The sequence below is a fragment of the Momordica charantia genome (genome assembly GCF_013281855.1).
Source record: "Momordica charantia cultivar OHB3-1 chromosome 3 unlocalized genomic scaffold, Mcharantia_2.0 BLBB01000003.1, whole genome shotgun sequence".
Taxonomy (NCBI): Eukaryota; Viridiplantae; Streptophyta; class Magnoliopsida; order Cucurbitales; family Cucurbitaceae; genus Momordica; species Momordica charantia.
Genome location: NW_028275161.1, coordinates 14951185 through 15023273, shown reverse-complemented (window position 1 = coordinate 15023273; position 72089 = coordinate 14951185). Strand labels below are relative to the sequence as shown.

The following is a 72089-nucleotide window of genomic DNA, read 5'->3' as shown; positions in this document are numbered from 1 at the left end:
TGGAAAAATATCTCTTATTTTAAATATTTTTTTTATGATTGTATTAGTTTCTCTAAATTTTATCGACATCGATATTTTATCAATATTTTTATTGATATTTTTATGAAATTGAGACCTCAATCTTTTCATCAAACATTTAAAATATTGATTATGCCAAATGTTAAAAAGATCGATGTAGATGGAAATGTCAAGATCTCAATTTCATTAAAAAAATTTGATAAAATATTCATGTCGATAGACCTGATCTCACGTCAATGTATGATATTATATATGTTCAGTAGAAAAAGATTAATAATGATTGGGATAAGTTAATGGCGTTGAGTGATATATTTTAGCTACTTATAAATTGTCAAGGCCACGTTATTGTTTTTAATTCATGATGACATTATGTATTATTATATTTGAGACTAATTAAAATTTTATATTGTCTCAAAATTAAATTAATGGATATAAAATTGATAAATTAAATAATGTCACTTGTCTATTATATGGTCCTCCAACGATATAAACTAGTTCAATTAGCTTGTGTTTAGTGATAATTGGGTCTAAAGTCAACCAAGTTCGGCACACAAGCAAACTCACCAAAAAGAACAATACTCTAGAGAGGTTATATTTATGAAAAAAGAAAAAGAATCCATAATTTAAAGTTGTTCATAATCATTCAGAGTGGCTTAGAGCAAGAATTCAAAGACTACAAGACTTCAAGAATTGAATCGTCTTTACACCAACTAGAAGTCGACAATTCAATATTTAACGAACTTCCCAACGTACAAATCAAAATTCATACCAAAAGAGAAAGCATCAATGAATTATATGTTAGAGATTGTAACGTGCATACATTTAGATCATCTCTTTAGAACTTCTTTTCTAAAAAAATTATTTTGAACAACCACACATATAGTGGTAAAAAATTACAACTATGGCCAAAATCAAAATGGGTAAATTAGTAACTATAGTTTTTTTTAGTATAACAAATATGGAGATGGAAGATTAAAACCTCCAATCTATCTAAAAAATGAGTAAGACGTCTTAATCGTTAAGCTATGCTTGGCTAGTAACTATAGTTAATCACTAATTGATTGTTGTTATTATTATAGTTAATAATGTAGTCCAGGAATGCGTAAACTGACTTAAACACACGCAGATATTAGAAAAAAATGTTAATAATATATTTATGTTAATAAAAGGTCGTCTTATAAAAAAAACATATTAGTCCCCATTAATGTAGTGGATTAATGACACGTATTAGTTCTTAAGAAATACTATATATTTATCAAATATAAATTTAATTTAATGATAATTGACATTTATTTCGAAAAAAAAAAAAGAAATGAACATATTTGTAATTACCTCTAGAAAAATTACTATTGGAAAAAACGTAAAACATGGACAACAAAACGCCAGCTAAAGACTTCTATTATAGAAGGAATAGTCATCTCCTTGTACGATTTCTACAAACACAACTGTTTTTTCGGAAACAGCCCTCTTTACATACAAACAAAATTCAAACATTTTTTTACATTTCGTTTCTAATTTCTTGTATTTTCACATTTTCCAAAAGCATTAATTTCTAGTTAGTTGGTAAAACAAAAAGAAAAAAGAAAATATTTTTACAAGTATATTAAAACTAAAAAAACAACCGTTTATAAACTTAATTTTAAAAAATAGAAAGTGCAAACAAGAAGTCTGAAACTTTATTTTGAATTGAAGCCCCAAAAAGTCAATAATAAACTGTTATTGTTTATCTACGTTAAATTTTTGTACATTTTGCAAATGTACTTTTAAAGTCAATTTTGATTCATTCTAATTCTTATATTTTTTAAAAGTGACCATTTAATTTCGTAAAAAAGTAAACATTTAAGTCCATTAATTTTTAATTTTATATTTTCTAAAAAAAATATTTTTATCATTTCTTTCTATCATAATTTTAACATGACATTTCAATCACTAAAATTCTTCAAATCTAGTCTTAAATTCGTATTAAATGGGTTATTTTTCCTATTAAGTAGAACAAATATGGAGATAGAAGATTGACATCCAACTTCTAAAAAAGAAGTAAGATACCTAAATCGTCGAGTTATGTTCATATTAACTACAGTAAATAAATAATTTCTATTATGCATTAAACTAGTTACTCTTTAGGTAGAACAAATATGAAGATAGTAGATTGAATATCCAACTTCCAAACCTAATGTTAGCTGTATAAGGGAGGTGGTTGTGATTGGATAATAATCTGAGGAGGGGAATCCTACGTGGACATGGGAGGGCGTGTAAGAAAATGACAGGCTGGCAACTGGGATTACGTCACCTGCGGCCACTCCGTACAGTTTGCTGAGTGAAAGAAAGAAAGAAAGGTTTGAAAGCGGCAGATCTTTTGCTTCCAAACACTCCTCTATTCCCTATTTCCCATAAAAACACCAACACACTTTCAACTTTCAAAACTATTAAAACTCTCAACATCTTCCAAATCCATAATCCTGATATATCATTGACTTTCTGATGTGGTGTATTTTTCGTATAAGTGGAATTCAATTATCATCAACGAAAATATATGTAACTTTAGAAAGTTGGTACGAACACGTAGGGCCTATAGATTGAGTGAGTATGTGTTTGACAGCATTTGACAGATTTATTTTTTAAACTTGTTTTTGAATTCTGTTATTTAAACGGTAGAAATTCTTAAAAGAAAATACTTTTATTTTTTCAGTGTTTTCGGATTTTGAATTTGAGACTTAAGGCCCATTTGATAATGATTTCTTTTTTTTGTTTTTTGTTTTTTTGTTTTTAGTTTTTGGTTTTCTGCCATGTTTAATAACCATTTTTTGTATTTTATTTTTAAAAAACGGAAAATCAAACATGTTTGGTAACTATTTTTACTTTTGACAATGATGTGAGTGGGAGTGACGATGCTCTGAGGAGGAGAATAACAAATAGGGTTTAATTGAATTGAATTGCTAAACATGACCTATTAATAATACTATAATTCTTAATCATAATAGGGATAGGAAATCTAATTCAAATAATATAATCTAAACTAAATCTAATTCAACCCTAATTATAATTGAAATAATATTATCTAACAACTCTCTCCTATTCTCGTGTTCGTGAAAATTTTTAGTCTCGTCTCCACCTCGTTCTTCGGTCTAAGAGATATTCTCAACAAAAATTACCAGTTTTATAATTAATTTTATTTAATTTTATAATTTAAAAAATAAGTGTAATAAATATGTATTAATTATTTGAAAAATGGAATCGATGACGGGTCAAGACACGCATTTCTTATTTTTGGAGTTGGGTCCAGCTTGTCATCCCAAAAGTAGAGACATGAATACAAATTTAAAGAGATGTAATTAAATAAACTTTTGGAAAATAAATTTTAGAGAGATAAATAAAAAGATCTAGAAAAAAAATTGTGAAAGAAAAGTTAAAACAAAGAGAGAAAAATTTAAGAGGGAAAAAAAGTAAAAGTTGAGAGGAAAATATATGCCAATGAAAAAAGAAATTAGAAAGAAAGAAAAAAAATTATGGTAGAAAAAATTTTCGAGATAAAAACAATATTCAAAATATAATTTTTAGAGAAAATAAATAAATACAGAGAGAAATAAAAGTTGCCGTGAAAGAAATTGAACAAAAAGGTATATAATTTTCAGAGGCAAAATAGATTAAGAATTGAAAATTTCAGGAAAAATATTAAATTTTTAGAGAAAAAAATGAAACGGATCTACCATAAAAAAATAAAAAATAAAAATATATAGAGAAAATTTGAGAGAGACAAATAATAATAAATATTTAAAATATGAAAATTTTAGTAAGAGAAAAATAAGTTTGGTATAGAGAAATTTATAAAGAAAAAATGTTTAGAGTGATATTGAAATTTTTTAGAGATAAATATGGGAAATTAAAAAAATTGAGTATTAGAAGAACATATCAGATTTGAAATCTATTTTTGAAAATTACCTTTCTTTTTAATTTGGTTTTTGAAAAAGAAAAAAAAAATTGGTTATCTAACATGTTTTTAAAAAACCAAAACCCAAAAACAGTAAACGAAATGGTTCTCAAACAATTCTTAAAATGCAGAATTACATTAAAAATAAATAAATAAAAACTAATTGTGATATAAAATATTATTTCATGTCATAAGCTCAGTTTATTTTTTTATTAAAATATATAATATATTATAAATTATAAATTAGAAAATGTTATAAAATAATAATTTTATGAAATTTATAACAAAACTGTTAATAAATTAATTAATATCATTTTAGATTAGACTAAATATTTAGTTGGTACTAGTAGTTTACAGATTTATTAATAAAACACATGTTGAACAAATTTAAAAAATTGAGATTCTATTTTTTAATCTGTTGTCAAACACATATTTGAAAACACTAAAAACAAAAAGATAACTCTATTTTTTCATTGGATCATTTGTTTTCAGATTTCTATTTTCAAATAACCAACCAAACACGCCGTTAATTTTTGACCTTTTTAAACCCAAGAAAATAAAACTACAAATTTGGTTTGTTATGTTGTGTATGAGTTTACCTTTTACTTTGGTGACTCGTATTGTTGTTAATGTGTAAACGTATATTTTCGTAACAACGAGATGTGTGGATCACTTTTAAGGTCTCTACCAATTTCTCGTTTATGAACCTACATTATTTACATGGTTTATTGGAATTTTATTGTCTCACACCTTATTTATTTTTCAAAAGTTTAACTAAATTTTTAGGGCAATGCCAAGAATAATATTCTAAATATATAGGGGATTAAAAACATTGTCCAAATGAAATAATTGATATGATTGCTACTCGTGCGATTGATCATCTTTAATTTCTTGCACGTGTCAGGCTAATTACTATTTATGGCGCTTCAGTTAATGGAGCAGAATTGAATCTAGCAAAAGCATTTCATGGTTACATATTCAGATGTAAAGTGTGATCAATGATGGATAATTGTCACCTTTTGTTTTCATAAAAGATATATTTGTAATCATGCACTTACCCATAAGGTCCCGTAATAATTAATTAGATCATAATTATAACTTGTTCAACCTTTTAAGAAAATAAATCAAACCTATCACATGACCTAATTCAAAATTAAATATACCAAACACTACACAAACATATTCAACTAACAATTCAAATCTTGATATTGGCCTAAGGATTCCTTGAGATGTTACAAGAGTTTGAATTTTGTTCCGACGCTTTAAAACTTCAGAAAAAGACCCGAAAGATAGATCCTTAAAAGATAGATGAATTGATCTTTTTTTATTTTTTTCCTCTTCTTTCTTTGGATGGTGGAGGGGGTGGCACTTAGTAGAGGGAGAAAAAGAGAGTGATTTGAGTGATGGGAGATCAAAACAAGAGATATCAACATTAATTTAGCTAGATAAGGGAAATAACCTAGAGAAACAAATTTAGCTATTTTTTTCAAAGCAACTTCTCATTCATAATTTCTTCTCTTTTTGCAAAAACTAGAAAAATAAATTAGGAAGTACAAATTTAGGAAATTATGAAAATATCTTTTTAAAAAGTAAGATATATTTTCATAAAAAATAATTTCAAAACTAATTAGTCTAATTTAAAGTTCTCATAGAAGATTCATACGTCAGGAATAATTTTTTTTAGAAGTATCATACTCTATTGTAATCGATGCATTGAAAAAAGATAAATTAAGAGAGATTGACATGTTTCTGAATGAAATGATACATGAATAAACTAAATTCACATTATAAATATGATAAATATTTCGAGACACCGTACCAGTATAACATATTGTGTACAAGTCCCGATTTTTTGGGGTTCCCAAACCGATTTTTTCGGTCAGACGGCAACCGTCGACTAGGCGATACCGACCAACCGACCGACTATGTAATATAATTTTTTTTATATTTTATTAAAAAAATTATACCTGTGTTTCTCTTGGTTTCTCTTTCTTCATTTGCAATTTCTTTTCTCACCTCACTTTCTCCTCACTCTCTATTCTCTCACTCAAACTCAGTCACTCTCTCACTTCCCTTCCACGTCGCCCTCCGCCATCGTCGTCACAACCGCCCCTGCTTCGCCGTTGCTCTGTTCTCCCTTAGTCCCTCTTCTCTTCTTCACCTTCGCCGTCGCCGTCCAAACTCCAACTGCCCTCTATTCTCCTTCCTGCAAGTCCCCCCCCCCCAAAGGATACAATATTATTTAAAAAAAAGTTGGTTAAACAACAAACCGAATCGATTGATCGGTTGGTTGGCGTCATGCATAGGAAAGAAATTGTCGGTTTCAACGTCAGGGTTGGCCAAAAACCGACCCCAATCGACCGATGCTCAGCCCTTTAAAATAGAACGAGTCTCAAATCATGGGACCAAAATGAAAATACTTCGTTTGGGACAGGTGGGAATCTAAAAATTTGTCAAAATAATAATAATAATAATAATAAACAAATAAATAGTCGTAAGGCCACGTGGCGATCATCTGATGCTGCCATTTCCAGTAGTCCCCCACTCTCTTACGCAGCACCTGCAAGCTGCAACCACTTGATTAAGGACAAAACGGAAGTTTTTTAAATTCCTCGTTGACCCAAAAGTAAAGATCGGTTGACTCGATAATTAATTATTTTATACTAGTTAAATTATAAGTTAAACTACTTGATAATTTTTTCATAGTTTAAAAAATGGCTTTATAAATCTTAAAAATTTTAATGTTAGGTTCAATAAAAAAATAGACACTTGGACAACAAAAATTTTGTAGCATGCACATTAAACTTTTTTTTCCTTTAATAAAAATAACCTATCAGATCTATTTTCTAGACCGGATCATTCTATTTTATTTGGTTGTGCCCTTTTTTGTTGTGTCAAATCAATCAACGTTTGTCAAATAGACATGTTATATTGTCGTTAAATAAAAATAGTAAAGAATATATAATTCAAAATCTGTATTATGCAACAAAAACTATCTAAATTGAAGGTCAAAATTTATAGTTATGTTGAACAATCATGTCTCTCATTTCATTAACGAGTTTTAATCATTGATTTTTCAAAAGTTAAACTAAAAATGTTACAAAATAATATATAAATATATTTTGATGGTTAGTTTAACTCTCACTATCAACCATATATAGCTTTTTTTTAGTGAGTTGGGACGTTACTTTAAATTTTAGTTCTAAAGTAAATAAAACTTTTACATTACATTTACTCAACTTTTATATGAAATATGTGATTTTAAGCAAACTAACATGTTCTAAAATGAATAAAACAAAAGGACATGTGAATGTGATGAAAGAAGTAGCTTGAAGATTGGGGAAACATTGAAATGTGATGAAAGTAAAAAATAATCTCTCTTTTCTCCTCAAAAATATATATATATATATATATATTAATAGTTCATTATGAACATGAAAATTTTTAGTCTCTATTACAGTTATTAGAAACTCATCATTAGATGGTTCGTTGGTCTAAAAACGTTAAGATAAACTGAGAGAAAATAGGTTCAAATCTCATGATAACCACCTGCCTTTAATTATATTACACTAATAAGTAGTATGTGGAGAGCGAGAAGGGGAAGAAATAGAATAAAATCAAGTGGGAAAATTAAAATTTATAATAAATCAAAAGGCCAATCTTGAAGGGGATTTGGTTGTCTGATTTTTGTTGATATAAATCCTAGGCAGCTACCTACAAGACAAACCCCCAACCCCTTAATGTCCTCTTTCCTATCTACCTAAAATTATTCAATTAGGAGTCTACCACAAAATTTGTTCCTTTTTTTTTATAAATTTATTTGGTGGTGCAAAATCTTTTTTTCAATCACACATGAATCTCAACCACTATAAAAAGTTGATGAGTACTAATTGGATTTTGATCGTTGAAATATTTTTTAGACCAATTTAATGATTCGGATTGTAAATTTATTCCGTCCAAACAACTCTTATAAAATAATGAACCCAACTCTCAAATCAATCCTGAAGTATTTGAGTTGAGTCAGTTTGGATTATTCGAATCACTCATTTGAAAATTGTATAACAAAAAAGGTAAATACTAATATATTAAACATTTGTTCATTATTTATTCGTACATTGATATTTATTTATATAGTGAAAAATTACAAATCCAAAAACTTAAAAAATCATTTTCAAATGTTGTTGTAATTTATATAATCCATGAAGAATTATTAAATGAAATAAAATTAAAATACATCCCTATATAATTTCATATATAATTTTATGACAAGTAAAATAACTTATTTTAAAATTAATAATAAGTTCGAGCTGGTTGAGCTCAAATTTATTTTAGGTAAAAATTTGGATGTTTTCAATTAAATTAAATTTTGGATTGATTTCGGTGGAATTGAAATTTTAAAGTTGAAATTTATTTATTTAAAAGAGGAAAGGGGCCTATTGACCTATTAACCTTTTTCACACATTTGAGTAGTTCACTGTCATATTTTTAACTCAAAAATTTATAAATAAATGTATAATCTATACTCTATATGAAAGGTAGAAATTTTTATCTTCTTGTTTTACCTTTTAATTTTAAACATTTTCTCTATTATTTTATGGTATTTTTGTCATTTATCTCTCTTTTCTTTTCTCTTCAAATTCCCTCAAATTTGATCCATTTTCTATCTCCTCTTTCACAAAATCCCACAAATTCTCTCTCCCTCCCCTTGAGTCCCCACCCTCCTCTTTTTAATTTTTAAATATTTTCTTTTCACCTTTCAAATTTTAGAATGACAAAATTAATGTTAAGATAATAATAAAAAATGATAAATTTCACGTACGAAACTCACTAATATATATAAAAGATACAATAAAGATTAACTTTTTTTTTGTCAATTTTGTCCTTTATCAAAACTCCTTTTCATTGTTACTTCGAGGGTAATTTTACTCGTGACGAATAATTAAATTAGTATAAGTAAAAAGATGTCTTTTTTTAACTAATATAATTAAAAATTATTGTTCGATGATAATCGTTTTTTTTATAACTATTTTGGCTATCGATCACATTTTTTAAATTTGCAATCTACTTTTTCAAATATTAGCCCAAAATAAGATTTTAAAATTTAGTTAAAAAAAAAGAAAAATAAATTTGAAATTCCTAAATCAAAGTAATCCATAAATTATGATAAATGACTTCTTTTTTCTAGAGATAATTTAAAAATATTTGATAATAACATAATGATTAAAATAAAAGGAAAGAGCAAAAAGAACAATCAAGAATGACGAAAGCCCTGCGTTGATGACGTCATCACATCACGTCACTACAGAACTCTAAATAACTCCTCCTCCTAGCCTTATTTTATGGACGTCCCTATCATCTTTATCAACACCCTCCTTTTTTCTATTTAATTACCTAAATGCCACCCTTTATATTTCATTCTTTTTCCATCCATTTACCAAAATAACCCTATTCAATTTCTAAGCTGGCAAATTTGAAAATAAATGATTAAGTGAAAACTAGAGTTATATTATTTACGGAGTTTGCAATCGAATCTGAGTTTAAAAAATTGTTCAATGTGTATTTAATAATAGATTTGTAAATTAAAAGTAGTTACCAACTAAATATTTAGTTTAATCTAAAGTTATATTAATTAATATTTTTTATGAATTTTGTATAATTATTATTTTAAAGGTTATATAATTTAGAATACATTATAGTTTACATGTTTTAATTTTAACAAACATAAAATGAGTTTATAATATGAAGTAATGTATTTATCAAAGTTCTTATCATTTTTAATGTAATTATGCATCTTAAAATTTTCAAATTTTGAATATGAAAACACTGAAAGCATAAAAAAATTTGTTTCAGAATTTCTACTGTTTGGATCACAGAATCCGAAAACAATTTTGAAAAACGAATCTACCAAACCCTACCAAACACGTATTCACTCAATCATTTGATTTAGTGAATCTGAAAACAAAAAACAGAGTCCGACTTCCTAAATTTTTTTTATGATCCAACCAAACAGACCCTAAGTTTTCTTTTTATGATATTATTTAATGGTCTATATTACTCCATCTTTTTTTTGGAATGAGGGTTGATCTTTCAACTTATAGAGAATGAACAAACGGTTTAACCCGTGGAACTATATTCGTGTTGACTGATTTTCATTAAATTAGTGAGGTTTGAGAGTTTTTTTATATAATTTTATTGTTAAAATTAGTGGGTGAGTTACAGAAAAGAAATAAATGATAAAAATTAGAACACATATTTAAGTTTATGGTCTAATTTTATGAAATAAAAAATTTAGAGTAAAACTTTGGTTAAATTACAAGTTTAGTTTTTGAATTTTTTAATGTGTATCTATTAGATCTCTAAACTTTAAAAATATATGATATATTCTAACTTTAAATTTGTATCTAATAGGTTGCTAAAGTTTAAAAGTGTCGATGTACACGCAAGTTGGACGAGACACACGAATATAAAAAGAAAAAAGTATGTGTCCTGATTAATTCGACATTTTTAAAAATTAATGAATTTATTAAGAATTTATGTGAAATATAATCCTAAATTTTAAATGTCTAATAGGTTATGTGCATTTAAAAAATATCGAATAGGTCCTCACACTTTAAAATTTAAGAATTATCATACACAAATTTAAATTTTTTTGTGATTAAACACTACAATGATAGCTTAATATTTCTCTATGCAAACATTGGTCGCTATTTCCAAAAAAAGCGTCAGCATAATCCTTAACTACTAAAGAGTTTCATCAATAGGAAAAACCTTTTACCGATGTTCTTTATTTATAATTTAACCTAAAAATGAACACCAAACAAGATGTGAAAGACGAATTTGAACATAACTTAGCTACCATATATATAATTCTCGACAGAAGAGCTGATGATTCGAAATATTCGCCCCTACATTTTAAACTCTAAAAAAAGAGGTGAAATAGCCTCATAGAATTAGATTAAGTCGAATGAGGCAGTGACACGTAAGTGAAAGTGATGGGATAAGGTAACAGTGATGTAGGTTTAGCATAGACACCAAAATGGAAATTGGCCAAAGCCAAGTAACCGCCATTCATGGCATAGAAACTAGAAAGAGAGTGAAGAGAGATTGTGTGGGGGAAATGGAAAGAACAGTGCAAGCCAATCACTTGACCCTTCATGTGTCTGAAGAAACCAAAGAGAAGAAAAAAAAAAGGACAAAATTGAAGTAGGGACCTCTCTCTCAATTGGGTGGGACATGATAAAAAGTTTGTGATGTTAGAAAACATTATTGGTCCTATAGCCCCATCTTCATTCAAACTATAACAAGAAACACGACGAGAAAAAAAAAACTCGTATGTTGAGGAGAAAGTACATAAACGAGGATTAGGATCTATGGATATTCATGAGGTTCTATCTCAAAACTAATTATTAATGAGATGAGTGGATGTATGTCTATTATAAGAAGATTGTTTCATTGAATTTAATTTTGATTCATAAACTTTAATAACTTATATTTATACTTTTATTATGTTAATCATGAATTATAATTCAAAATAGGAAAAACAAAATTTATTCAAATAATATAATCTAACAATATCCAATATCCACTGGATAAGGAGAAGCGCCTTATGGGTGTATAAATAAAAAAAAACATTTTTATTAGTATGAGACATTTTTAGTGGAATTCAAAACTGAATCACGAGAGTTTATGTCCAAAATGTACAATATCATATCATTTATTAGAAATATTGAGGATAACGTTATCTTTTTAATACTTATCAATTATATGTAGTTCAGTCGTTAAAATATTTCTATATTTTTTAAAGGGTTGTAAGTTCAAGTCTTTCCCTTCATATTTGTGATGAAACATTCTAATAATAATAATAATAATTTTATATTTCAAGAACAATCATGGTTAGAGGGGAAAAATAGAGACATGGATATGTGGTATAGTATAAACTTGGACAACGAACCTAATAAGAAGAGAATTGAATGGATTCTACATCTTTGTCAATGTATAATTAAACCTAAGATGGATAACTATCGAGTTTGATGGGAAAGATGAGACTATAAAATGGAGATTATAATCTTAATTGAATTGAATTAATCTTAGAGTTTCTTATCATTTTATAGGATTAACAAGCTAAGATATTATTTGATGAATATAAAATTAACGGATATGTTATGTTAGTATTTGGTTTACCATATACTAAATCATACATTATTCAAAGCTAATCAAATACGTAATTGAACTTTTTAACCTATAGAGATTAAATAAACACGATATTCAAACTTAAAATATGCATGCATTGAACTTATAAATTAAAATTTATATTCCCAATAGACTTATACATATTTTGTTTCTAAAGTTTGAAATATTTTTATTTTATTCCTCAAGTTTCAATAAATTATTAATTCAGTATTCACCATTATAATTCAAATTAAGAATTATTTCGAAAAATGGTATCACTTGTTTCGTTGTCGAATAACATCTTTTATAATTAATGATTCATGACATAAAGATGACAACATGAACACATCATATATCATCGGATGAGACTTTAAAAATAAAAAAAAGCATTCAAAGTAAATAGAAAACAAATCACTATCACAAGAAGTTTTAACAATAAATATGGAATTGATTAAAAATGGTGGTATATTTTACTGATCAAGACCTAAAGAAGAAAAAAGAAAAAATATATCACGTACTGCAAAAGGAAACCAATAAAAAAAATATATTTTGACTCGAAAAATGAAAATAAAAAAATTATTTGTTTGCATTTGTTTAGGCTGGAAAAAGAGTGGACTTTAAAGGGCCTCATGAAGGACAATGGGTCGGCCTACAAATTTCTAAAGTAAAAATTTGAGAATTTAATAGGTGTCCCTGTTTATGATTCGATTTTAAAAAATGTCTAAATAATATTTGATAATTAAAAATATTCATTCGTGTTTTTCTAACTATTTTGCAGGTTTATTTTGACACTTCTAGGTTATTATTTTTAAAATCAAATATCCTAACTTCCGTTATCTTTTCTATATTCTATCCCTCCTTAATTTTAGTTTCTTTTTCTAACTACTATTATTTGATATATATGCAGACAAAACTCACTAGGAGACATTACAACGAAGAAGATCATAGAGAGACGATTAGAGCAGGGGAGGGGGAGAAAATGAAGATAGTAGAAATCGAACCAGGAAGAAAGAAGATCTTGTTAGGCGAGGGTGGAGCAATGCGGTGAGTGATAGAGCTTGTTGCAAGTTGGGCGGCAAGTGGCAGAGGAGAGTGAGACCTATATGTTGAGTTTCTACCGATTGTGTAGGTAGAGTGCTTTATATACATTTTTTTTTTGTATATTTCTTTGTTCCTCTGTTCACCGTATTTATTTGTTCCTCTGTTAATCGTATTTGTTTGTTCCTCATCGTATTTGATCGTTCTTCTGTTCGCCGTATTTTGTTCCTCTGTTTGCCGCATTTGTCACTCTGTTCGTCGTATTTGTCATTTGTTCCTCTGTTCGCCGTATTTGTCATTTGTTCCTCTGTTCGCCCTATTTGTCATTTGTTCCTCTCGTCATGTTCATCTATTTGTTTTGGGTCTTAGTATTTGTGTTTCTAATCACATTTTGTTTATTGACGTTTATTATATATTATTTAAGATTTTTTAGTATCATTTTTTATAATGATTTTATTGTTTAATAAATATTTTTTTTTAGATTTGTTAGTATAACTCTCCTGAAAATTTATTGGAAAAATATTTTAATTAGGTAAGACGATTTTAAAAATATTTGAATTATCCCATAAAGGTGGTAGAGAAAAATATAGGTATTATTCTTATAAAAAGCGAAAATAATATATTTATTTTGAAATCATTTTAGGGAGGGTAATTTCGTAACTAAAAAATTAATAGAGATTTTTCTATTTTTACATTGCCCATTATTGAAAACTTAAAATTGTTTGGTCATCTTTTGAAATTGTTGTTATCCCTAATAAATTAGTCCCTTTCAACTTTTTAGGGCAACTTGGCATTAAAATGAAGAAAAAGAAGTTTAACTATTTTTTTTCCGATCTTAAAATATAGCAAAAAAAAAATTAATAATAATAAAATAATAAAAAATTGAGTTCTAGACCAAACACTACAAAATAGAAAAGTCAATTATACTTGTCTCGTTGATATACCTAATACAAATGTCTTTTTTAGTACAACATATAGATGTGGGTATTCGAACTTATGACCTTCTGATCGGACATAAATACCTTATATATATATTAATAATATATTTCCTAGAAGATATAGCAATTATATAAGTGATATATCAATTATATTATAGATATATAAATGGTACGTCTAATTCAACTATATTAGTGATATAAGTGATATACCTAAAATGAAATAGAATACTGATATACTTGATATATCAATAAAAGAAACCTACAATATTAACTTAAATAAAAATCTTCCACCTGAAGAGAAGATTATTAGTGATACATACATGATATACATCATATTAGGTAGATCAGTTATATCAATATTATATTTTATGTTCAGTATATCAATTATATAACTAATATGGAATATATTAGTAACAAAATTGGCATGACAAAGAAAACAAAAATATGATTTAAAAGTTTACACCATATTTACAAACCAAAAGTTATTGTTGTATTTGTAAATATGAGAAATACTTTTGCTACCCATTAAAACTACCCAATAATTCATATTTACATTTTTGTCAAATTTTAAAATCAATAAACAATGCTATGGTGGCTAAGCTTTGTATAACTTTTCTTCCCTTCATCTTTTAGGTATTTTTGTTTTACCCTTCATTTTTTAAATTAAATGAGATTAATTTTTTAAAATCAAAAGATATCATTTATGTACTTAAAAAAAAAACACACCACTTCTATAGATATGCATCTTGGCTTGAGTATAGTTTAATTTGATTAAAATATTAAATATCTACCTTTACTATCAAAGGTTTAAAACTAAGCTCATGTTGCTGAACTTAGATAAATAAAATAAAATAATTTACATAATTTCAAATATACATGCTATTTAATATTTATGCATTTAAGTTTACCCATTTTAATGAGTTGATTTTCTATAAGGAAAGATTCTTGTTTCTTGTTTTTTTTTTTTTTCGTTTCCAATTTTCTTAAGACATCTAAGCATTTTATAACTAACTTTGTTTTTTATTTTTCATTTTTTGGGAACATTCTCATAATTTTATAAAATTTTTGGAAACAACCAAAACAAGTTTCTTCTTTGTTGTTCACATGTCTAATTTGTTTCAAAACATAAATAAAAATATTGTTTTATCATACTTGAATTCTTAGAAGTGAAATACATTTTTCTTCATGAACAATAAAGAAACAGAAACGCTATCAAACGGACTCTAATTATTCATTAGACCACCACTTTATCAACTAATTTGTAGATAAGGTCTTAATTAGGAGTATACAAAAAGTTCGGTAATTCCAAGAAACCTAGAGACCCAACTTAGTTTAGGTTGAGTTTAGATGAATGCTCGATTTGAATTGGGTTTAAGATTTATAAGATCTGGCCAATTCGATTTGATTCATAGATTCATTAAAAATTAAGTAAAACTCAAACCAAATCGATTATATACATACGTAGATATATTTATATATTACATTTCTAAAATTTATTCGGCGCTCTCCCGTTCGCTCTGTACTCACTCTCATGATCTCGATCTTGATCACATCTCAATCATTATATTTGTGTTTCAAATCTGTCGTTGGGTTCGTGTTGGTCCCAAAAAAACAAAATAATTTACAATCCATTACCCAATTCAACCCAACCCAAAATTATAAAAGTTCGAGTTGAATTGCCCACTTGATTCCATTTCACCGTGTAAAAAAATTAATTCTCTAACCTAACCCATGAACACCCATACTGAAAGTAATTCAAGATTAGAAAATGGAGTAAAACACAAAACTCGCCCAGAAAGTAAAAGAAGTAATGTTTCTACATAACACATACTCAACCCAATTGAATTGGAAAAGATTACTGCATTAACAAATTAAAAACTTTCTGAAAAGGAGCTTCACTCCATCCAGTAATATTAATCACCAATCAAGTGAACAGTCACAAGCCAAGAAGTTCTAAATAATTTTAAAAAGTACATTCTGATCACAGTTAAAAAAAAAAACATTTTTCTCTTAGATGCAGCCAGCATAAGACACTTTTTCTCCCTTTTCTTTCTTTTTTTTTTTTTTTTTGGGTTTATAGAGATGGAGAGCTGAGACTGAACAATATACATCAGAGAAAAGAAAAGGAATTGTTTGGTGGGTTCAATAGTAAAGCAGAATGGAGGTTTTGTATCTGTTTGCCAAATCAGCCAGTGAAGTACAAAGCTTTCACATTCTAACTTCCTAATTACTAAAAATTAAAAAATAAAAAGAAAAGAGAAAAAAGGAAAAAAAAAAGGAAAGGAAAACCAATCTGATTCTCTATTCAACTTCCTTCACATAACTGTGGGCAAAGAAACAAACATGTTACTGGTAGTTTTGAAGGATGAAGTTGAGGGGGCTGAGCTTGAGCACGATTCCTTGGATTTGTTTTCCCTTGGATATGGATAAATAGCGGCCAGTTCCCGAACTCGGCGAAGAACTGATTCCGGTACTTGCTGCGATGCCTGCTTTCGACCAAGGACGACCTGAAAGAACTCCAAGAGATAATTATATAAATCTTCAGCCAAAGCACAAGATAATCAAAGATTTCAGCTTATGCAGACATTTGGGAATCCTATTTCTAAATATCATTTTGGCCCAACTATCAAGATTATAACTTTCTGAATGTTCTCTAAAATTTGTCCCTAAACTTTCAAGAGGTCGACTTCAGTCCCTGAACATTTAAAAAATAACTATTTCAAAAAATAACTATTTTAACCGGACTTCACGTGTTTAGTAATGTGTTAATGTGAGCATGTAGTCAAACCACATCAGTTGGAAGCAAATTTTAGGTAGCCGAATAACATGGCAAGAGCCGAGAAAGTTCAGGGACTTGAATAGATATTTTGTACTAAAGTAAAGAAAAAAAAAAAAAAACAGAACCCAACCTTTCTTCTGTTCTGCAACTGTGTGTCACTTGCCTTCAATAGATTTCTCCATTTGTCCTGAAATTGATGGCAAACTTCAGCAGAGGACTAAAATTGTGATCCATCTTGATATTGAAGAGGAGAAATTACCAGTTCTTAATCTAAAAGAGAAACAAGTTGAAAAGCAAGCTGTCAATTTATTTTTACCTTGAGATCCACAGATGTTCTATGTGAAGATGATGAAAATTGTAGCCTCTTAATTTCTGTCCACCTTCCGACACCATACTCTGAAACACCTTCCACCAACTTCATAACCTCAGAAAGAGTCCATGATATATGGTGCTTCCTGCGACTGCTGCCTTTTTGAGTATTATTACCTTTAGTGATGCACTCGTCTTCAGTATTCTCATCTTCTGACTCGGCCGAGTAAGACTCCACATCGTTTTTATCTTTTATGCACAAGATTCTATTATCCTTCATCCCCTCTGAGTCCTGATTTCGACAATGAGTTCAAGTAAGTACAACCAAGATTAGGAAATTACATGATAGATTAAATGAACTTGGTGAAACGGCTGTGTTCTTACCCAACATGTTCTCTTTTTCGCCGAGTGAACTTGACCTTCTTCTATCGGAAGACCGAATGGAACCTGAATACAACCTCCATTAAACGATTTATCTTTATGAATGATCGGTGCTGCTTTAAGTTTCTTTTGGCAGTGATTCTGCCTGTGAGATTCAGAGGGGAGAGACTTATCCTTGGAAGCTTTATGAGCACTCTTCTTGATAGTAGATCTTGACTTTTGTTCAATTGACTCTTCGCTGTATCTCCTAGGCGGCTTTCGCAATCTCTTTTCTGTAACAAGTGTATCTACTTTGTTTCCTTCATGGAAGGGAATGATTTTAGATTCATTAAGCTCAGAACCTGTCTTCGAGGAGTCACAACTTGAAAGTCGCTTCCTTTTCATAGGCCTGTCATCTGACATATTCTCATCATCCAAGCATGCAGTAGAGCTACCTGAACAGCCTGACGACCCAGTTCTGGATGAGATCATAAGTTTGCCTTCGTTCTGGCTGAAAGCCACATCATGCCCTGCAACCGTCAAACTATTTTTAAGCTGAATTGCACTCGGGAAAGGTGAATTCGGGTCATATATAGGTCGAGGCACTAGACCCCCAGCAAAAGACAAATCAACACCGTCTGTTGGATAAAAACCTTGTGAGTAGCTACCAAAATTCACATTGCCTAGAAAAGAAGCATTGCATGAACCAGGAGCCAAATTGAAGATGTCATCCGCAGTTTGACTCTTCACTGAAAACAACGAAGAGTTGAGGGTGTTGATCAAAATATAATATACAAAACTCCGAAACAATCAGTTGCAGGCCAAGACAGGAAAGAAGGTCTCACCCGTTGCTGGAAGTTTGTTTATCCCAGAACAGACAACATCATCTGTGCCTTGTGATTTTTCATCATGGTCCTAAAAATATGATCAGATAAATACCAATGACAAGTTCGACGACCATATTAAGGTATTAGTATTATCAATCATTGCCTAACAATATCCGAGGATGGTGATGTCAAAACAATAAGTAAATTATTATAGTAAAAAGGCAATCACTCGTTGGACTTGCCATTTGCAGAAAAGTTTCTATAGTTCAGCACTTACACACGATCATCAGTATTTTTAGGATACTCCCATATCTTCTGGTTCTCATATTGCTTAATGAACATTAGCTCAATTACATATAACCAGGTTGACTATCTAATTACAATGTTTAGAATACTTCTTTTATTTAAGAGACAATTTAATTGATAATCAATGTTTAGAATAACTGATACAAGAAATTTATTCTAATAATTAAAACATTGATACACAAAGGACGTGCAGGACAAAGCCGATATCTAAGAAGCACGGACACGGACACGAGACACGGGACATGGACACGGCGATACGTCAATTTATTTATTATTTTTTTTAGGATATAGGTAAATTTAACATAAAAATGCTAAATATACTTCGCTAAAAAACATAAATGTCAAGTAAATTTATTGGGTTGAAGATGTACCCACTAAAAAGCATAAAAATAGTAAATGTAATCCACCAAAAAAAATCCTAGAGAAAGATTTGAATTTGATTATTGGGTCGAAGTTGTCATCCTAATTTAGTAAAACATATTCTACTCCAGTTTAATTCATATGAAATTAGGGAAAAAAGGAAGTAAGAATAGAGCTTATTTAATTTAACTCACACAAACAGAAGGGTGGGTCACTAGGTAGCGTTTTAGGGTTTTTTTTTTTTGTAGTTTAAGTTTTTGAGATTTCAGCCAAACTTCTTGGACTTCCAAAATTGGGCTAAGGAAACAATATTTTTTTTATCTGGCGTGTCCCTCCCATGTCCAAAACGTGTCCCCACGTGTCTGAAATTAAAATAAAAAATTTAATATTCGGATACTTTAAATTGCGTGTCGGGCACGTGTCCGGAGCGTGTCCGGACGTATCCGTGTCCGACACAGACACTCCTCCTTCTGAAGTCTAAACAAGTCACTTTTTTTAAAAAAGATAGAGAATTATTCTATAACACCATTCCAATATAGCACAAATCATGGAAATAACTCAAGAATCTTAATGCTATATAATAAAATCATATTATCTATTTATTCAATTAATATTTGCTAAGTCTTCAACATCTGATTATTGAAACTTCAATTTTTCCCAGAATCTGATAATTTTCTATACTCCCTTTGATAATGTTCTGGTTCTTCTACTGATATTGGCTTTTCTTCTAGTTCTAGCATAGTTCATACATTTTGTGTAATATATGCACAGATTCAAATTTCCTTTCTTCAGCCCACGTCTATTGTTCATTCCTCCTTTGTGTGATTCCCTTCCTACAATATCCATAAAGAAGCCTTGTCCAGGTTTGCAATTGATTTCTCGTGTCCTTCAATCTTCCTATTCTTCTCTAATCTAATCCAGTTTTTTCAATGTTTGTCCAATTGCTTTTCTTCCATTGTTTGCCTAGTATGTTACTAATGCTAATTTTAGTTCTCTTGGTTTTGTTGATCTACAGATTATTTGTACCAGATTTCATGACCATAAGTGGCTTCAATTAATTGACAACACCTCTCCCTTCATTTTCTTTAATATGTCAACCATTTCCAACAAATTTCTTCCTCCATTTTGGATCCCAGTGTCGCTTTGATACCAATTTAATAAGAACACAATCTTGAGATTGAAAAGTAAGAAAAGACTGAAACTGAAGTGCAGTATCAAAGATGATTACAACAATGGTTAGTATGCATTTGCAAGCCTTGGCTAGACTCACTCCAAAATGTGTTTGTTTAATCTTTTAATGAGAAACCAAACTTTTCATTGAGAAAAATGAAAAATGATCAAATACACAAGGACATAAAAAACAGCTCAAAGAAAGGAGGCCCAACTAAAGAAAGTGGTTCTAATCCACAAGAATAACACCTAGCTGATAATTACAAATAACTTAGAAACTGACCCCACTGGACGTATTAAATCTAATAATCTCTCAAACATAATCTTTGGGTGGAGTCCCTAGAGATTCTACTATTTCACTCCATCCAAATCCCCTCACAAAGAAACAAGTCTGCCACAAAAATCTTCCCTTATCCCGAAAAGGAGACAACAAAACCTCCTCCATCAAAGCCTAACCGATAAAATGTGTTTGTTTTTAAACCCACATAACCACTTCTCTGACAAACTCTTTAGGTAAAAAAAAAGTAGGCCTCTAACATCCTAATAGTACTGCTAACCTTTATAAAATTCCTAAAATAAGTGTAATTCATGAGTACCAAGCTAAGGATGCTCACTACCCAATTAATACCCATGCCAAAAACTAGAAGAAGACTATCTACTACTAAAAGCTATATTTTCTACAAAAGAAAAATTATATTAAGAAAAAAATTGCGTACAAGAGAGATAAGGAAAGATTGTTCCTATAAAAGATGACCCAGATTTCAAACTACAGCAGGACACCTAATCCTGTAAAATCAGAAAAGTTACCAATTATTGAAGAACATCAGGGATATGCAACATGCTCTTCACCTAAGGAAAAATTTTAGAATTAAGGTTATAGCTACAGTTAACGTGAGTGGAAGTACATTTTCCGATACGAAATGTCACTTTGGTCCAAAATGATAGAGATAATACAGATTGAACATGTAGTTTCAATAGAGGAGGACCTCTAAAACAATATTGAAAATAGAAATGAAGAAAACAACTGTGCTGAATGAAATACTTGACAATAAGACCATACCTCTTGCTTGGTTCTCTCTCCTTCTAGTGTAAGGCTAGAATGCAATGATTCTGCGATAGAGAATTAAAAATTTAATCATAAGAAAGAATTGAAAGCATGAAGTATATTTTTTGAAACAGATGAAAACGTGAAGTACAAACAGAAGGGAAATTGTGATTTATGGTTTATGCTTAAGAAAATTCAGATACTAAGAACAACTGACAAGGATTCAATCACTTGACCCTACAATTGTAGTAGGATTTTAACACCCCAAGTAGATGGCTACCACAGGTCTGAACCAGTCAAACCAAATATCAAAAGCAAAAATATTATGAACATTAGAGAAAAGAACAAAAATTTCCCTAACAAATCCAATTTGGACAGCAAGTTGAAATCACTACCAAATGATAAAACACACCATCAATGCAAACCATCAATGCAAATGTCAATAAGGATTCAAAGTGAATCAACATTTGTCAACAAGTAAAAAAGACAGACGATGGTCGCCGGTTTGGAAAATAAACACGAGCCTTCTATAGATAGAATATAAGGAGATAAAATGCCAGTATTGAAATTGAAATGGAACAAACAACCTGCATAGTTCATAGTAAACAAAACAGTTAACTGACACAACGCTTTCTCCATCCATAGAACCTTTAAATCCCCTCTAAAGGGAAAAGGAAAATATTTCACTGAAGGGGGAAAAAGGTAAAATCATGTAAGAGAGATTTTAATGGTTTGCTCAACTCATTCCAACTGGAGAGAAAATATCACACTTCCAAGGAAACAAAAACATAAAAATCAAAAGAAGCTTCAAGACCAATCATCCCTCGTTGGTTGGAATGAAAATTAAAGGGTAGGACAATGTTTGAAGACCTTTACAATCAAATGGTTAGAGTAAATACGATAACACTTCATGAATTAACATACAGCTCCAGCTGCAATAAGAAGATAATAACTAATAAATCAATGAGATAATTACCACTATCAATCTTTATCTGATCAAATTCAACAGCGAATGAAAAATTTTCAATGCTTAAGCACTTATGAGAGTGGAACGTGTTGAAATCTAGAACACTGCCAGAAAAGCATTTGTTAAAGTCAGGTTCTAAGAAATGTTCCACTCCTAAGACATCTTCTTCTGGAACAGGGAAAATAGATAAATCCGAGTCAACCTAGAGGGAAAAAAAGAGGTTGTCAACAGAATAACAGGAACCAGAACCAGCCATCAAATTCTCGGGGGAAAACAAAATTACAAGAAGATAAAAGATCAAAAAGTAAATTAATATCAATATTGAGAAAGCTGAAGCCCTTCTATTTACTATTAGATTTATAATATTTTCCTACCGTATATTGTAGTGTTCAACTGTCAGGAGATAAATAATCATGATTGTATTGTAAATTAACACAAAATACTTTTGGAGACTTCTTTTCTCCTTAATTTTGTCATGCACGATGCATCTCTCATTAACAACATTTATAACAGACATTGGGGAAAAATAACACTGAATCCAAGTGATAACTAACAAGTTTAACCTAAACTAGATAGATGCAACATGGCAGTACTGTACCCCACAAGGGGAAGGGGAATGAGGTGGTAACACTTGTTCAAAATCGTTCCAAAGCAGAAAATCATTCTAAAATCTTGCCCCCATTGATAATGCTTCCACTAGAAGATATAATCAAGAGATAGAAAACTGGAAAGACTTCACTCAGTCTCAATTCCCTTCTTGCAAGCTAGAAGTACTACTAAATTTCCAATATTTTGAATGGTATATTAAAAATGCAAACAAAGAAACTAGAATAATGAAGTCATGAATGCCCCACCAATCAACACAAAATGCTACAATTATGAACTAATGAACTATTCACATCCACTAGGTGTAAATCATGCATACATCAGGAAACTCATAAGTAAACATTTTCGTAGTCTGATTGGAAGTCATCATAGTTTCCTTGGATGCCGCATTCATTGCGTAGTGAATTACAACCCGAACCGTTCCTTCAAGGCAATGCTAAGCCTGTAAATGAAGAAGATAAACCATGTTTCAAGTTTGAAGTGTACTTAGACATCCGTCAAAAACACACACACACGCACAAAATTCCAATTCCCCATCTAACAAAACAACCAATTTGCATAAAACACAACCGACACGAGTGAATGCAAATGAATTAAGAACCAAAAACTTTCACTCCGATCCTTATCAAAAGCAGTCCCAGGTGAACCTCATCCACTCCAACAGTCAGAGAACCACACAAAATCAATCAAAAACTTCCATGCAGCTAAAGCTTAAACCAGCACTGACCCACCAGACAAAATAAGCAACCACGACAAATTCATCAAGTGTTCGACAAGGAAGATAAGCACCCAGCAAACAAAAAGTGAAAATAAACAGAAAATAAGTACGAAATCACAAAAACTAAGAAAACCCAGAAAAGGGTAAAAGAAGAAATCGAGAAAAGCTCAAAAGGGAAGTACCGAAGCTGGAGCTGTGAAACAACCCAAGGCTAGAAATCCATGTCCGGGGCAAGAAGCTCAAAATTTCAGAGAACAGAGGCAAAAATCCACCACATTGCAATGTCCAACAGAGAAAATCGGGAAGACCCAAAACTGAAAAGGGAAGAGCGGAGAGGATTTTGCTGAGAGGAAGACGAAAGGAGGGAAAAACAAGTGAGGGAACCAGTGAGCAAAGCGGTGAACTTTTAGGTGACGGATTTGAAATGGGTTTGGGAATTGGATTTGAATGAGGAGAGTGAAGTCCGTGGAGGGGTAAGCGACAAATCATCGTCATTTGCCGCCTTAACAATGCAATACGGTCCTTCACGAGTCCATTTTGACTCGTAAAGCGTGAAAGAAAAGAAGGCTGAGCTTCCACACGCGCTCTACTTTCTCACGCGCCGGCCATTCAACTCTAGTTCTTCTGCCTCCATTCTCTCTCATCAGTCAAATTTTTATTTAGATTTTGTAATCATTCCTTTTCTCCTCCTTTTTTTTTCTCAATTTTTTTGAATTTAGATTTTGTCTCTTAATTTTAATTTATTTTCTACGTTAAATTGCCGTTAGAAAACTTTTAAAATTATGTCAGATAAGCTATTGAACTCTGAAAAAACTTTAACAAACCTTTAAATTTTTAATATTATATTTAATAATAAGCATTTGAATTTTAAAAATTTGTATATATTTATAGGAGGGAACTCCGTACGAATATGAAGCACATGGTACAAGTTATGCATAGAAATGAAAAATAATTTTGAATTAGCTTTGTTTATGAACAATGAAGAGTATAAGTAAGGCAACTATGAGTCGTCTAATGGAAGTTTGATCATGACGAACGCTAGCGACATGCTTAACGCATAAGCATGTCAAGTCAGATAGGAAGTGATGTTTCCAAAGTGATGAACAGGTGAGTTATGCGTAAGAACCTATCTTTGGGAGGAAAACAATCGTCGTTTCTAATATATATTTTTTAATTTTGTTAGAAGCTTTTAATAGGTCTCTAAATTTTAATTTAAATTCAAAGGTTTATTTAATATAAAATTGAAAGTTTAAGGACTTTATCGTCCTATGAGACACGTTGAAGAAAGCAAAAACACATTGGGTGGAGATTTAAACTCATGACCGTAGGAGATAGGTACTTTAATCAGGTGAGATGTGTTTAAGTTAGCTAAAATTTTCAATTGTTTTATCTTAAATAACATACCTCGAATCTAGTATGATCTGAATTTTTTTTCTTTGTTGTCTTTATGGTATTAAATATTCGTCGATATTTCTACATTTCCATCGACGATTCCATGTATCTACAGGTATGATATCGACATGAAAGGTAAATCAACATTTCTATAAAATTACAAAAGATCAACAAAATCTCAATAATATAGACATGATATTAATATCAATTATTTTTAAGTTATTTAAAAATGATAAACATTTATCTTAACTTATTTAGAAATGAAGAAATAATTATTTGTTAATTTAAATAGTTTTTATGAATTTTTTTATTTTGATAAATTTATAGAAATAGCTATCATTTTAGCAATATATTTTTATCGATGTTTCCATGAAATTGAGACCTTTACATTTAGATAGATGTTTAAAATTTTGGACTTACCTTTCTCATTTCATTTCAAACAATTTCTTACATAATTTTAAAAATAAATAGTCTTACAATTTAGAAACTATATTTAATCTTTCATAAATTTTCAAAACTAGATTTAATTTAGATAATTTTTCATTTTAATAATTAGATTTTATTAACATTATGTTAAACGGAATAGTTGGAGAGGCATGCCATCAGAGACTTTTAAATTGCAATATTATAAAAGTAATTTGTAAATAAGTATATTTAAATAATTAATTTTTTAATATTAAAAAATCCGAGAAATTCACAAATATAATATGTAATTTTGAAAAAATGATACAACTTTTTCGTTTTATTTCAAATATATAATAAGTTTGACATTTTTAGATTATTTTACATCACATTTAAGTTTAACTGTAAAATTTTAAACTTTCTTATTATATTTGAAAATGCATTTTTTACGCTATTTATCTAAATAGCTCAATATTTTATGTTAAATATTTATGGTAAAAATATTGTCTTGTTTTATTTAGATATCTAACACATATTATTATTCATATATTACTAATAGATTTTAGTTCTTCTCGTCTTATAGGCTAACTTTATCATAGTTTAGAAGTTTGAATATTCAATCCTATTTATAAAATTATTCATTAAAAATAATTATATCGATAGGACCAAATATAGAGTTTAAATTATTTTTATATATTTCTTTTCAACATGATTTTTACATATAGGGGGTAAAACTTTCCATTTTATAAAATATTGTGTTTGATTTCTTTTTCTTTTTTAAAATAACCTTACAAAGATATTACCAATTACGAAACTATAAATAAACCTTTTTTAACCAATAATTTACAAACTATCATGTATTTCCACTTTTTAAGTAACCTCAAATCCACCAAAATCACTCGACTTTGGTTGGACAGTTTTTAAATTTTCAAGACTCAGTGTAATTCTGTTTAGTTTTGAAATGATTTATTCTAAGATATATTTTTAAAAATGATGATGTTTCGAGTATCAAGAAAAAGAAAAAGAAACTTATTAGAAAAAACACATCAATCGTAACAAATGATTATATTTTTCGTCATATTTATTAATATTCGTGGTATTCTACGTCTTGAGATAAACCTCATGAATATTAATATGGTATTAGAGTCCAAAAATCCAAACGAACATTTGGTCCAAAAGTGAGATCCAACCAAAATTGATGAACGTAACCCAAAAGAGGCACCATCTTAAGAGGCATGTTAAAGATTTACATTGAAGATAAAGACTTAACAAATGTTTATAATATATAAGTAGATTATTAGTAATTCATCTTTGTTTTCCGGCACCACATGTTGTAGGGTCAAGCGATTGTCCTGTGAGATTAGTCGAGGTGCACGTAAACTGGCCTACACACTCACGAATATCAAAAAAGTATATATATAAAAAGATTATTTCTCTCCTCGTAAATTAATTTTGAGATTGAACCTGATGTATATTAATAATATTATCATTTTTCTTAATCTCTTTTTTAACTTTTATTGTTTGTTCCTTGAGCTCTTTATAATAAGAGAGAAGAAGAAAACGAATTATTTCTCTCAGAAAATAAATTGTCCTCTCGTTTAGTGTTGAATTTAAAAGGGATGGAGATGAACACAAATATGGGAAGTTAAGAAAAACAAAACTTTGTATTATTTATTTGAAGGTTTGTGTATAGAACAAGATATCTAATCCTGTCGACTCTTAAAAGGTATTTGTCATTGGACTCTTTCAGTAATTTTTTAGTTTTTAGTTTTTATTTCTAATAAATTAGAATATAATTGTATCAGACAACTATTTATTATTTATCTTTCTTTTTCTTTATTGAAAAAAATACATATAATCATTTCTTATTTTTTATTTTCTAAAAATTTTAATTAAAAAATAATAAAATTGATAAAATAATGCTTTTACTAATGTTTTGAGAAAACCGGAAAAACAACCACAAAAATTGTTTTCAAAATTTCTACACAATTTTAGAAATATTTCTAAAAATGGGAAACAAGAATAAAAAAAACATCATTAAATTGGCCCAAAAGTTTGCGCTTGACATTTTTTAAAAAAATATTACTAATTTTAAAATTTATTTAAAAATATTTCATATTTGAAACTTATTAAAAAAAATAAGGGGTGTTTTGTAAATGGGTGGCCACTATGTCGGTCTTTACTTGTTTAATTAAATAATAATTATTATTTTTTAATCAATCTCATATCTCCTTTATGGACGCACCTGCCAGTCCTCCATTTTTTTTAACAAAACTTTTAAACTAAATCTAATACAAAAATATCTAACGACCTGTTTTAAAATAAACAAATCTAACAAAATCTTAAAACAAATCAATTTTTTGAAAAATGATCTAAATTCATAGGAGGCCCGTCTGTTATGCATTGCATGAAAGAACCTTTCTTTGTATGACTTCTCTTTTGTCACAAGTAGGTTTTTTAGTCATAGCTAGACAGCCAATCTCAATGTCCTTCTCCCCAATGCAGACTCACCCCTAATAACCAACGAACAGTAAGTACTTTTCCATTTTAACACAGACGAAGGAGTTCAACAAAGCTGCTCACGAGAGAATTTTGAAAAAAAAAAAAAAAAAACTCTTCCTTAACGCAAGCACTTTTCTAGTCGTTCCTCGCTTGTTAGTCCGTTGGAGCTTCCTCCAACTCAGACATTGGTCACTCAACAAATCTAATAAGTAAACGCATGTTCGCATCGCAACTAATAGAAAAAAACTACTAATTAAATATTTAAAGTTTAAACTAAATCTAACTTAAAAAATTAAATGAAAATGAAGAATATTTTTAATTTAATTGATCCATGCTAATTAAAAATGAGGTGGCGGCGGCTGGGAGACCGACAGTTTAGGATTTGCCCAAACTGACCATCAACTTTGGTTCGGTTGGTTTTGGTCGGTCATATCGGTTTTCCATCCTCCAATGTACACTCCTAGAGTTTGCCATCAAAGAGAGAATAAACCGTTTCAATAAGTCAACAAGTTTCTCCCTCTGTTCACCATTCTTCTTTGATCCCAATTCAGATGAAATGTACTTTGAAATTTGTTCAATATTAATGGAACAAAGCAGTGAAAAATGACTAAAAGATGGGGGAATATAGTTATATGAAGGTGGCTGAAACTCAAAGTCAGAAATTGTAAGTGGAAAATATGATGAATCTCCGTCGAAACTGTGCCGAAGTAGTTGTTGCACTCTATCTCGAGGCAACGGAGGAAGGAGAGGTTGGTGAGGTGGGGGAATGGGTTCGAGTGAGTGATTGGCTAGTCAGAGACCGATGATTCTGGCTTAATTGAATTGTAGAGAATGTCGCGCCACAAGGGAGCCAAGAATCTAAGGCACCATTTGGATACGGATTTGAATTTAAATCTAACCCAAAAATAAATTAAATTAAAAAATATATTTAATTTTTATATAATTTTTAAAGTTAGATTTTGTTTTAAAATTTAAAGATTTTGTTTGATTTATTTATCTGATTATAAAATCTCGGAAGACTGTCCAGTGCCGTTAATACGGGACATAAGAGAGAGAAAAAAAAGATTTTGCAGATTAACATGGTCGGATAATTTGCGACACGACATACATTATTTTTTGAATAAGATTTAAATATGAAATATTTTTAAACCAAGTTGGAAAATTAGTAATATTAAAAAAATAAAAAACCTCTTCTTTATTGCTTTTAGATTTTTCTAGAAATACATGTATTTAGTAATATTGTTTCATTTTTGAATATTTGATAACTCCTGTAATTGATGCAACAAAGGATTGTGAATCTACAAGGATGAACTAACTCGTCGTTAAATTAGATTGTAGACTACAACTCAACTACATGATATCAAAATCGTTGAGATATATTTATAGGCTTTGTACATACTCACTTGTCATGTATTAAGGAAGTTGGTCATGATTGAAGTCGTTATTTGCAATTGTTCTCATAATTGTATACAAAATTTGAGCCAAAAGAGTTTTGTTTCTTATTTTATATTTTCGTTCTAAAAGATACAAAAGCATTATTGTATATATTTGAACTTAAAAAACCAAACATACAATTCGACCATAATTCATTGATTAAAACATCTTGTTATTTCTGTCCATCACTCAACCAAAAAACTGGTTGGATAAATTTAATTCATATATGAATATCTTAATTAATACCCTCTTACTCTGATACTATGTTAACTGGAAGAAATTTAGAAATAATACACTTTTAAAGTATTTATAAAAAAGGGCCTAACTAATACAACAGTTTTACTGAAACCAATTAAGTAAATCGTAACTAATTTATATAACTAAAGTTTTAATGGAGACAAAATTGAAAGTTTAATTAAATTAGTTTTTAGGTTATTTTGTTTATGGCATGAGAGTCTAAGAAGTTAAAACAAACATTCGGTCCAAAAAATTAAATGAGATTCAGTTAAGATCGATGAGCTAAAAGAGCCACGATCGAGCATGTTAAGGATCCCATATTGAAAAAAAGAATCTTACAAAAGTTTATAATAGCATGAATTTTGTTTCTCTCATTGCCAATTAATTTTGAGATGAAATCGATATTAATAATATTAGACATTTTTAAATTTCAAGTACTTATTTATTGTTATTTTGTTTAAACTTCAAAACCGAACTTTACTAAACCGAAATAGGTGCCACGTGGGCTACAAACAAAGACTAAAATTTAGTTATTAAAACACTCAACCACAATGGGAACTCAACTCAACTAACATAGAGCCTCCCGATTAGTCCCCAAGTAAGAAAAAGGTTTGAATGTTGATTCTTCGAGGAATCCGATTATCCTTAAAACGCCTTAATTGGAATTAGCAAAATACCGACTAGCAAGAACTCTCGAAACTAGAAGATTTAGTTCACATACAACCCAACATACTTAGGGCTCGTTTAGTAACGTTCCCGTTTCTTATTTCTCGTTTCTAATTTTCTTTAGAAATCTACATATTTTGCAACTAACTTTATTTGTTGTTTCTCCTTATCTAGGAACATTCTCACAATTATATAGAAATTTTGGAAACAATCAAAACAAGTTTCTTCTTTCTTGTTCCTATTTCCACTTTGTTTCAAAATATAACTAAAAAGATGGTTTTATCATACATGAATTCATGGATGTTGGAGGCATGCAATTCATTTTTTTTATTAAAAATGAAGAAATGGAACAAGAAATAGAAACGTTACCAAACGATCCCTTAGAAACTAAATTTATGTAATTTATTAACATTAGCCTTTACAAATCAACCAATCAAATTATACGCCAACAGTAGTCAATCAAGACATATTGTATCCTCAATGAAATACATGTTATTGTACTAAAAAGCTCGTAGAAAGCTGCCAACTTAGAACTTCGAACCCTACGTAGCTAATTTAAATCGCAATACTCCAAACGAAAGAGAAGCAAAATTTACTTCAAAATGATGTTGAAAACACTACTCCATACGATCCCTCGTCTTCTACATTACATTATTAATTTTTACAAACCAATATATCAAACAAGAAATTAAAAAAAAAAAAAAGAGGAATGATAAATCACAAAGGCAAGAGATATTGAAACTCGAAATCATAAGGGAGAGTGTGGATGGTGGGGGGATGGCCTGATCTGAAGCACTCAACCATGGATTTCCTCAGACTCCCGGAGGTCGGCAGCTGGTGGCACACCCACTCCGCCGCCGCCGCCGCCGTTGTCGTGAACTCCGGCAGACTCCGGACCAGAAGCTCCGGCACTGCCACCCTTCTGGAGCTGGTCACCACCACCGAGGCCTGCAGATACTCCAGCTTCGATCTCTCCAGCTCCGCCGCCACCGCCTCGCCGCTGTATATTCTCACCGCCGGAGAAGAACGGGTCCCGCAGCACAGCCCGAATGTCGCGTTCGCCTCCCACGATTCTAGCCCGTACAGCTTCCCAACCACCCTTTCTTTCTCCTCATCCTTTTTCACAACCACCCAAAATTACAAATTAAAAAAAAAAACCATTTGAACTTTTTAATTAGTATGGAAATTTCATTAAAGGAAAAAAAAGATGAAGGTTTAAATTGGGTTTTAGTTCAACCTTTTTTCTATTTTGGAATTTGAAATCTTTTCTTTAAAGAATAATCGTTTTTGTTGTTGTTATTATTTTGCTATTTAATATTCAATCATCCAATTCTCACTTTTGTCTAACGGTTTAATAATACACATTATTGAAGTTAGTTTATTAATTTGTTTAAAACAAAAAAGATAGTTTAATAATCATTTTGGTTTTGGTTTTCTACCCCTCAAAATTATTATCGATCTACCAAAATTTGAAAACTTAAAAAAATAGTTATAAAACTCCTTTTTGCTTTTTAAATTGGGTTAAAAACATGTGCTTTTAGGAAAAGTTAAAAAAAATTACTAAGAATAATCATAATTTTTAAAAACATAAAACTAAAAGCAAAATTGGTAAAAATTCAGGTTCAAATTAAAATAGTCATTCTAGATATTTAAGATTTAAAATATTTTTTTTTAAATTCAGAGACTAAAATATAATTTAAACATGAAATTGCGAGACAAAAATTTTGGGTCAAAATATCATTTTGCTTCTTCTACTTTTAGATTTATTATATTTTTTAATATTTGTATTTTTAAATGCTTTCAATAAATCTTAAAAATAGTCTTAGTTTCAATTAGAAATTAATTTAATCATTTTAAGTCTTTCATATAAAAAAAATAACAAACATATCTACATTGGTGCCTTTTTTTAGAATGGAAGTTATTATTTTTTCTTTTTGCCTAATCATATGAACTAACCAAAATTAACAATAAAGACTATTTTTTTGGTACAACATGTGAGGTGGAAAATTGAATTCATGACCTCTTTGAAATGATATTTTAACCAAAATTATGCGCATTTAATTACCTCCCTGTTAGGAGACCCTGGTTTCTTTAGAATGTAATGCTCTATGGCTGGTGCGTTTATGGAGTTGCCTCCAATGTTAACCGTTGCCTGAATCCAAAATAATTAACATTAAACATGTATTAGACTAATATGCTCATAAATTTTTAACTTTGTATATAATTAAGATTACCCGTTTAGAGCCTAACTTTATGGATAAAGACACTTATAATTATTACTTATTCTAAGATTGAACGAACTAAAAAAGATTCTAATATGCTCATAAATTTTATGATTGAACTTGCCCCAAGTCAACCCATTACATAATTTTTAAACAATGCAATCAACATGTTATGTAAGTAAAAAATTGACAGAGTTTAAACAACATAGATCCCTATTAGAATACATACCTACATGGCATGTTAGAATTTTTTAAAAATATAGGGACTAATTGATAAATATAATTTAAAAAAATTCAAGAATGTATTAAAACAAAAAAGGTAAAATACATTTCCGGTCCTGTATTTTAAGCTGGATTTTCTATTTGGTCACTAAATTTGAAAAAGCGATAGTTTGGTCCCCGACCTTCAAAAATAATTCTAAAAGGTTCCTGGAGTCAAACATTAGTTAGTGTCACTTTTTAAAATTTAAGGACCAAATAGAAACCTATCTTCAAACTCAGGAAATTCAAGAACAAAAAAAACAAAAGTGTGTTTACCCGAATAAAATTTGGAGTTCGATTCACAAAAAAAAAATATATATATATATACTTTGAATTTGGAGATAAAAAGGGCTTTGATTTATCTGATTTACTTGCCTTGTTCATCAAAGCAGCAAGTTTTTCTGGGGATGAAGGCACTCCATATTGAAGAAATCCCTGAAAATAAAAGGAAAATTTTCTTAGCAAAGGCCTCAAATTAAATGAAGTTGAAATTGAAATAAAAAAAATGGTGTTTTTTTTCCACAAAATTTACATGCATGATACAAGCATTGTACATGTTGATCCAAAATGCTAGTTTCTGTTGGTAACTCAATGGCCTTAAATCAACTCTTTGCAAATTGCTCATCAGGGCCCTGCATTTACCAAAATTCCACAAAAGGGCAGAATTTTTTCAGAACACGGCTCGGTTCGGATATTAATTTGATTCACCAAACGCGGAGGGCTTAAAACTAAATAAATAAAATACCTTAGCTTTCTTATGAGAGGGATGAAGCTTGGACTTGATATGGATTTGGGGTCCATGGAAGTTGATGTGAATATAACCAAGTTTTTGTAAGGGCCAATGTCCCTCGGGATCGACTCTTCGTTGTCGAAGATGGCGTAAGGATCTTGTTGCCTCGATTCTTTGTGTAGCGGAAGACTCGAGTTCAGGCCGTTGTTCTCGACTCGGAAGCTTCTCGAGCTCAGGGAGGAATGCAAAGATCTTGAAATGGGACCTGACTTCTCTAGCTCCATTGTTCTTGAGGTTCTTAGTAGTCTCACATATATGAAGTTTAAGCACTTCATTATGCTCTCTGATAGCTTGTTGGGTTGCCAATGCTGCATGTTTTCTTCTGCTTGAATTGCTATTGGGACCGATTTTAACCCCGCCATGTCTAATGGATTCCGCTCTCGTTGCTAAAAAACAAGTGAATTTTCACACGATTACAGATATATATTAAATATGTTATAATCTATCAACTTAAGCTACTAGAGCGTTCGTGAAGACTAGCTATAGCATTCGGGTCTCTGACCTTCAAAACAAAATACGACATGTATGTATGCGTTTGTACCTTTGGAGAAGGATGTCGGGGGTCTCGCAACGGAGACGAAGCTACGAGGAGGCCGCTCTTTCGGGAAACCAGTCTTTCTTGGACCTGATGAAGAGGCTGAGGATGAGTGATGTGATGTTGAGCATTGTTGTTGTTGAGAGCATAATAATCTCCCTTGATGGCCTTGCTAATGAAATGGAGAGCCTTGGTGTCAAAACTAGTTGCTTTATCATTGGACTTGGAATTTTGTTGTTGCTCAGTTTTCAAGTCCTTTTGGAGTTGTGTTATTTGGAGCTCAAGCCTTGCTATTTCACTCTCCACCATTGCTAGCTCTGCTAGTACTTCCTTCACCTGCATATTTTCACAAACTTCACATTCTAATTCTTTCTCCAAAATTTAAATCCCGTCGTGGTCCTTCAGCTTTTAGTTAATTTATTCTATTTTGGTCTCTGAACTTTTAAAATATTTATCATCATCGTCTCTTCAAAATATAATAAACCTGAAAATCTAGGCTAAACTTGACTTTTTAAAGTTAGGGGGTAAAATAAAATAATATTAAAAGTTTAACATCAAAATAAAAAATTAAACCTAAATATTTTCTAATGGTTATATATATATATATATATTTGTGGCATCAAATTAAACAACTTCTTCACCTAAAAAGACTAATTCAAGGGGATGAAACTTTCTATCACTTATGTGAGTGTCTGGGACAGCTTGAGCACACCTCGACTAATATCATGGGAGAATCATCTGACTCTACTATATTTGGTTGTCAAGAAAAAACATATGAAATCAATTCCCAAGTAGAAAGTCACTTTGAACCTATTTCCTCAAAATTCTTTTGATTTACCTTGACCCCTCTAAACCAATCACACTATCATAGTTAACTTTCAATCACAAGAATTAGCATCTAAAAAAGTGCCTGAAATTATGCAATATAAAAATGAGTTTTTGAAGCAAATTTTTGTTTGTTACCGAATACTTTTCCCTCAAGTCGTCATCAAAGTTCAAAGAATTATTTAAAATTCTTTATATTGTTTGAAATATAATTAAAGTTGTTTGTTTGGATATTCCTAAAAAAGGAAAAGAAAATAAAAAGTTTACTGGTTTAGGTTCTAAATATAAATTAAAATATATCAATGTTAAATAGGTAATTTACTTTGAAATTCTATAAAATCCGACCATTTTGATTAAGAATTTTTTTGAAGTAAAAACACTATTTGGAGTCAAGTAAGATCTCAAATCATTCAAAATCTTAATTAAGTACCAAATAACAGATTTCATTAAGTTTCCAAATAGACCCAAGGGATTGTAACCAAGAAAGGGAAAAAAAAAGGCATGAATTTGTCTTAGAAATGTAATTTGGCCACAAAACAAGAAGAGCAAAGTTGGCATCACAACATGTGGTCTTTAGAGAGGGAGACAAAGCAGAAGTTGTAACAGAACTATGAAACATGTCCCATCTTATCAACTTCTTTCTTTTTCTTTTTCAAAATTTTGAATCATTAATTAATGCATTTAATTTCATAATTTTAAGGAAAAATAAAAGAGACCATAAACAGCATGTCAGAAGTCTCAGAAAAACCACCCACATTATCTTATCTGACACCACAAATTTATTTACATGATATTTTTCAGTACAATTATTTTTTGAAATGGTTTAAATGATATTTTTTAGTACAATTATTTTTTGAAATTGTTTAATTCCTATTTTTATCCTAAAATTATTTCAATTTAGACTTTCAAGTCTTTTTTTTTTCCCTTTCTTAATTAATTCTGCTAAAAAAATATTTTAGTTCAAAATTAAATTTTTATTAGTTATATTTAATCATAATTGATGCATAAAAATTGAAAAATCACACTACATTCTAGATTGGATCAAATTTATATTTTGAACTCTTTCCTATTGACTAAAGATGTCTCGATAAAATCAAAATAATACTGCTGTGAGCATAGTTTAAGTGGTCAACGCTTTTTTTTTCACTTGTAGCCAAAGTTTTTTAAATCGAAAATAAGTTTTTTAAAATCACATGTTTATTTATTTTTTAATTTGGCCAATATTTAAAAAATGTAAAAGAAAAATATAACAAGGAAATAATGATTGAACAACCTTGTTTAAAAAAAACTGAATATCATAATAGTATTAAATACAGTATAAAAAATCTAGTGTTTTAAAAATTTTAAAAATAAAGGAAATAATTAACCTTCATATGTTTAAGGATTATTGAAAAGGTTAATTGGAAAATAATTTTACAAACTTGACAACTAAAACGATTGTAGATATAACAAAAAGTAGAACACAAGTTAAATGGGTTATTATTATGATTATTGTTAATTACTACCTAAATTAATTAATGATTTCAAGATTATATCACATTAATATCTAGATTAACTATATTTTAATTAACGATTATACCTACAATAAAAACATATGGATTACCGTATCATTAAAATTATTTATCCAAGAACTTCCAATCTCTAGAAAAGAAGTAAATGCCTTGACCATATTCATTGTTGGGTATATCTATATTTAAAAAATTTCCCCAAAAAAAGTGATATTTATACTTATTTTGATAAGTGAATATATTCACTAATATCTAAAAAATCAAGCTGACACTTTCAAGTTGCTCTTATAATGTAGGCCCGTTTGATAACGATGTCATTTTAGTTTTTCAAGTTTTTAAAAACTATACTTTGATTTTTCATAATTTCTTGGTATATTTTCACTTTTTTTTTAAGAAAATATAAATTTGAGCTCTAAGTGAAATTTAAAAACAAAAATAAGTTTTCATAAAAACTACTCGTTTTAGTTTTTAAAATTTGCCTTAAATTTTGGAAAAAAATGTCGGTAAAGAGTAGATGACAAAACAAAGATAACACATAACCAGGAGTAATGAATAAGCCATCAAATGGGATCGTGGACGTGTAATCTCAAATTTCAACTTTTACGACTTGAAAGGCGAATATATATTTATACTAGTTACTATAATGTATAATCTTTTTTTTTAATAACAATTCAAAAATACACATTACAAATATATAAAATAGTAACAAAAAAAAGTAGGATTATTTTGTTGTATATACCTTGGGAGGAAGCAAGTTAGAAATGGCAAGTGCTGAACCATTTTGCTGTTTATTAACACCTTCTAAAATCTCATGCACCTTTTCTTCTTGATTAAGCAGCTTCTGAAGCATCAATACCTAAAAAAGAAAATCAAAATATTTTAAAAATAATAGAACTTTAATTTTTTGGCTGGTGAAATTTAATATTTTAGGTGGTATGTTCTCCCAAAGAGAGATGATAGGTTTTGTTAAATATTCCAAAAAAAATTGTAAATAAGATTAAATCTTATTTTGATCCTCCACTGTTATGTTATTTTTATTTTGGTTTTTAAAAATTTTAAAATATATATTTTTCATCTTTAAATTTTTTAAGTTTATTTTATTTTATCAACTTTTAAAATATCTACTTGAATTATTGAACTGAAAAAAAATAATCATTTTAATTTTTGTTAATAATTATTTAAGAAAGAGATAATGTAACTTCCAATATTGGTGCTAATTTGAGCAGGTAAAAAAACTATAAATTAAGTTGGTTGGCAAATTAATAGCTAAGTACAAAGATGATTTTTCTTAATTACAAGTTTTAGAGACCAAGATGATTGTTTTTTATTTATTTATTTTTATTTAAAGATTAGAATAGAAATTTTGAAATATCATAAATCCAAATGGAATAAATGTAAAGTTTCAAAGTGATATTTTTTAGCCATCAAAACAAGATTTAAACTTTATAAATATAACAAAAAGTAAAATATACGTTTGTCAATGATTCCTATGAGTCAAAAAAACAAATCAAGGTTAATAAGTGACTATTGTTATAGTTTATTTTTTTAGAGTACAAGAAGTGCGGAGATTCGAACCTCCAACTTTCAGAGAGATAAATAATGTTTTGATTAAATAATTAAGTTATGCTCACCTGACTTTTGTAGCAGTATTAACTAACATATTGATAGCTATTATCAAAAGTTTGAGTTATTGAAAACTTCACATTTATTCTTCTTATGTCGAAAACATTATATTTACAAATATTTTTCATTATTGCAAGTAATCAAGTTTGTAGTGTTTTTGTTTTATTTAGAGATTTTAAGAGAGAGAGAAGGGTTTGATTTAAGTTTAATTTTGATTATAAAGGGATAACAGCAACAACAGAAAAATAGCTCTCAACTTTGAAGCAAAGGTAACAATAATTCAAAATTCCCAATTGCTAAAAGCCTTTGTAAAATTGCTATTGAAGAGATGATGTCACCAAATTTGCCCAATACAACAAAAATGGGAAGAATTGACTATTAATAGTTAAGTAGTTTAATTAAAAAAAAAAAAAAAAGGAAAATGAGAGGAAACTCATATATATATCAAAAATATTTTTATTTTGTCTTTTGAAAAGTGTCTTTAGAGAATACTCAAGAAAACAAGCAAATTATTATTTGACAACCTTATTTTTTAAAAACAAATTTTTTTTATTGTAATAAAAAAAAAGTGATATAAAATGGCCTAAAAACAAGTAAATTATTGTTTCAAAAATAAAAAATAAAACAAATAAACTTGCCCATCCATGCCCATGGATGTCCTCTCCCATGAATAGAACTCAACAGCCATAGACTCAGAAGGTACTATTAATCCCATCCCCTATGGCTTGGCTAGTGTTTCAAAATATTTATCATTAATTTCCAAAAATTCACCAAAATCAAAACAAAAAATAATTACTATATTTTTAGTTTTTAATATTGGAGTATTTTTCAATTCAGTGCCTTATGTTAAAAGCAATTTTTAGCCAACATTTATAAACAAAAATTAGCCAATCAAGAGACGAAAGTTTTTAATTATATTTCTCCTCCAAATTTCAAACTTTTAGGTATCATAATTCATCATCTAAATTTCTGTCGGTTCTAGAAGTAGCATGTTATACAAATTTATCATCAATCAATTTTAATAATGAGCGAATAATTAAAAATGTTAAGATATAAAAGACTAAATTGAAAATTTTTAACATTAGAAACTAAATTAAAAAGAAAAAATTCAACTGAAACATATATTTAGGGAGAAAAAAAAAACTTTTGACAGCAAAATGCAAACAAACCTCTCTTTCAAGCTCCTCCCTCTTTCTCTGCCCACTAAGCTTTTTCTTCAGCTACACATTACATGACATCAAAGAAAAAAAAAGGTAAATTTAATATTATTCCTTTAATAATATATCAAAGAGCAACTTATATATACTCCATGAATTTATAATTAATAAATTATCCCATCACTTTAATAAATAATTAATAAATTTAAAATTAAGGTGATGGGACTTGGTAAATTTATAATCATATATATATTGGAAATAATCCTTCAACTTTTGATTGTTTCCAAATAAACCTCATGAGTGAATAAAATTATGAAATGTCATATGGATGTGGATATTTAACAAAAGTATTTAATCAAGTTATTTAGTGTGTGCCTTATTAAAGAGTATTTGTAGATGATTAAAAGGGTTTCTATTTAAATGGTAATTAATGTATGATTAAAATTTTAATGAGTGTTTTTAACCAAGTTTTTAAAATTTTCAATATTAAATATTTTAAGAAATCTAGAAATAATAATAATAACAACTTAAAAATATGCTTTTACATGGAAGATTTAATTAAAAAAATAAAAAAAAATCAAAACTCACCGGTGATCCGTTTGTTTGTCCATGATTTTGAGCGTTTCAACTATTTAAAAAAAAGTCCTTTATTTCTTACATGAATTTGAATGAATCGTGATGTTTTTTTTCCCCTAAAAAGAATAGATTTTACAAGAATTTTAAGATAACTGATATTTTCATTTTCTATTACCGAATCTCTCTGGCTAATTCCCAACAAAAATAAAAAATCATTGGAAGTATTCCCCATGAGTATTTCGTCGGAAATATATACCCATGCTTTTTAATTTTCTAGCGTCAGGAAAAAAACCTGAACTTTTTGTAGCGAGGACTAAAATGATTTCTCGAATTTCAAATCACATCAAAAACCAACAAAGGGTGGGTTAATGATATAAAAAAATTTACAAGGGAAAAAAAAGTGATGAAAATAATTAGGAGAAAGGGAAATTACTTACAAATTGGGAGGGAGAGTGTGGAGGAGGAGGAGCCATGAAATTATTGGAACAAATTTTGGATGGTGGCCATCGAGAGGTTTTATTTGAAAAATTTGAAAGAAAAAAGTTTAGTTGGAAGAAGATGGAGAGGAGCTTTCAGTTTCAGTTTAAGGTTTGGTTATGAAGAAAACTGAGGGTGATTGAATTTTCGTGGGGAGTTGGGTTTTGGCGTAGCTTACAATTCTACTTTTTTTTTTTTTTTTTTTTGCCTTTTTCTTCTCGTTGTTGCTGAGTTTTGCTTTTGGTTATTCTCTTATACTCTACCATTATATTATCCCTTTACTTTTTGGCTTTCTTAATAAGGAACAACCAAGCTATGATACTATACCTAACCAATTTCCCTACCACAGGACAAAGCAGGAAAGACGAAGAATCGATAAGTTCTACTATTATGTGAAGATTATAATGAGATCTTGTTAGAATCCATATAAATGAATTAAATTTACCCAATCCATTAACTTAAGCTTTTGGGTTGAATGATGGTTTATTCATTCTGAAGAGATCTCTCTCATTTTTTGCAACGACAGCTTCTATACTTACAATGGGATGATTGTCTAAACTTTCTTTGGTGTATCTCTCACACACCCTAAAGAAGAACTCTGGTTGCTCTCTTGATCTCTTCTCACTTCTCACTGATAGTTCACATTGAAAAAGGAAAAACTTTGTTTACGAAGGATTCCAGACAAGAGAAAACTCGAATTTATGTACTTGTGTTGTATTTCTGTATGTAGTGTTACAATCTCTAATGCATAATCCTCTTATGTTTATCTCGAATGTAAATTTTAATTTAAGAGCATGTGAGTTTATTCTTGAATTAATGAGATTGATGCCTTCGCCTTATTGCTTGTCGAGAAGAATCATTCAAGTCTTTGGCTCTGAGCTTGTTGAAGAATCTTTGAAGTATTCGCCTTTGCGCTTGTTGGAAAGTCTTGGGCTTCGAGATTGTTGAAGATCTTCGGCTTGTTGATGTTCTTCAACTATGTAACTTGTTGAAGTTTTTCAGCTTGTAGCTTGTGAAGTTATTTGGTTTTGTAGCTTGGAAAGTTCTTCAATTTGTTGAAGTTCATAAACTATACAGCTTGTTGAAGTTATTCGACTTGTAGCTGGTAAAGTTCTCCGATGGTTCTGAATGTCCAATTCTTCTGAATCCTTCTAATTGTCCCAAACGAGGTGTGACCCAATCTCTTTTGATGGGTCTTATATGGGCCATGGGCTTAGTGAGTTTGGACCCAATCTACTTATGGGTAGATTCAATTAGTTGATATCATCAGACAAGCAGAAGAAAAAAAACAAAATTAGTTTAGAACATGTGTAAATTTAAGATTAGTCTAAAATATAATTTTAAATTTGTGATGTGACATTTAGTAATTGACCAAAATTTATCATTAAACAAACTTCATTTTAATAAGAAATGTCTGAAGGCTTTGTTGTTTGTGCGAACTAGCTCTATGGCCTTATAAAAGTGGGCTCCATGGCCCTCCAAAATCGAAAGATACTTCTAGTAGTAAATAGAGCTGCTGTTACATTTGTAAGCGAGTATAAACACAAAGTTCTACATGAGTTAGGGTACCATTAGCAAAGTCTTGAGGGTTATGTCTAAAGTGGACAATATCATACTGTTATGGAGATATTTGTAGATACGAGGGTACCATTATCCTTAACCATATGTCTTCCCCACTATAAAAACTATCTAACCTGTTCCTAAACTTTTAATTGCCTGTAACTTTTAATTTTTGTCTCTTAATAAAGGTTAAATTTAAAAGGAGTATAATGCTTAATAGTGAGAATAATGCTTAAATTTAAAAGGAGTATTTTGCTGTTCTTCTAAGAATTTATGATAATAAATTAAAGAAAGAAACTCTTAAAACTAAAAGCAAGAGAGAAAAGAAAAAGAAAAAAAAAGGGTGGAAGGTACAGCAAACGGCCGTTTGGAAATATGCTAAGCTTGTCAACTACCGGGGGCCCTCTACAGACGCCGTTAAATTGACAGGCAAATACATGATCCATAAATTGATATTTTCATCGCAAAAAATTAATAAAATATACAAAATATCAACAAAATATCACCCAACGTTAAAATGTCAAATAAATTGTTAATTTAAATATTTTTGTAATCTTTCTACATCAACATTTTTATAAAATTGAAATTCCGATATTTCTACAAATATTGACATTTAAAACTTTAGTTTTAGTTTGGAGCACATTTTCCGATGTATATTTTAGTTTTTAGTAGATTTAATTATAAGCTAATTACTATTGCAATTATACTTTTTTTCTCTCTATCTTTTCTTATTTTTTTATTTTAGGTCTTAGATTTGGTAGTAGTTGGTTCTAATGTCTATCTATGATGGGAACTAAAGTCAATTGTAAAATAATAATAATAATAATAAAAATAGAAACCCCCTTCATAAGAAAAAATGGCAGTATTTATTTGTAATGTCGTTTATTTATGGGTGAAATATGACTCCAGGAAGATTGTTATGTGATAATTAAGGAGACATGTTGTTCAAACAATAGAACTCAATTAAGACATATTTTAATTTGTTCAAGTAAAGTTAACTCAATTGTTACGATGAGCATGCCCTAAAGTATTGCAAAGTCCTAGTTTCCAAATTCGAGTAGGATACAATTGTCAATCAGTAACAACCCAATTTTATAAATCACATTTTAACTTACTTTTCACTGTACTTTTGTAACTCTCTGTTGACTTGTCTATTAAAATTTATTAGACAAACATCGCATCAATACGAATCAAGTCACTTAGACAATTTCCATCTATTTTACACGTATTCAAATAAAAATTAACCATATATAGATACCATTACTCTAACTGACTTTCAACGACGTAAATGAGATCGACCATCGTAACATTTTTCATAAGCCAAAGTAATGTACTTTTTTTTCCTATATGATCTTAGACAAGAGAGATGGATATGAACTTAGGTTGCAAGGCCAAAGCCATACAAAAATATATGGACAAAGGAGGGTATGGTATAGCCTATGGGCATCTTCATAAAGTGTTGATATTGGTGCCTTAAAACAGTGTCCATTTTTGTACAAACAGTTCTTGTTTACTCAATGCTCCAAAAGATGAAAATTTTCTGCCCTTCATAACTTTCTAAATTTCTTGGGAATGTAAAATGGTTAGGCTTAATGTCAATAGGCCACATCTCATTATTACTATTATTTGTTTAGTTATAAGTTTCGTTATTTTAAGAGTCAGTGTTTCTATTTAACTCCATGTACTTTTAAAAAGTTTTTTATGTACTTAACTCGCTACTTTTTAGTCGGATATATATGTATTAATCAATTGATCTATATTCATGTTGTGATCAAATGTGTTTTTAACTTTTTTTTTATTTTTAATTTTTTTTATAACAAATGTGTTAACTTAATGCTTATGTGACAGGCTAATTATATTATTTAAGGATTATGTAGTGAGTTAGTGAAATTTTGTGGTGTAAACACTAATTGGCAAAAACTATAGGAATATATTAGACGCAAATTGCAAGTTAAAGAGTATTTTTTTTTAAATATACAAAGTGCGAAGATCTATTATATAAACATTTAAGGTATATGGACATTGGATAAGATGTATTCAATTTTAAAGGGATTTTTTTATTATTATTATATAAGTATTATGAAAGGTTGAGATTCGAACTCATTATCTTTTGGTCGGAGATAGATGCATTAACTAGTTAAGTTAGGTTCAAGTTGACATCAAATTTGTTAACTTAATGCTTACGTGACACTCTAATTATATTATAAAATTAACTATAAGAATATATTAGATGCGCAAGTTAAAAGAGTTATTAACTCTTTCTAAATATACACAACTCTAAAAGTTCCAAGATCTATTATAAATATTTAAAGCAATTTTAAAGGGAAAATTTTGTTATTATATTACTTAAAGTAGACTTTTTTATACTAACTTTCCTAAAAAATTACTTGTCTACCCACCAACTTTAATTTTGATTTAACTCATTTTTAATGGTAAAAAATATAAGTGGAATCTACTTATCTATTTAATGCAATAAATAAGTCAGAGGGCAAGTGAGGTGAAAGTTAAGTAAAATTCAACTAGAGGTGTAAAAGACATATTCCCAACAAGGCATGTAGCTTTAATTGATATATTTTTCTTAAGGTTGAACGTGGTATTTTTGGATAGTAATTTAAACGATATAATTGAATATAAAATGAATTGTGATATTGGTAAAGAGAAAAGAGTTCAAAAGAGTAGTAAATAGAGCACACTGTAGAAAGATTCAAAGTGGGAAACGAGAATGGCAGCTAGGGTAACACAACATAAAAATTAGTGAGAATTGAAAATTATTGAAATCTAAAATAATCCTTGACCTATTGGGAATGAGCGATAAAGTAATGACAAGATGAGGTGCTCCAGCCATCTACAGTACTCCACTAGTTCGCACCGAGCAATACTGTACTTGTATTGTTAGCTCGCGAGAATCGTACCTCTTAGAAGAATCGCTCGAGTTTATCAATGATCTTCAATGGCTCTCGTTTCTTTACAAGGTCAACCTTTGCCTTAGGATTAGTTCATGCATAACACTTGGCTCTTGTTCAAAGAGGAAGGCCCAACTGTGAGGTTTCTAACTAATAGGCTAGGCTGAAATTAGCCTATATATCTAGCTTACACCCACTCCTTCTTTTGTAACTTAATCTCAATTAATTAATTTAATTAATTGATGTTGTGATGATATTAAATGGACTTGGAACTAATTAAAATTTATCTTAGTGTTATAAAGATTAAAATTATCAACACAACAATAAGTTAAAACAAGGAAGCCATAAAAAAATAAGAAATAGTTTAATTTTTCAATTATTTGAAATGGGCATGTAGGTTTTATTTTAATTTTATAGTCCAATTGATTGAACGACCTAGATTTAATCTATAATTTATTAGCTAACTAAGATTTAAAAATAAGTAAGATTTATGTGATGCTTATATATGCTATTACTACTCTCCTCTTTACCAAAATTTTAAAAGAGTTAGAAACAAAAATTTAAAAATTACCAAATATTTAGAAATTATTTTTAACAAATAGAAAACTAAAAGAATAAAGGTATAAATAATTTTCATAAGGTTAATTTTAAAAATAAAAAACAAAAAAACATAATAGGTTTGCAAGTTCATTTTTTTTACTTTGAATATAATACGTAACTTTATTTTAACATATGAGACTACATCCTAATCCTTACAAGTATTTCTCCAAGACAAATAAGGTAGAAAAGTTGATAAAACCACTAATAACACATCTTCGAAAGAGATATTGCTCGAATTCACACCTCTATTCTATACCGGGTTTAAATTCTCGTGGTAGATAGTTTTCTAGTAATATCATTTTATTAAGTTCTCAATAATGTTAAAAGTTCACTTGTTAGGTCTCGAGTTTAATATTTGTATTAGAATGAAGAGGGTGGGTGATATGCATGTGTATCATGATTAACCTTCACGAGGTCTAAAACATTCCAGCATGATTAGATATATCTATCTCTAGCAATTCCTCGACACTCTTTCAAAAGCTAAAAACATGTCCCCATTTCTATGTACAAAAAAAATAATGTTAGTTTACAATATTTTACTTCTTTTGGAAAATTACCATACAAAAGAAAGCAGCTCCACGGCTAAGTACTCCTGTAATAAGGAGATAAACTAAACATTTGTACCAGTTTTTGAGATCGTAATGACCTTTCAATAGAGAAGCACATCGTGTTATCAACCATACTCCGTCGTACCTAAGAATTGGAAACAAAGAAATTTCAACATACCAAAAGAAGAGAGAGAGAGAGAGATATATATCAAGAAATGTCAATATTTGAAGTTACCTTTTAGCATTGGCTATCACAAAAGCTTCCAAAGCCCACTTTGTGTAGCAGAGGTCACTTATGGATTCTACAACTTTGTTGTTATCATTGTTAGTTGCAATTAGTGTCAAAACAACTGGAAGAAGTACTGACCACTGCAATTCCACATAGCAAACCATTAACAGGTTATTAATTTATGCTTTAATCTTAATTTTTTATTTAGTGTTTATACTTGTAAATATCTCGATATCGATCGAAATAATGCTTGAAATCTAGTCTAAAGTCATGTTTTTCAACTTATATGACTTGTCATACCGATACTTTATGAAAAAAAAAAATATGATCACGCCAATCAAACTTATTTGCCACATCAATGAATATCGTATAACTTTTGCTACGTTGGACTTCAATGAAAGTTATTTTTAGATTTGGATGAAAATGAATTTTTTTTTTTCATATGAAAAATGTTAGTAAATGAATAATGAAATTAAAAAGGGTATTTTTTTAATAAAATTTTAAGTGAAACATTCTGTTAGTTTTCTTTTGAAAGCGAGTCAGTTAAAAATAACTTTTTTGTTTTCAAAAGACATCCCGAACTCCCTATTATCCAAGATTAGAGAAAGAAATAAACTAGTGTAATGATGAGGGAAAATGCAAAAAAATTTCGACTCACGAGTTGGGCAGGGCCGGGTTCGAGGAAGATGGCCAATGCATAGGCAATTCCAGTGACACAATAAACCAGACAAACCAAGATTATGTAATTGTCTGTGATAGAAGATCTGGGATTGTTGAAGAAATAGAACATGGAGAGGTAAACAACAGGCTTTATGATTGTGTTGAAATGGTCAATTGTGTCCTTTGCAAGAAAGTAGGCCAGGCTGCTCATTCCAGAGGCACTCTCCCTCCAGTAATGCAGCTTGTCTAATGCAAATGATCTCAAAGCTGCAATCTTGCACAGCAGGGCTGAAATTAAAAACGAAAAAAGAAACGTTAGATTATGAATTTAGTCTCTAAACTTTGAAGACTGTGTCTAGTAAATCCTTGAACGTGAAGAAATGTTGATTATGTCTCTAAACTTATACTTTCGTGTCTAATAGATTCTTGAACTTTCTAACCTATTAGACTTTTTTTTCTCTAAATCTACGAATTCATTGAACAAAGAGTTGTAAGGTAAAGATCCTATAAAATACAAAATAATAGGTCCATGTATTGTAAGAAATGTTAAATAGGTTAGGAACGTATGGACACAAAATTAAAATTTTAGGGATCTATTAGACACAATCCTACAAATTTAGGGACTAAATTTGTAATTTAATATTAAGTTTGATCCCTGAACTTACTGGGTTGTGTCTAGCATATCTCTAAATTCTAAAAAGTATTTAATAGATCCATAGATTTTAATTTTGTGTGTAATAGATTTCCAAGATTTTAAAAGGTGTATAACGGGTTCTTGAACTTTTAATTTTGTAACAACCAAGCCTCCAAACTTTCAATTTTGTGTCTAATACCCTTTCTAAAGTTTGGGACACATCGGACACAAAATTGACAGTTCAAGAACTTATTAGACACAATCCTCAAAGTTCCCGGATCAAATTGATCAGATTTCGAATGAATTGAATCGTAGATAGAGAGTAAAAACTTACAGACAGCTATGACAGTGTATGTATATCCAAGTGAGCCAAATGTTTCATCGCTCACTTTAGCAAGAGTTCCTAAACATATTCCGGCAAGCAATAAAATCAAGAAATCTACAGCCTGTGTTCTGGCTTCCCGAAGCCTCTGCTTCCCAACCCTGCAAATAAATCAACACCCATTTCAAAATGGAAAACTTCTTCCAATCAATCAATGAAATAATGTAAAGTTTCGACAAAACTGAAGACCCTCCTCCTTGACCCACCGTATCAAATTAATAATGACATTGTGTTGACAATTGGGTTAGATTGTTAGAGTTTGGGTTTGAATTTCTCATAAAATAAGAAATGAGAAGCGAGAAACGAGAAACAAGAAATGAGAACGAAAAAGGAGAATAGAACATACCTTCCAAGGAAGTACTTGTATTGTTGGGAGACACCAGGAGTTTTACGGTTAGACAAATCACTAGACTTCAAAAAATTGAGCTGGATAATGTCTCTCTTCACCCCAACAGTATGCTTAACATCCTGCCAAAACTCTCCAGCAAACGACTGCGACTCGGCAGAGCTTTCACCAGCTCCTCCATGGCTTGAGTTTTCTGCTGCCGAAGCCGCCATGCCCTCGATACTCTGCAGCATATCCATGGGGACAGGGTACCCATTGTGGAGCATCCATCTCACTGGAAGTTGCTTGTAAGTTATGCCCGTGGTCGTGGTTGGCTTCACCATGCCTTCCAAAATGTCTATAAAATAGTCTGGTGGGTTGACTCTTTCTGGGACTGTGATCCCAAGGCTGGCGAAGTACTCTTCCACTTTCTTTACTGGCCCATGGTACACTGTTAATCCTCCCTTGGCTAGAAGGATCAACTCATCAAACATTCTGAACAACGTGTAGCTGAAGCATCCAACACAGACAAGACAAGAGGGGAAAAACAGACGTGTTATCTATCTTCAGCTCATAAAACGTTTCAATTTAGTCTCTTCTCTTGTGTTTTCACATTTATTTTTTAATCATACGCTTTCCTCAGTGAATATTAAAATTAGCTCATGATAAGCTTACTTGTTAAGATACTTGGTAAGTTGACAGAAATTAAAGGAATCAAGCTATCAATGAGAAGAAAAGTTGAAATTCTGCCAATTAGAAACTTCCCTCTCTTGGGTGCCTAGGTGGCCTAATCCATCTGCTAAATTTCTATTGACTCACCAAGTACAATGCCATTTGAGTTTATCATAAGTCAATTTTAATATTTACCATTAGGAAAGTTATAATTGAAAAATGTTAAAAATTTAGGGACTAAATTGAAAAAAAATACTCAAAGATTGAAGAATGTTATCATAAGTCAATTTAGTTGGCCCATATTTTAAATATAGGTTAAAAATTTATGGATTGAGCTTAATTTTAATTTATTTCCTAAAGTTCTATAAATTTCAATTTGGTCAATAGATTTGGTCAAACCTCACACGTTGTTCCTAATACCTAACTGAAAATTCACCCGTCTACCTCTACTTACTTTTTACTCAGCTTTAAACCTTAACACAATAAGTAAAATAGAAAAGACGAGCCTATTATGCACACAATATAGTAACAGGACCAAACAATAGGAACTAAATTAGAAACTTTTAAATCATAAGGACCAAATTGAAATTAAGCTCAAACCATACGGATGAAGTCCGGTAAGAGTTGCTTACCTCGGCTGGTGAACAACCATGGAAATGTTGACTCCTTCAAGCGCCTCACGTCTGAGTGCTTTAAGGAGTAACTGTGAAGATGAACTGTCAAGACCAGAAGTTGGCTCATCCAAAATCAGAAGAGAAGGTTCCATCACCATTTCCAATCCAACATTTACTCTTTTTCTTTGACCACCGGAGATCCCTCTCTTTTCCACTGTCCCAACAAGAGAATCCCTTACTGGCTGTAGCCCTAAAGATTCAATCACTCTTTCAACTACAAGCACCTTCTCTGGTTTGAGCAGATCAGCTGAAAGTCTACAACAACAACAACAAAACCAGTTTAAAACACACAAACCATTTCAATCCGTCTAAACTAATTTAACGTGAGTTTGGAATGACTTTTTAGGAGAGTTAAAAGTGTTTCCCTACTGACTGGACAACAATAAATTTCCTCCAGTATACCAAAGAATAGAAAATATAAATCTTCTCTTCTCTTTTGCACTCCTCTCTCTTGCCTGTGAGAAACTTGAGGACAGAGGAAGATTCTTGTTTCCTAGTTAGTAGGGAAGTCTTTGTCCTATCAAAAGTGATTTCACTTTAAAGCAGTTTAAAAAAAAAATCAGTGTAGAAGAATAAAAACAGACATGCCTGCATCTTGCACTAAACCAGAGGTTCTCCTCCACCGTCAAGTTCCCATGCACAATATCATCTTGTGGCACAAATCCAATAATTTTCTTATATGAATGAATTGACTCCGCTTTTCCATTGATAAGAATCATACCAGACATGGTACACCCAGTCACTTTTCCAGCCAAAGCAGAGAGAAATGTTGTTTTTCCAGCCCCGGATGGACCCATCACAGCAGAAACTCTACCAGGCATTATTTTCCCAGTAACACACCTCATCAAATGCTTCTTCTTCCCTTTCAAAGTGAGAGTCAAATCCTTAAAAGCAACCTCAATCGTGGGCCTTTTCCTTATCTCAATATCAATATCATTTGCCATTGAGATGACTCCAGAAAACGTCAAATTCTTGTTCTGCTCCTGCAGGGCTTTCTCCTTCTCAATTTGACCATATGCATACTTGAATATCTGGCTCTGTGTGTGCAATTGCTTCCCTTTTGGTGCTTGCTTCTTAATGTTTTTATCCCCTATTTCTAGGTTGAAGCCTTCTTGGTTATCAGGATCATCCTCAATTGCATGAATCATCTTCGTGAGGTCACTCTTCCCCTTCTTTCCTTTCGATGTTGTAGATGATGCTCCTGTGTTCCGTGATATGGCAAATAATTGGAGTAAATATTGAGAAACAGATACGTAAATAATAAAGTTGAGAGAACAAACTTGTAATTTAATGGTATTAAAATGATCAAAATTACCCATTGGCAAAGGTCCTAAGGCAGCATCTGTCCCAGGCTTGGGTTGGACAGGACCTTTGGGTATTTCTGGCGGCTGTCTTGTGGATTTTCTGCGAGAGAATGTGCGAGAGAACTGTTCTTGTAGCTCAACTGCATGTTTCTTTGCAACGTCTTTTGCAGATTTCCATTTCTCACGGGCTTGTGCTGTTTCTCTTACACTTTGGACTGCCTTTTCTCTAGATTTTGCTTGCCGTCTCTCCCGAGTTGAGAGAACTTGATCGGAGCAGTTGTAGATAATGATCAGAAGAAAGCTTAGTCCAGCCTGCATTCACACATGTGACGTATCAAAACCGAAAGTGTGTATATATGAAAAGTTATAACGTCAAACTTCGATTCTCCCTATGAAAATCTCTGGCTACGCCCACCAAAATCTAAATGGTCGGAATGACAAAAGGAACAACTTTATGAGGTTTCGATTATGATGTGATAGTCCAAAATTTCACAAACTTGAATTTATGATCCATAAAAAATATACTGTTGAGATTAAAAGCCACTTACAAATAGCATGACACCATATGCAGTAATATTTTGATTGGCTGACTTTGGTGTACATGTTGCCATCCGAAAGCATTCTGCAATTATCATAAAGATTAGAGTAAGCACACAAGCCATGGATAATGCAAAAGGTTTAGCCACTTAATTATTCGAGATGCTACATCAAAAAACAAACCTAGTTCTACCATCTAATAGGATACATGCATACTATTACTATGTAAACAAGGATGAAGCAAAGAGCGCATGCACTCCGTGCAGGAACCCCTCCTCTCATGGATGCAAAGTTAACATAGATGTGGCTTGCAACGTGCAGGAATTAAGGAATTGAGTTAATTGGGATGAACCCACCTCAAATTGAGGAATCATTCTCTTCCAAAATATGGAAAATTCTATCCACTCCCATAAAAATTATAGTCAATCTCATTTCCTTTCCTTATTTTGTGGGAACCACGACCTTTTATTAATTACTTTATAACTTTATAATTTTTCTCTTTCATCTTTTTATGTAGGACCCGCGAGCTTTCCAACAAGGAAAAAAGTAGATGTCTTGGGTTATACTCATTAGAAATTATTAATTATTTTGTAGCTTTACAACTATACTCTTTGATGGGAAAATTTTTGCTACTGCAAGAGTATAAATATTTCTTTCATTTATTGCTTATAGTTTCATATTAAAAATGACGTGGAGTCCACCAACGTTAAAGAATTGTTGATAAGGTAAAATTCAAGTGTGAACAAAGGGAGTAGTTACTCCTATACTAGTAGAAAATTTCCCTTGGTTTTTTTTCCTAATAAATAATTATTACTTAATTTGTTAAAATAGAACATTATTATTATTATTTAAAAAATAAATAAAATACAACATTAATATTTTTCAACATATACCAATAAAATCAATCTATATTTTTGTGAATAAATTTTATGCTAATAAAAGATTACAATAACTTTTTAGCTTATGTGATTTTATTATAAAATATTGCAAACTTCTATTAATTTATCAATTATTTAATTTTAGTTAGTTATTATTAATTAGTATAAATTAAATTGTGAAAACAGGATTCCTTATATTAATAAATACTAACAATAATCTTACTTTCAACATTTAATTTATATTAACTAATAACCAATAAAATTTTTAATAACTGTAACACTAATTATTATTCTAATAAAAATATATTAACCTTTTTTTTGTTATTTTAATTAGTTATTATTTATCAATATCAATTAAATTATTAAAATAAAAAATATTACTGCAAAATAAAATAGCAATAAATAAATTAAAATTTATTAAATGTTTTTTTAGTACATGTGTGGATGAGAATTCATGTATGAGAATTCGAACTCACAACCTTTTGGTTGGAAATAGGTATCTCAACCGATTAAGCTATGCTCGGGTTGACAAAATTTATAATATGTTATTGTTCTCTTAATTAAAAAAATTATATTTTCATACTATTTAATTAATATGTTTTTAATTAGTTAGAAATATAAATGGGTACTCTGGTAACGTCCTTTTAATTCTGATTCTATATAATTTTTAGTAAATAGCATCCCTGTTCCCCTATATTTTATTCTGATTCATTTTTGTTTTAATTCTTTGTCATTCTAATTTTTGACGAGAATGGGGGCATTGTAGTATGATATTAATTTGTGCTAAAAAAAAAGTAGGTTGCATATAAATACAAAAAAAAAAAAAATAGGTTGCATATAAATACAAAGAAAGGGAGTTATACTTATTGGATTATAGTTTATATCCTCTCTCTATATATATGTATAGTAGTTTCCTAAAAAACCGAAAAATGGTTTTCATCCATTTTCATCTATATTTGATATCAATAAAAAAAATCAAATTGTTAATACACCTATCTAAGTCGTGAATTCGAATCCCCACCCCATATGTTGTACTAAAAAAATAAAAATAAATATAAAAAATTCAAATTTAAAGAAGAAAAAATAAAATACTTCAGACAATAAGAAAACTTACTTTGTTGAGAAGTTGAACCTGTTCTACAATAATACCTACAAAACAAAAAAACAAAAACAAAAACAAAAACAAAAACAAAAGAAAAAACATCATATACATGAAATTCCAGAGAGTAATCTGGAGAAATGGCAGCAGAAAAAAGTTTGAAGTTAAAAATATATATATGTGTGGTGTGTGTGTATGATGAGAAGTTGTAGGATGTTTATCAATACCCACTACTGCAAGGAAGTTTTTGGACAGTAGAAGGACAATATGATCCTGCTGAGCAGAATACCTCACTGCTACTCAAAATATCTGCCCATACATCTGCTCCTCCACAGGTGTGATTTACCTTGCCTGGTGGCAGCTGATAATGATAACTACAACACGAAAAAACACGAACAATATAGATATGTACGCACCAAAAACAGAAAACAGAAAACAGAAAACCGAATGATGTTGGAAGGAAGAACTTACGGTTCGCAAACCCCGGTGGTTTTGTTCAGCTTTGCACGTGGGCAGTAAGCACCCAATGGACAAGCTTCAATGGGGTAAATATGGAGAATGTGTTAGGACAAAAAGTGGGATGGCTGAGAAATTTCTCTCTTTGTTTTTAAACAAACAAGAAGAAGATATTAGTTTGTACTTTATTTATTTAATTGTTTTTGTAGAACATAAAACAATATTCGTGGTCAAGAATTCAAATGAGTTAGGTTGAAATAAAAATGTTGGTGAAATTGTAAAAACCTATGTTCCGTTTTAAAATTGGCTAAGATTTCAAAACTAACTTCTAAAACAAAACGTAAAATGGCTATTAAATGGGGCGTGAAATATAAAAAACATATGTCACATGCATAACATGTGCAATCATATAAAAATTTTTATCTTTACTTTTACTTAGTTGAAAATCGTTCTCATTTGTAATTTATATATAATATACAGTAAAAACTTATTTAAACTTCCCAGGACAAATAAATTTTTTACTGCATACCATATATAAACGGGTCTCGAGCGAAGAGACCCGTAGTGTATTTTTTACGTCAGAGACCAAAATGAACCAAAAATCACTCGGCGAAAGCGAAAGGAAGGTAATTAAGGAGATGGAGAATAGTGATACTTACGAATCATGCAAGTGATGCCATGGGGGCAGAAGAAACCTTCACAACAGGGGAGGCATCTCTTAATTCTTTGAGGGATAACTTTGGAATTATTGAACTCAACTTTCTGGCCTTTTCCAGAGCTGCAAGACCATCCTGGCTCACACCCAGAAACCCATGAAGACAAATTGCAGTTCTTGTTTGGTTTCAGGTAATTTGTTCTCTTTGACGACGCCCCGCTGCTGAAGTAACTGTCCAGGAAAAATTTCACTTCTGCTGCTGTGCATAGTCTCGTCAGAAGATCTGAACAAACACTACTAACTTCCATTACTCACAATCACAATATCCGCAAATTTACCCGTACCCTACCTAATTCCCATTTTCTATCTTGTTTCTTGTTTTTAGTTTCTATTTTTTTTAATAAAGTATAGAGGGTGCAATTGTTTTTTTGACGCAACTATTCATGTTTCTTAATTCTCGTTTTTCGTTTTTCGTTTTTAACAAATGTTGGTTGTCAAATGGCTTGAATCTCAATCAAATTGAAAATTGAGAAAGAAAAAAACTGGAACTTTATCAAATGGGCTAAGTTTCTTGTTTCTTATAATTTCAGAAACATATATAAATTATATTATATCATTCTTGACTTATAAAATGGTAAATAAATATTTAATTTTAAAAATTATTTTTTATATAAAAATTTTACCTTTTTTAAATTAAAATTTAAGAGAACGAAAAACAAAAAATGGTTATTCAATGCGATTTAAAATTCTTTAAATAAAAAAAACAATAAATAAGAAACAATTACCAGTTTTTTTTCAATTTATTAAAAAGAAAAAGAAAACGGAACGTTAGATTATCGTTTTCCTGCTTATTGATTCTTGTTTCTATTTTTTTCATTGTGTCGGTAATATTTCTTGTTTTTGTTCTTTTTGTTCTTGGAGAAAAAAAAATTAGAATATATTTAGTAATCATTTCTAGTTTCAAGAGTTTAAATTCTCTATGAATTCTAACAATTTACTACTTAATGTTAATTTTAATCTAATCCCTGTGGTTTTAAAAGGTTTAACAAGGCCCAACCCATTAAGGACCAAATTTTAAAATTAAAAAACAAAATCACAATTTTATGTGAGAATTAATTTTTAGAAAATAAAATATTCAAAATTATTAGGTTATATTTTAATTAAAAAAAAAGTATTTATTAGACAATTTGCAGAAAAACTGAGAACAAAACAAGAAACGAGAACAAAAAGGAATTTAAAATTTAGCATTTGGCTTAGGATGTGAAGTTTACCTTTACTCTTTCTAGCGCAAGTTGAAATGAAGGTGGAATTACCGGTGAAATTAAAGGCTCCATCCCAATCAACATTCCTGCAACGAAATTCAAAATTTTCAAAAAACGAAGAAGAAGAAGAAGAAGAAGAACAACTCCTCCGATTGAAATCGCAAAACGAAGATGATAAAGGGAAAAGAAGAATGAACTAACGCGTCGGCAATGCAGAAACCGAAATTCTTATTGATATCATCCTTGAAGATGGCGGTGAAATTCTTAATCCGATCGTTAACGAGCTCGGCCAAGATGGCGCCGGTGGCGGAATTGACGCCGGAATCATCTCCATAGTCGTAGTCCTCAGTGTAGTCCTCAGAGTAGTCCTGAGCCCGGACGGAACAAAAATTGGTGGAGCAAATGAGGACAAGGAAGAAGCAGAAGCAGATGGCGATCGGAAATTGATGATCGAGCGTCGTCTTGTTGCGGATTCTGCAGCTCATGGCGAAACCTAATTAGAAATGCGGAAGAAACGAGGGTTCGATTTCTGATGGAAATTAGGGCTCCGCGATGCGATTGGAATGGATCGAAATGAGTTTTGTGGAAGATCGGAGAGGGAGAGAATAAGAACAATGGAGGATTTGGTTTGAGGAGAAAATGGAGGTTCGAAGATTTTGGTTATTTTTCGGAGGGGAAGAAACGGCGGGGAGGAAGTGTTGGCGAAGTATGAGGAGAGAGATAAGACCGGACGACATGTCGGTTTGACGCCGCGGTTGAAATTTGAAAATCAGAAGAAAAAACAGAGATACTCGGTGGTGAATTAATTGGAATAATGCCTATTTTCTTTTCCTATTTTTGGATGTGCGAAAATTGAGGAGTTTTGGATATTTCTAAATGTTGTCAAAATTTGTGTACAAATCTATGGGTTTGATTGATATGGTGTGTTGTGTTTGGGATGGATTTTTGAAATTTTTTTTTAAAAAATATATATCTTTTTATTTAATAAAAATGCTGTTAAAATAGGGACCAAATTTAGATATTTGAAAGTAGGGACGGGTAATAAATTATAATAAATTTGAATATTTATTATCAAAAATAATAAAATCTCTAGACTAATTTTAAGATTTATTAGTATATGGATTAAAATGGAATAAAATATAGAAATCAAAATGGCATTTTAACTTAAAATTATAATGTAATATTTTACAACTATATGAAATTTTACTTGGCATGTGACATGTGTTTCTATCATTTTTCAATTTCCTTTTAATCTTTCAAAAGTTTTAAATTCATTTTTTGTGTATTGGATTTTTCTATCCGGTATTTAATTAGGATGCCATTAATTACATATTGAAAGAAGGATGTTTCTAAATTAAAAAATAATATATATATATATATATATTAGTAATTTTATAAGGCAATTTGTTTTTATAACATAACATAATGATAATTTAAATAGGTCCATTTTCAGGTAAGTTACCATAAACTACTCAAGAATGGGTTTTTTTTTTTAATAATAATAATTATTATTATTATTTAAGATTGAACTTGTCTTATTTTTGAAGTTACAATATTACAACTCAGAGTAATAGCTAGGTTAGGACTTTAGTAACGATTTTGTAGGAAATATTACATGAGTTAAACGGTATAAAATCAATAACTTTTTCGGGCTATATATATATATATATATTTTTTTTTTTTGGGACGAGCACTATGTTTTTAGAATACCAGTTTATATTAGAGTTTTGTCTTTTGTAAAATCGCCAGACAATTCTCAATGACTTCCCCTCCAACAACATTCTTTTTTTTTTAATAGAAAAATCTCAATATTGGTTTCCTATTATTTTACCTAACCAAAAGTTGGACTTTAGTACATAAATCAATTTTCCCGTACCAAATAGAAAAAAATATGTAAAGAGACTTTTTTAAAAACCAACTCAATATTCTAGCTTAACCTTCTTCTCTTTCGAAACAACGAGTAGTCCAACGAACTATAAAGCTAATCAACGAAAACTAAACCTAAGAATGAAGCAAATGAGGATGAAAATGCTACTGGGGAGATTCCCTTATATAAGGCCTTCAAAAAGGTTGAACTTCCCACCAAAATAGGGGGGAATGGGTTGGGATTCTTCAAACAAGCTCTTTTTGACTTGGCTACACGATTTTGTTCCATTTAAACAAATATGAATTGACTCCATTGTCTTTCATTCAGTGAAACCCTAACAACGCTCATGCAATTCTCTTTTGGCTGAGCTGCTCTTTAACCAATTGATTTATTCAGCTCCATCTTATGCAAAATTGAACCAAAACAGGAGAAAATAAGTAGGAACTTGAACAATTTTCATCAACTCAAGGAATTAAAACATGTTAATTTACTTTTCTACTCAATTCCTCATTTCTATATGCGATTTATACACAAATCCTCACATTTATGCACAGATTTACCCAAATATTCAGTAAAATAACTCTTTTTCGCAGCGTTATCAATAACATGTCCACTATTGCTACCACAAAAATTCCAGCATTACATGAAATAACAAAGCACATCGACATTCGTTTTGATTTTATTAGAGACTTGGAAGCAAATGGCTTGATAAATATGACGTTTTATACCACCCATGGGTATCTGGCAGACATATTCGCGAAGCTTCTTTCTTGTGAGAAACAAGTCAAGTTCAAAACTTATCTTGGCGTGTATAGTTATGAATCAAGAGGGTATGTTGAGGTGTAGCGATTCATAACACAAAATGCTTTTAGCTAGTCTTTAGTAGCCAATGAGTTTAGTTTCATAAATCTCTGTTAGTTTGTTAGTAAGAACAAGGTCTCATTTAGTGGCATTAGTTGCTTTGGTTTGTTGAGTATTTTTAGGATTTTCCAGTATTGTATCAGCCTATAAAAAGACACTTCTATGATTGAATAAAACATGGTATTTTCTCTCATTTTTCAGTCTATAGGTTCTTGTCATTTTTCCTTGTTTCGTTGTTCTCTACCCAACACCAACACCCATCAATGCACGCCCATGCGTCTGCCATTCTGCCTACCCAGCGCCACGCCCACGCCTGCAATTAGCGACATGCCCGAATGCCTTATCAGCCCTCGACGCCTGCGCACCAACCCTTGCCCCTTTTCTTGCCATCCGTTCTTAGTCACTTAAAGGAAAATTTCCTTAGTTGATTGAAGATTTTGTCTTAAATTTTTTGGTGGTTTAGATTTAATCTTATTTATATAAAAAAAAAACTATTTTCGTTACTTTATTAGGGTAAACAATATCTTTTCGAATTTTAGGAGGAACCTTTGTGCGGCCCCTTGTACTCTTTTGAAGACATTGAATTCGAATAGAATTGAGATGTTTCTCTCTACCCCTTTGCCTTTCGCAAACCCCCTTGGTGTATTCTTTTGCACCTAGAACTTAGGATGTATTGCTAAGAAACATCGAAGCTTGGTTGGTCACCATGGAGTGTTTCGACCTCGAGTATAATAAGTATTTTGTCTACTTGTGGTATTTGACTTCAAAGATAATCATTCTAACTCTTCCCTTTCAAATTGAATCATCTGTGTGATTGGATTCAATTCAAGTGGCTAGAGGCTTGTTTAGCTCATACGCTTGTGTTGTCGCGTATCCAAGAGGAAAAGGTTCTTACAAATACTTTTAAGCAGACTGAAATCAAGGGCCTGACCTGTTACTTTTCTGCTTCTTTGTCGACGTTTATCGCAATTTCATTTCATCCTCCTTCGTTGTCGGGCTGAGTTTCTGTCAATCCTCTAAGAGAGATATAGAAGCCACTGTGCAGATCTTCTTCTCCTGACTCATAGACATTGCCAGAAATCCTAAGACAGCTCTCCTGCCAAACCATTCGAGAAAGATTTTGATTGTTCACAATTTTTTTAGTTTGTGTTTCACTTTGGATTCTACTTTTTTATGGTTAGGGAATATGTTTATAATGTAATATATAAATAAAGAGAGCTCATCAAGTACATCAACAAGCTCCAATAAGTATCTCTGGGTTGAATAGGGTGTAATTAGCTACATGTAATTTAACATTTCTTTTGGTTACAAGGTAGACATTGAAATAATCGGGTGTTTGGTTCGTTGTTTCGTCATGTTGTATGAAATAGGTTTATTAAATTTAGATTTGTTAAGTGGTTGGTGTTAAATTTGGATTGTTTTTTTTTTTTTCAGGTTATTCGAACTCACAATCTCTTGATTTAAGGTATAGCTCAATTACCGTTGAGCTATGCTCGTTTTTACTTTATTAAACTTGTGTTCGGTTATTTGAGTTTTAATTTTCTTTTTTTTATTTTTAAATAATTTGTAAACTAATTATTTAATTAAAATAATTTAAATTACATAAAAGTCAATTTTTTTATGGAATTAGGAAATATATATAAAATATTATTCTTAATGCATCTGTCCATCCAACTTTTTTTTCCAATGATTAATTTTTAAAATAAATATTCAATTATTTATAAAAATACTTCCAAGTATTTATCAAAGTCTACACAAGAATATACAAATTTGTTCGACATAAATTTTATTGTAGAGAAAATGCTATCAACAATTTATTTAATTTTTTACTATTTATTATCTTAAGTAATTTTGATTACTTAATTACCATAAAAAATTACTATTAAATTCCACTTATTTTTATTTGACAATTACATTTTATTACAAATTATTACAAAGTGAAAATCTTTTAAATAATACTTGCTTAAAAACTATTAACTTCATAAGTTAAAAAGAAGATATAAAATTAAAATAAATAATTATATAAAATTATAATTGTCTTTTAAAAATGCGATAGTGATAACAAAAAGTAAATAAAAATGGTAGAAATAAAATGAACAACTATATAAAATAAAATAAAAAAACAGCTAGAAATAGATATCAAGAACAAAATAAAATTAGATCTTTTTGGGATCATTTGAAAAAAAAACTAGAAAAAAAATTGTCGATATATGAATTAATTATTTATTACATATAATTTTAATTAAATTGATTTACTTATAAAAATTAATGTATTTTAGAAGAGAATAAAGACAAAATATACACCATAGCAACATGGGAACCAAACTCCCCAAAAGTAGTTTTAAAGTTGCCTTATAACTACTACAATGAATTGGGACATGCACAAACTTAGTTAATTCATGTTCCAATCAGTAAGATCCCAATCATCAAAATTTAAATTTCTCAAAAAAAAAAATCATCAAAATTTATTAAACTAATTAAAACTAAATCAACTATATTTTATTTATTTTACCCACTTAATTGATTAATTCATTATAGTGACCTTTTTGTAAGTCAAATGCTGAAATATCCGCCCCATAGTTTATAGTAAATAATCACATTTAATTTTAAGTTATATGAAATTAAATGAGATAGCATTTATTATACACAAAGTTTTATATATAGGTTTCAATGTTATATTGATAAAATGTTAACCTCGATAAATAATTCTAAAAAAATTTTAAAAAAATCATAACAAATATTTAAATTAACAAAATAACATTTCACAGTTTTAAATAAATTTAATGATATTATGTTCATCGTTTTTCTTATCATATATAGAACGGTTGATTCATCCCTCGTGTTAGATATTGAATTCATGGACATTTGAAAATATCGATTTAGCGGTGAAAATTTAGTACCCGTAAAAATGGCTGTTCATTTTAATTAATTTCAATTGAAATTTCTAGTCACCTTCCCAAGTGTAGGCTCTGCAAAAGCAATAAAGTGATGGGGCTAGAAAGTTGGTGTATGATATTTAAGTCAATTTAATGGATTTGGTTGATTTTTTAAATTCTTATACCCCTCTGTCATTTTCATTTTTTTTAATGTAATTTTACTTCTTGTTTTTATCAATTTAAATTTTCAAACCTTCTATTTTAATCTCATTAAATAATTCTTTTAGTCATTATCATTTTCTTCTTATAAATTAATTTACTTAAATATTACGTACAAGCATCGACATAGTTTTGTTAACAACGGTTATTTTACGTGAGAATTTAATTGGCAAAAATAAATACATAAGATAGAATTGACAATTTTAAAGATTAAAAATGAAGGTGAGATTTTTCTAATCGATTGAGTAACTTTGTACAAATTTAGCCTAATTGAAGGAACACGTCCGAGAAAAATGTTAGTACTACAACGACAATATAGATACTCCTTCTAATTTATTGTTTGTCACATCAACATCGTATTAAAAACTATGGCAAAATATATTTTTGGTCCTGTTGAGGTAGGTGTCTATTGTCTACTTGGTTTCTTAAGTTTCAAAATGAACACTTTTCGTCATTATTTGGTCCCTGAAATTTGAAAATGAAATCCCTGAGGTTTGAGTTAGGTGTCTAATTGGTCCTTAAAGTTTCAAAATAAACATTTTTGGTCTTTGAGGTTTAAAGTAGATGTTAACTTGGTCCCCGATTTTTCTTTCATTTATAGTTCTTTGTCCGTTTCTTTCTTTTTTTTTTTTTATAATTTGTAATGTGAATTATGAATTCTAAGACATTGTTATGAAATTTAACATTAGTGGATCCTACATAGTTTGTAGGGCAAAATTCAATTTTAGTTCTCGAGATTTAAGACATGTGTCTACTTGGTTTCTGAAGTTTCAAAATAAATACTTTTGGTCATTGGGGTTTGAGTTAGGTGTCTAATTGGTCCTTGAAGTTTCAAAATGAACACTTTTGGTCTTTGATGTTTAAAGTAGGTGTCAACTTGGTCCGTGAAGTTTTAAAATGACACTTTTAGTTCCTAAAGTTTGAGAAATAATTTTAAATGGTCCCTAATTTTTTTTACTATTAATTAACTAATATTAAAATGACCTGACAAATTGCAATTAAATTGTTTATTGTGGTGGCTGATGTGGCAAATTATATTAATTAAATAATATATATGTAAGTGATGGTACTTTCTCTCTCCTCCCCTCATCTCTTCCTCTCTTTCTCCTACCATTTTCCAACGACCACCACGTCTTTGCCTTACAAACTATGTGGGATCCACTAATGTTAAATTTCATACCAACGTCTCGGAATTCATAATTCACATTACAAATTATGAAAAAAAGAAAAAGAAAAAGAAACGGACAAAGAACTATAAAGTAAAAATGTGAGAGAGAAATATATATATATATAAACGAGATTGAGGATTAAAGACACGAACGTATTCCCATCCCCATCTCCATCCCTATTTAGGTGATGGGACAAAATGTCACCATCTCCACATCATGTAGGGATACATCATTTAGGTGCATCCCTACAAAGAAAATTAATATCTTTAAATATCTTTTGCTTTGATTTCTTTATCTCTATATACGTAACTGTACTAATTGCTTCTATAACAAAATTGATTTGAATTTCCATCGTAATTATAATTTTTGTGAAACATGTAAATATTTCAAGGACAAAATCTAGAAATACTTAGGGAGCAAATTTTAAGAAATTTTAATTATTTTTTTAATTTGCAAGGTTTAAATGTAAACAATACATAATCTTTATACACAAAAATGAGTAGAAAACATAATTTATTAACGTTGTGACAGTGACTTAAATGAAAAATTAAATTTTTTTATTTAATTATATGGAGATTTTTTTTAGTACAGGAGATCGAACTCACAATGTTGAAGATATATGTCAATTATATATCAATTACATGGAGAAATATAGCCGTTAAGAAGGTGAAGAAATTAAATATATAAGCATATTTATTAAAATAATAATTTTTAGATTTAGAAAAAGTGGATGTTTAAGAAAGTAAAAGCTAGAATAGAAGGAATAAAATATAAAACAAAAAAGGAGACGAAATGAAAAGTAGTAATAATAATAATAAAGGAAAGAGATTTCTCCTTTAAAAGTACCATTTTTTAATTATTACTATTTAAATCTCATTTTTAACTCTCAACTTCGACGTGTATTCCATTTTGATTTCTAAAATTTCAAAATGTTGGTTTAAGTTACTATTTTTTTTTTAAAATAACTATTTTAATATTTAATTCTCAAAATGGGTATTTTATTTTATGGTATATTATTTTGTCACCTAATATCTTCTTACTTAATATTCGTCTCAACATATTTGTTTAAGTACATGTCATGTTAATATATACATACACATATCCAAAAGCATGTTATTTTTCTAAATTTCAGAGATTAAAATAGATATTTTAAAAGTTTAGACATTAAAATAGACGTTTTGAGGTTGAAAGAAAAATTTTAAACACATTTTAAAAAAATTAAAGTTAATTTCTTCCTGATAAGCAAAACAACTCAAATAACCTAAAGAATTTTGGTGATCGTATTTAGAATGAGCACTAGGAAAAAAAAAAGTGTCTCAACTTAATTAAATTAAATATTTAGTAATGGTCGTCACCACCGCAGAAAAGTCCAATCTAATGAAGTCTGCGACCGTTACCGATTTAATAAAGTTTGTAGGATTGTTGAAAAAATAAGCAATTATTTTTATGGAATTAAATTGTATCCATCATTGGACTTTGAAAAAATGTCTAAGGTATCTAATTTTCGAAATTGTGTATAATATGTCGTTGAATTTTTAAAATGTTCAATTTTGTGCCTATTAATTTTCTTGTATTTTTAATTTTATGTTAAATATTAATCATTGATACATTTAATATTTTTTAAAATCTATAAATCTATTAGACACAAAATTCAATTTTATGCCTAATAGATTCATAAATTTTCTAAAATATCTAAAAAGTCAACAACTTATATTAGATATAAGCTTAAAAATCTAGAGATTAAATGACAAATTTTGTTATTTTAAGTTTGTTTTCAAGTAGGGCCAATGTTTTTCTAATTTTTAATTTAATTTTTATAGTTTGAATTCAGTTTTAATTAATCTCAATAGTTTTAAAAATTTTAATTTAAACTCTAGGTTAATTTAAATGTATTCGCCATTTGATTTTAGTCTATTTAAGATATAATTTTGAGTTCAATCAAAAATCTTAAAGAAGATAATCGGTGTCTTTCGAATTAAACTATATTGGAAATGACTAATTTTATATAATTTATATAGATAGGTTGATGGTAGATTTTCAAATCTATTTTGTAAAGGAGTTAGTTACCATACTAATTCAAATTCTAATTTAAAGGGATGAAATTTAAAAACCTTTTAAACCTTTTACTTTATTTGTATATGTTTATGCAAAGATGTGCACAACAGTGTGTTCTTGATTGTAGCTCGAACTCGGCCTCCGTACCGACCTGAACATTTGGGCGGACCTGCACAAAAAGGTGAGCACTCCGACGATCAAGTCAGTATAGGTCGGATTCCAAGTTTAGTTCGAAGCCAGAAATCATCGTACCTGATCGGGGAGTGAGGTCCTCTACTTATGGGTGGTGGTCCCGCTAATCTCGCGACGGTTACATTCGGTAATCTCGGGACCGTCGGTTACACCCGGTGATCTCGGGACCGACGGTTACGCCCGATAATCACGCCGCAGACAGTTGCTCACATCGGCCCCTACCGAGCTCCCCGGTAGGTCAGACCTGGGCCAGGTTCACCTCGGCCCTCATACTTAGCTTTCGTCGGCGTTGGTGGCAGCCATCTCGGCTATCCGAGCTGGGCATGACTCATGGGCCATCTTGGAGCACCAATAGGGGTCCTCCACGTGTCCAGGGTATTTTCATCCCCAAACATTGGCCCCCTCTCTGTCTGGTCCGATCTCGACCTGGCAGAGAAGTTCATTCGACTTGCTTTGGGCACGTGGCGACTTCCTATTCGTGGGAAAATACAACCGTCGCGGAAGATTTATCGTCGGAATATTCAAATATTCCGACGCTTCGGATCTCAGAGAGGATCCTAGCCGCTCGTTGATTACACGTGTACGGTGGGAAATTCCTCCGACGGGCTATAAATACCCCCAATCCTTCAGTTCATACCTTACGTTCCTTGAATTCTTGGAGTTCGATCTGAAGGCAGCTCGAACCTTTGGTAGGTCGGTCTCTTCCCTCTTTCTTTCGAACGTAATTGCCATGTCGTCCTCTATTAGTAGCAACCTAGGATCCGAGTTAGCTCGTAGGTTAGAGTCCGAGCTCGAGGAGATAGAAAACTTCAGAATCTCCGATGACGGGGAGGATAGTGACGCCTCCACTTCAGGTCAGGGCTTGGAATACCCTTCTAGGATACCTGAGCACTACCTCGGATCCCTTCTTAGGGGGTTCGCTATCCCTGAGAACATCCTCCTCAGGCTTCCGGAGGAGGGGGAGAGAGCTGACAATCCTCCAGAGGGATGGGTCACTCTCTACTTCAAAATGTTTGAGTACGGCCTCAGACTTCCCCTTCACCCTTTTGTCCAAGAATTTCTCTTCCGGACTGGGTTGGCACCGGCTCAAGTGGCCCCCAATGGGTGGGGTGTCATTTTCGCTTTGGCCATCCTCTTTTGGCTACGAGCTCGGGATAGTGAGGAGGCCGAGCTGTTGGACGTAGACCAGCTCCTCGCGTGCTTCGAGGCGAAAAGGATAGCTAAGAAGCCTGGTCGGTTCTACATGTGCGCAAGGAAAGGCGCAGGCGGTATAGTTAAGGGGCCGACCTCCATCAAGGGATGGGTGAGGAAGTGGTTCTATGCGTCCGGGGAATGGCTCGCAAAGGACGAGTCAGGTCGTTCCTTCTTCGACGTCCCCACTAGGTTTGAGAACCTAGGTACGGAATAGTTCTTACTTTTCGTAAATTTCTTTTGTCATTCAGGTCTAACTAGGATTTTGTCTTCGTGCAGTTTCAATCCGACCAGTCCCCGAGCTTACGCAAGCCTCCTTCGATACGCTGAAATACTACAAGGAGCGCTTTCCGAGGGGTAGGAAGGTCGGAACCCTGGTGACCGACGAACTGCTGCTCGAGTCCGGGCTGCTAGATTACAACCCTGCAGTTCGTCCCATTGAATCCTCAAGACTGAACTCTGAACTCGGTATGCCGAGCTTGCCTCCCCTTTTTCCTCTAACCTTGTGTTGACCCTTGTTTTTATTTCGCAGCCATGGTTTGCGGATTTGCAAGCGGCGTGAAGCGCAAGTCTAAGGGCCGAGCCCATGCTCTTGAGGCTGCCCAGAGTTCGAAACCTGCCACCCCTGCCGTGGTAGGGCCTGCCTCGGAAGATCCAGCCCCGGTGATCGAGCTGGAGTCTTCTGGGGGTCCTTCGAGGGAGAAGCGCCCCAGGGATCAGACCAAGGCGGTGGACGCCCCGCCTTTGGGCGAGGAGGCGAGGGAGGAAGCCCCTCCGAAGCGAAGAAGGAAGAAAAAGAAGGCGATCTCCCCCTCGGAGGTCGGAGCTTGCAGGGTCTGGCCCGCAAGTTTTGCAGATCGGGTGGACGATCCTGCGGCCAGGATGGGCGGGACGTCCGACGTGACGGCACGGTTCAGAATTGAGCCGTCAAGTTCCGGGGTGAGGGACCAGGTGTCCCGCATCTCAGCTGCAAGTTTGGACCGCTACCTGAGGAGGGCGTCCAAATTTGTGAGCGACCCTGGGTCCGTTCTGCAGAGGACCATCGACTACGCCGCCGAGGTAAGACTAGTGCCCCATTTTTGCTTGATTTCGCCCAATAGGTAGTTCGATCTAACTTTTTCCTTGTACCATTTCGCAGGCGTTCGTTGCTTCCATTCAATCGGCTCTGGCTGTCAAGGCCGAGCTGGATGGGAGGGAAGTTCTGGCAGCGAGGGAGAAAGAGGAGTTCTCCGCTGCCTTGGAGGCTGCTTCTTCCACCATGAAGGATGAGCTGCTGAAGGCTCACTCTGAGGTGGAGACTTTGAAGGCCGAGGTGGAGTCTCAGGCCAAGCTGCTGAAGAAGGAAGAGGACAGGCGCAAGGCCCAACTCCGAGTTGCCCACGCTACTACCAGGGGCCTGGAGAGGGAGGAGTTCCAGCTCCTGAAGGAAAAGGACGACATGCTCCAGGCGCTCGAAGCGAAGAATAAGGAGCTGGAGCATGCGACTGCCGAGCTGGAGACGGCGAATGAGCGCTTCAGCAATGGAGTCCTACTGGAGGAATCGTTTAGGCAACATCCTGACTTTGATGGATTTGCCAAAGATTTTTCCGACGCGGGCTTCAAGTTCCTCATGAAGGGCATTGCTTCCGACATGCCCGACCTTCAGATCGATCTCAGCGATCTGAAAAGGAGGTATGCCGAAAAGTTGGCGTCTGGTCCTGGCGGCACCCCTGGCCCCCAAGCATTGGTGGATCAGTATGTCAGGGATCTGGACTCTGACTACTCCGATCCCGAAGAGGACCAGGTCGGCTCCACTCAGGAGGGCACTCCCCCAGCAGGCTCTTAGGCGACCACCCTTCACGAGGCTTTTCGCTGTTCTCCCTCCCTTTTCTTTTTTGTTTGCAAGTGTCAGGGCAGAGCTGCAAGGTCTATAAGCCTTGGCTCTGCTTTTCATTCAATAAAGAGACTCCCATTTGCTTCTACTCTGTTGTTGGCAACCGCTTTTCTTTGCTTTTCCTTTGAACTGCAGCTAACGTCACCTCGCACCGCTTACTTTTGAGGTCGCGCCTTTAATTAACATAATTTGAAAGTTTGAGTTTGAATCTCTTAATGTTCAATACATTGCACCAACTCTGGATTTTTAACATTTCACCCTTAACTTAAAAAGGTAAAAAGGCTAAAATCCTAAGTCCGTAGCTATTCTTCATATCGTTCCTCGTACCCCCAAGTTCGGAGGCTTGATCATTTTGAACTTTCCACATCGCCCCCTTTGCCTTGAAGGTTTGAATTTTAAGTTCGTCAGTGGTTTTGGCATCGCACCTCGTACCCTTAGGCTTCGAAGGATTGAATTTGAACCAACTGCTGGAATGCGATCGCGTGGGAGTCCGTGTCCCCCATTTAATTTCTTGTCGAACTCGGAAGCATGAAATTAAATCATCACATTTATTCCGATCATAATTCTTTTGGAACAGTCTTTACAGATGCATTGAAAATCCTTTTGTCATTTCAAGGATAATAACGCTTCAGGTGCTCCGCGTTCCACGGGTGCGCGAGGACGTCTCCTTTCAGATCGGCCAATATGTACGTCCCAAGTCGGACTATGCCCTTGATCTCAAACGGGCCCTCCCAGGTCGGGTCAAGGGCACCCACATGCGTTTGGACCCTCCTTAAGACCAGATGTCCGACCTGAAAGGCCCGAGGTCGGACGCGGGCATTGTAATGTCTGGCCATTCTGCCCTGATATTCCGCCAGGCGTAGCTGGGCCATTGCTCTTCTTTCTTCCAACAAGTCGAGGTTGAGGAGCAGCCCATCCTCATTCGTCGTAGGCTCATAATGCTCTACTCTGTCAGACGGCATGCCGATCTCAACCGGGATTACAGCTTGGTCTGGCCCTTGCCCAAAGGGAAAGGACCAATGATATCTACCCCCCACTGCGCGAATGGCCATGGGGCCGAGATGGGGGTGAGCAGCTCGGGAGGTTGGTGGATTATGGCCCCGTAGCGTTGGCAATTGTCGCAAGTTCTAACGAACTTCTTGGCGTCCTGGTTGAGGGTCGGCCAATAGTATCCTTGCCGGATCACTTTGGCTGATAGCGACTGGGCGCCTGAGTGATTGCCGCACACTCCTTCGTGGATCTCTCTGAGGACGTACAAGCCCTCTTCAGGGGTTAGGCATTTCAATACAGGCAGGGAAAAGCCACGTCGGTACAATGCACCATCTCGGACCACGAACCGAGCTGCCCGCCTTGCCAACTTTCTGCGCTCCTTGGGATCTTGTGGTGAGTTACCCCTAATGAAGTCCGTGATCGGGTCCATCCATGAGGATTCTGGAGCGCCGATCTCCATCAGATCTGGCTCTAAGATCGAGGGATTATCTAGGATCTCGACGGGGACCGACCTGGCGAGGTCGGTCTCGTACGTCGATGCTAACTTGGCCAAGGCGTCAGCATTAGAATTTTCTGCTCGCGGAATCCGGCTTACCTCGTAAGTTCGAAACTGGGCGAGGTATGATCTGACCTTGCCCAAATACTTCTCCATTCGGGTGTCTTTGGCTTGGTATTCGTCCTTGATCTGGCTCACAACCAGCTGAGAGTCACTGCAGACCTTAACACAAGAGGCCCCCAATGCTCGAGCGATTCGCAGGCCGGCAATAAATGCTTCATACTCTGTCTCGTTGTTAGAAGTCCGGAAGCTGAACCGCAAGGCATACTCAAATCGCTTACCCCCTGGTCCGAGCAAGAGGACCCCGGCTCCGCACCCCTTCTCATTGGAGGATCCGTCGACATAGACTGTCCACGGTAGGTCGGACTCGCTCAGCTCGGAAGGTGGTGTGAGCTCGGCTATGAAATCTACCGCTGCTTGTCTTTTCAACGCAGTTCTGGGTTCGAACTGGATGTCGTACTCACTTAGCTCCATTGCCCACTTCATTAGGCGACCAGAAGCTTCTGGCTTATGGAAGATGCTCTTTAGGGGCAAGTTAGTGAGCACCACCACCGTATGGGCTTGGAAGTATGGTCTAAGTCGTCGGGCCGAGGTGACCAAAGCGAGAGCCAACTTCTCCATCTGAGGGTATCTAGTCTCGGCTTCGGTCATAGCCTTGCTTGTGTAGTAGACCGGGTTTTGCCGCGCTTCCTCTTGCCTGATTAGGGCCGAGCTGACGGCACTGTCAGACACTGCTAGGTACAATTGGAGCTTGTCCCCCGGCATGGGCTTGGCAAGCATGGGTGCCGAACAGAGGTAGCTCTTCAATTGCTGAAACGCTTGCTCGCACTCCGCTGTCCATTAAAACGGCCCTTTCTTTCGTAAGACCTTGAAGAAAGGGAGACACTTATCTGTCGACCTTGAAACAAACCGGTTCAGGGCCGCAATCCTGCCATTGAGGCACTGAAGCTGCTTCAGCGTTTTAGGTGCCTCCATCTCGATCACGGCTTTAATCTTTTCGGGGTTGGCCTCGATTCCCCGGTTGTTTACCATGAAGCCAAGGAATTTTCCCGAGGTGACTCCAAAGGCATACTTAGCAGGGTTGAGCTTCATTTGATATGCCCTCAGAACCTCGAAGGCTTCGACCAGGTCGGAGAGATGCGACTTAGACTGCTTGCTCTTGACAAGCATGTCGTCCACATACACTTCCATATTCCAGCCAATCTGCTTGGCGAACATTTTGTTCACCATTTTCTGGTAGGTCGCTCCTGCGTTCTTTAACCCGAAGGGCATGACCTTGTAGCAGTACAGACCTTGGTCTGTTATGAAAGCGGTATGACCTTCATCTGAGACATGCATCTTGATTTGGTTGTACCCAGAGTAGGCGTCCATGAAGGTGAGCAGTTCGTGCCCGGCTGTGGCGTCCACGAGCTGATCCTTGAGTAGTTTTTCCATTCCAGAATCCTCGATGTTCGTTAGGATCTCGGAAATTGGAATCGTGGTTGGGGTGAAGCGCTCGTAAGGTCGGCTCCTGGTAGGTCCGTTCTCCACCCTTCGATACTCAGGTCGGCCACTGGAGAAGGATCCCTTGTCCTTGGACTTGGGATCTGCCCTTTCATCTTTTCCACTTCTGCCCCGGCCGATCTTTCGTTCAGGTCGGCCGGTTTTGGTTCGGAGGAGCTCCTGTCCGTCGATGACTTTCTTCGCCTTCTGGAGTACCTCGGCGAAGGTGGCCGGGGCCTCCTCTCCAAGCTTCATCGTGAGGGCTTCGTCGGCTAGACCGGTGAGGAAATAGCACATGGCCGAGTCATCGGAGCAGTGTGCAACCTTCAACTGTTCCTCCTGGAATCTGGTGACATACTCCCGCAGCGTCTCACCCTCCTTCTGCCTGATGGTGGCGAGATGGGTCGTTGTCTTTTTGTCATAGTGCCGAGAAGAGAACTGGGCGAGGAACTCCCTTCTCAGCTGAGAGTAGGTCGAGATCGACCTGACTGGCAGTCTCCGGTACCACAATCGCGCGCTGCCAGTAAGCGCGATCTGAAAGGCGCGACATTTGATTGCGTCTGATGCCGCTTGGAAGTCCATGAGGCCTTCAAAGACCTCAACATAGTCCTTGGGGTCCTTCGTCCCGTCATAAGGCTTCACGGTAGGAGCTTTGAACTTCGGAGGGATTGGTGCTTCCAAAACGTCCGAGGTGAAAGGCGATTCTCCCAAGTCGCCGTCGTTCAGTGAATCGTCTTTCTGCTCACATTTGGCCTTTAAGGCCTCCACCTGAGCATCGAGCTCCCCCCTCAGCTGGTCGAACTCCTCCCTTGTGATTATCTCTGCGGGATTGTGAGAGAATTCAGCCTGCTGGTTGGAGCTCCTGTGGGAGCGGGATGGTGACTGCCCTTTTCAGAGAGACGAGCCTCTCTTTCTGTTGAGATGCTCACGGAGGTCTCCCCTCTGGCGAGTGTACCCCTCACTCTCGTTGTCTTCGGGACGTTCTTCCTCGGCTGGGCCGAGGTGGGAACCCCTTTGCTCGCGTACGTCCATGCGCGTCACTCGATTTTCAGATCGGGACCCTGCGCCTGCAGCCAGCACCATTTCGTTATACATTGCCTCCATGGAGCGCATTTGTGTGCGCATTGCCTCCATCTCTCTCTGGAGCGCATCAAAGTTCTCGCTTGTTGGAGCCGGGGCTGGACCCTGGGCGCCCTTCTTAGAGGTCCCACCTCGACCACGGTTGGCCCTGGACG

General features: G+C 32.3%; 3 protein-coding genes across 6 annotated transcripts; all 3 read right to left on the bottom strand.

The window, feature by feature from the left end:
* Positions 1 to 16211: 16211 nt before the first annotated feature.
* Positions 16212 to 24048, bottom strand: LOC111020545 (uncharacterized). 4 transcript variants are annotated; one of them, XM_088121677.1, is made up of 9 exons: positions 23721 to 23862; positions 23140 to 23262; positions 22224 to 22416; positions 21263 to 21312; positions 18385 to 18454; positions 17564 to 18288; positions 17187 to 17471; positions 17001 to 17057; positions 16212 to 16598 (listed from the first exon to the last, which is right to left on the bottom strand). In XM_088121677.1, the coding sequence occupies exons 2-9, from the start codon at positions 23212 to 23214 to the stop codon at positions 16407 to 16409; spliced, it is 1647 nt and encodes a 548-aa protein (XP_087977803.1). In that variant the 5' UTR covers positions 23215 to 23262; positions 23721 to 23862; the 3' UTR covers positions 16212 to 16406. The 4 variants fall into 4 exon arrangements, with proteins under 4 accessions (XP_087977803.1, XP_087977805.1, XP_087977804.1 ...); XM_088121679.1 differs by having other exon boundaries at positions 22224 to 22318; XM_088121678.1 differs by lacking the exons at positions 22224 to 22416; positions 23140 to 23262 and having other exon boundaries at positions 17564 to 18069; positions 18193 to 18288; positions 23721 to 24048.
* Positions 24049 to 30725: 6677 nt separating this feature from the next.
* Positions 30726 to 40309, bottom strand: LOC111020513 (electron transporter, putative (Protein of unknown function, DUF547)). Its single transcript, XM_022297198.2, has 9 exons — positions 40106 to 40309; positions 39105 to 39155; positions 37052 to 37168; positions 33986 to 34315; positions 33400 to 33830; positions 33187 to 33286; positions 33030 to 33089; positions 32237 to 32323; positions 30726 to 31287 (listed from the first exon to the last, which is right to left on the bottom strand). Exons 1-9 carry the CDS (start codon positions 40139 to 40141, stop codon positions 30889 to 30891), a joined length of 1611 nt encoding a protein of 536 aa, XP_022152890.2. The 5' UTR covers positions 40142 to 40309; the 3' UTR covers positions 30726 to 30888.
* A 5380-nt stretch (positions 40310 to 45689) lies between these two features.
* ABCG28 (ABC transporter family protein) lies at positions 45690 to 56381 on the bottom strand. Its single transcript, XM_022297185.2, has 15 exons — positions 55725 to 56381; positions 55533 to 55609; positions 54266 to 54544; positions 53622 to 53685; positions 53378 to 53524; positions 53166 to 53200; positions 51185 to 51258; positions 50648 to 50948; positions 49921 to 50533; positions 49291 to 49587; positions 48008 to 48496; positions 47614 to 47762; positions 46644 to 46933; positions 45992 to 46125; positions 45690 to 45901 (listed from the first exon to the last, which is right to left on the bottom strand). Exons 1-15 carry the CDS (start codon positions 56006 to 56008, stop codon positions 45745 to 45747), a joined length of 3390 nt encoding a protein of 1129 aa, XP_022152877.1. The 5' UTR covers positions 56009 to 56381; the 3' UTR covers positions 45690 to 45744.
* Positions 56382 to 72089: the final 15708 nt, after the last annotated feature.

Coding starts and splice junctions, on each gene's coding strand:
- LOC111020545 (XM_088121676.1), bottom strand. CDS start 24,033: ATGACGATGATTTGTCGCTTACCCCTCCACGGACTTCACTCTCCTCAT. Junction 18,289..18,384: donor AAACAAACTTCCAGCAACGG/GTGAGACCTTCT, acceptor CGTTGTTTTCAG/TGAAGAGTCAAACTGCGGAT. Junction 17,058..17,186: donor GAACATCTGTGGATCTCAAG/GTAAAAATAAAT, acceptor CATCAATTTCAG/GACAAATGGAGAAATCTATT.
- LOC111020513 (XM_022297198.2), bottom strand. CDS start 40,141: ATGGCTCCTCCTCCTCCACACTCTCCCTCCCAATTT. Junction 34,316..37,051: donor CTAACTTGCTTCCTCCCAAG/GTATATACAACA, acceptor GAAAATATGCAG/GTGAAGGAAGTACTAGCAGA. Junction 33,090..33,186: donor ACAATGCTTGTATCATGCAT/GTAAATTTTGTG, acceptor TTTTATTTTCAG/GGATTTCTTCAATATGGAGT.
- ABCG28 (XM_022297185.2), bottom strand. CDS start 56,008: ATGAGCTGCAGAATCCGCAACAAGACGACGCTCGATCATCAATTTCCG. Junction 53,525..53,621: donor ACCACCGGGGTTTGCGAACC/GTAAGTTCTTCC, acceptor TTCGTGTTGTAG/TTATCATTATCAGCTGCCAC. Junction 46,934..47,613: donor ATACACTGTCATAGCTGTCT/GTAAGTTTTTAC, acceptor TTTTAATTTCAG/CCCTGCTGTGCAAGATTGCA.